This window comes from Xenopus laevis, chromosome 7L (assembly GCF_017654675.1).
Source record: "Xenopus laevis strain J_2021 chromosome 7L, Xenopus_laevis_v10.1, whole genome shotgun sequence".
Taxonomy (NCBI): domain Eukaryota; kingdom Metazoa; phylum Chordata; class Amphibia; order Anura; family Pipidae; genus Xenopus; species Xenopus laevis.
The window spans coordinates 40484719-40556807 of record NC_054383.1 but is presented as its reverse complement, the minus strand read 5'-3'; the positions used below and the strand labels follow the sequence as shown (position 1 = coordinate 40556807).

The window sequence follows — 72089 nt, the reverse complement described above, 5'->3', positions numbered from 1 at the left end:
ATCCCTTTTTTATTACTGCAGGAATAACAAACAATTGTTGCGACTTTCTCCATCTAGTGGTTCTCTCCAAGTAAATGGATAAACATTTGACCAAATCCAATGTATTCCATCTTTTCTTGATCAGAACATTGTTCTGGAAAGTATGAATGGAGCATTATCTCTGTGTCCAAATGGAATGACGTTAGAACCTTTGATAGAAAATTCAGATTCATTCTTAAAATGACTGTGTCTGAATAAATAATTGTAAATGGTTCATGAGCTGATAAGGATTTTAACTCACTCAGTCTCATTGCTGATGTTACCGCATTAAGAAGAATTGCTTTGTAGGTGAGCATTGTCTCAGATATTTCCCTTAAGGGTTCAAAAGGTTATTCCATCAGGGCACTTAGACCTAGTGGTAAATACCATGCATGGGATATATTCTTTCTTGGAGGTCGTAATCTAAAGATTGCAGCCATAAATTGCCTCATAGCTGGTTACTGGGCCCAGGCGTTTCCTGTAAAAGCTGATATTACTGATACCTGAGATTTTAAGGTTCATACACTGAGCCCCTTCTCGTGACCTGTAAAAAATCCAAAATTTCTGTTATTGTTACATTCTCCCCAAATATCTTCTTTTCTGAGAGATGTGCCATGAATACTTTCCAGGCTCTTTGATAACTTTTATTTGTAGAACTTCTTCTAGAATTCATCATGGTTTCTACCACTGCTGTTGGTAAACCAGACCCTGGTAATCTTTTCCTTTCAAATGCATGACTTGCTAATACATGACCCTGCGGGTGTTCCACTGGACCCTGTCTCAGTAACCATGGAATTAACGGCAATGTCATTAGACCGTCTATTGCCATCCTCCTGAGAAGTGGATACCAAAGACTCCTTGGCCATTCTTGTCTGGTCTTCCATAGAACTCTTGTAATGAGTGGAATACATATAGGAGACCCACACTCCAATCCTGTAATAGTGCGTCTGTTGCTTTTGCTGTCAGTTCATAAAATCTTGAATAAAACCTTTTCACTTTCACGTTGCTTCATGTTGCCATCAGATCCAAGCTTGGCTGGCCCCATCTGTTCACAATATTTTTGGGCACTTTTTGATTTATTTCCCACTCATGCCTGTTTAATAGACTTAGACTAAAAAATTCTGCTATTGTTTTGTTCTTACCTGGCACGTACATTGCTGTCAAATCCCTTGAGATTTTCTTGTGCCCACAACATTATTGGTTCCAGTTCTTGCATTAAGTGTATACTCCTTGTTTCCCCTTGTTTCTTTAGGCAGGGCATTGCTGTTGTGTTGTGTATTTTGACTTACAGATAGCTGCCTATTAAGAAGTGCCCAAAATGTTGTAGGGCTAATCTTACCACCCTTAACTCCCTGACATTTGCTGAGAGTAGAGATTCTTCCCTTGACTACCTTCCTTGCATCATCTTCCTTTTCCAGTATGCGTACCAACCTGTTGAGCTGGCTATGTTGTATTTCCTTTCTTCTGGTATTGAGACAATGGCTGCTTCTGTACAAAATCTGGCTCCCAGAATCTGAACTCTTTCAATGGAGATTCTTCCCTAATAAAACATTCCCTTTCTGGAACTCTCTTCCGTGATTGACTTGTGGTAGGCCTCCTTTATACCCTGTGCAACAGCCTCTTTGATCCAGGCCATAATATCCACTAACTGTTCTGGTTCTGTGTCACTGGACAGTTTCTTAGAACAGGATGCACAGAATTTTGAATGTTGATTATCACACACTTCACACCTCAATCTCTCTCTTGTCCTTCCTAGGGAAGACACACTAATGAGAGTAAGAAGGAGAGAGAGAGAAGAGGGGGGTGCAGACCCTGGCCCAATTGCACCCCCTGCTCCCCCGGTAGTTATGCCACTGCCACCTACTCTGTGACACAGCGCACACATCATTACAGCGCCACACACACCTCTTCCTTAAACACTTACCCGATAATGATTGGGCCAAAGACTTTTTCTCAGTCACCTCCACTGAGCTTGTTTCCATGTGCACGCGTCCCATACCAACAGGTAGGATAAGCGTGCTTTACATTCTCACTATATGTTGCAGCTTGTTAGCAGGCCAAAAGGCAACACTATGAAAAATTCATGGGAAAATTAGTGAAATCGGAAAGTTTTACAATAAAAATTCTTACATTTACAAAAAAATCGTGAAAATCCGGCATTTTCACGAAAAATCATGAAAATCGGAAATTGACGCCCGCGTCCAAGCTGATGCTGGCGTTAAATTCAGTGGGTGTCAGAATAGTGCTGACGCATGCTAACGCATCGGACGTGCGTCCAAAAAAAGTTACGCTGGCGAAATTCGCAAATTTATTCGCAAATTTATGAGGAAATTCGATGTGAATTCATGCCAGGCAAATTTATTCACCCATCACTTCTATGAAGCTCTTCAGTAGGGGAAAAGAAGGGTGCAAGAAAACCCCCCTTACTGGTATTATTTGGAGACTTAACAGGATCCCATGGGCCATGTACTACTTCGCCAGTCTGTATAGGACAGATAGAAAAAAGACAAGGGTGAAGGGGAGGGAGCTAGGCAGGGACAAAAGTCTTGATTGCTAAAAAAGGTGCTCTGCCCAGTCAGGTTCAGGGGGTGGAGATTACCCTCTTGTGAATAATGTTATATTAACCAGGAAAAATCTGGCTGCTGGTCTGGTCTGGGCTGCTGGAAAGAAAAAACAAAGTTATCTGCCTTGCTGCTGCTTTGCCTCTCCTTAAGAACCCCTTCCTGGTTTACCAGCCCCCTGGCTCAGACCTACAGCCTGCCCCCTTTTTTCCAGCGGAAAGTCCCTGGCCATTGTTCTACCCCCTGCAAGGGGGGGGGCTGAGAGGGACCGAAACTGAACGTTCACATCTATGGGGGAGGAGGGACCCTGCCTAACCTCACGCCTCGTTCCCCCTTTGGGTCCTTTGTCATGCAGCCCCTGCACTAATAGCTCCAGGGCTTTCCTATATGTGCAGAGTAAAACATTGTGTTTCCTGGGTATGACTGCAAACATTTTGGTGTATGTACGCAGTGTACAAAGTTTTTGGATGCAATTCAATGTTTTTCCCCACAATGTGGAGGTTATTTATCATAATCGGAAAATATCTAATTATTTTCTGAAAGATACTCCGACCAAATTTTTTTCCCCCCTTATTTATAAATAAATGTTTCTTAGAAAATGTTGTGCGGGGAAAAAAAAATTGAAAACATTTTGAAAACATTCGAATCATATGAATTTTTCTAATATGATGCGCTTTTCGAAAACCACTAAATCTTCGGATTATTGCACCAAACCCAGCCCAGATCAGGATATCTTTGGGACTTCTCCCATTGACTTCTACATGAACTTGGCAAGTCTGAGTTGGAGTACTTTTTTATTCTGACTTTTAACACCCTCTGGGTTTAATAAAATCTGAAGAATTAATTTTTTTTTTCATTAAAAATTTGGATTTTATAGTAAAAAAAAAAAGTAGAATTTTTCGAGTTTTTGGCATTCGGACTTTAATCAATAACCCTCTGTATATATGTATTAGTTTATTTGTAACGTGCTGTTAAGGAGCCACAGTGCCGTACAATGCCTAAAAGTGCAATATAAATAAAAGTACAATATATAAAAGTACATTCAGGGAGGACAAGTCAGACAACAAATATACACAGTACACAGAGCTCAAATAAGTTCACAGAGCTTAAATGCCATGTGGTAAGAGACACAGCAGGAAGGAGGTTGCTGCCGCGTAGAGCTTACAGTCTAAGTGGGTGGGTGGCTAACATACAGGTACATATTGAATGGAAATAGTGCACAATACTATGAATGGGCTCAGATGGGTCGCAGGACTGCATCAACTAGCAGATGCGGTCCTGAATCTTACAAAAAATCAAACTTGACCGATCGATATCTGGCCGATTTTTGGGCTGATATCGATCGGGAGGACCCGTCGGGAGCCCCCACACATGGGCAGATAAGCTGTTTAAAGGACCGATATCGGCATCTTCAATCTGCCCGTGTATGGCCACTTTAATACATGCAGCACTCCTAACTGGTGGCAATAGGGCCTCACTAACTAACTTGCTTGCGCAATCTGTCTGACTAAAGAACTGGTTAAGTCCTTTAAAGTAATGGATGGCTCCTGACAGTCCAAGTACAAATCTGTAGTAATCTTCAAGCGCTCCTTTAATACGCTGTCACTTTAAACAGAATACTCACTCCAAATCCTTTTTGGATACTTTACAGTGTCTCTTCAGGTGAGTCTAGCACATTCAGACATACAGTGTGACTACCAGCCCCTTTGGATGCTCAGATGAGAATCTCTTGCTTGTTGTTCCTCCAGTCTGGATTCTTTTCACACTCTCTGTTAGTGATGGGCGAATTTCCCGCAAAATTTGCAAAACGGCAAAAAATTAGCGAAACGTGCAATTCGCTGGTGAAAATTTTTTTATGCCGGCGAATTTTAGCGGCGGTTTTGTGAATTCATTCGCTGGAGGCGAATCGCAGGAATTCGCTGCAAATTCGCACCTGCCAAATAAATTCGCCCATCACTACTCTCTGTCCCTCCAGACAGTATCTGGCTTGCCTGTGCCAGCTCAATCCAATCCATGTCTGCTTTTGGTGGAGCCTCTCAGCTCTCTGGCCCACTGGCACTCTCGGCTCTCTTTCTCTGTTCACCATGTGGTTTTCTCTACCAGGCTTTTCTTTTCTGCCAGCATCTGTGACTTCCTCTTCCTGCTAGCCACTCACTGGCTGCTGTGTCACTTCCTGCTGCACTGAGATCACTGAACAGCTGGTTGCTAGGTAACAGCTTACAGCACACAGACACGGGCTCTGAGCTTGATTTCTTACAAGGATAAGTGCAATGGTTTTGCACTAATTCCCTACAACTCCTTATGGAGGAATTCAGGAATGGAATTCCAGAGGTAAGGAGCAGCAAGAGACCAGGTACATACAGTGAGACAAGTGAATAAATGTAGAAGAAATGCAGTTTTTTAGCTGCAATTATATACAAAATGCATCAATGTTACGTACACATATTCATGACTGGGCTGTAAGATGCAGTTAGCATTTTCAAAGTGCCCATTGTGTCACTTCTGGATAAAAAAATTATTAGCATCCAATTTTCTGAGTGCAAGTCTGTAGCACATATTTATGCAACCAGCTATGGATACCCTGAAATTACTGCTGTAGCTCAATTGATATATATATATATATATATATATATATATATATATATATATATATATATATATATATATATACACATACAAACACATGCAAGAGTGTTTGTGCACAAGTACATTGAATAAATAGTGTCAATAGGTACTCATTTAGTTCGCCCATACTTCAATTTACCATAAAAGAGGCATGTTTTTCAAGATTACAGGTTTAATTATGTATGCATTATGTATGCAAAGTCTATTAACATTTTGAAAAGAACAACTTGCAGAGTTACAGTCATGTAGAACTGTTAATGACACAACAGAAAAGCCCAAGAATAAGTCATGCATGTGATTTTTCATGGTAGAAATCTGTACACACAAACCTACCAATGTGTACACAAACTTTCAAAACTAAAAAATAAACATAAACACAAGTATGAGATTTGTTATCCCAAAAAAAGAAAGGTTTGAATGACAGGAAGGCAATCTCCCATAGACTTTTTCTCTGTAATAATAAAACAGTAGCTTGTACTTGATTCCAACTAAGCTGCGTGAATCCATATTGGTGGAAAAACAATCCTATTATGTTCATTTAATGTTTAATTGATTTTTAGAAGACTTAAGGTACGAAGATCCAAATTATGGAAAGATCTCTTATCCTAATAGATCCTATTCAAGCTCAATATTAATTGTGTTTATTCACTTTAATCTCCAATGCATAATGTGAAATAATATTGCATACTCTTATGCTCACATCTGAATAAATGTAAAATGCATTCTGATCTTAAAATATACACACCCTCATCTTACAATAAACAACAACAAAGTGCATATCCACCAAGTCCCTGTTATTTTCAGGCAGTTTTAACAAGAACCTTCTTTAACCACAGCTATGGGCATTGCCAGTTACAATTAAAGTCCATTAGTGTATAATCCATTAGCAATATTTTCTAGAAAATAAATTTCCAGTTTGCAGTTAGTAGCTTTCTTTTTTTATTTACCGATTCAAGCATGCAGATAAGGATTTCTATATTTGCATAAATCGTTTGTTACAATCAAAACTAAAAACAAGAGATACAGCTCTTTGTGACCTTAATTTCTATAGGCATGCTAAATAAGGATTAATTGCCAAGATTATAAAACCAAAGTTTGTTGAAATTGGAGACAACAAATAGCCATAATGGTGTCTAGCAAAGGAAATAGGATGGATTTATGTTTTCTCTCGGCACAGCTGTTCCAAGCTACTAGGAAAGGTAGTGGGGTGTGAAAGAGGTGGGAGACCTATTAGCATAGACAGATATAGGGGCACAAAATGGGTCACGAGAATGAGAAAGATAGAAAAGGGATATCAGAGAGAACGGAGCTGAATAATTAAAAAAGCGGCTCAAGGCAGCTGCTAAGAATTTATATGGATGTAACACCAAAGTAGAAAGTGTGGCATAGAATCTTAAGATGTCCTTAAAGAGGACTGCTCGGCTTTAACACGACAGAAAAAAATCATAATTTCATCCTTGGTTTCAGCATGCATATAAGGCGTTAAGACAGTCCAAAATAAATTCAAGAATTTGCAAAAGAGGTGCAGGCCTCAGGTGCTTAGTTTCCACATGAGCAGAATATGAACAGTCTGTGCACACTGTCTGTCTGTCCTTTTTGTTCATATATATTTAGTATTTATTTACAAGCTAGATTTTTTTCCTGGGAGTGAAGCCAGGCATATAGAGAAATCCTTAAGATGCTATAAAGCCGGTGAGGTATAAAATGGAAAGTGCTTAGGCTGCCTGTACAGAAATATCTCACAGAGCGGCAGAGGAAGTCACGGACGCCGGGCACTGTAAATCTCAGGGAGTTTAGCTTGTTTGTTTACACCATGACGATGATCTAAAGAGAGGGAGAGTGAGAAAGTCTTTCAATACACCCCAACACTCCTCATTTCTCTCCCTCCCTACCTAGAAAAGCTCTGCACACTTCATCAAACTAAAATGTTTCAAAAATCCTTCCCACTCTTCAAAAATAAAATAAAAAATACATTTCTCGACCTCTTACGTTCTGCTGTGTTGCTGCCTTGAATGCAAAATGCATTTCTAACATCCAGTCAGTTACAAACTCGTTCACGTTCGTTGGTATTCGATGAAGTCTCAAGTTAAGGCCTCTGATTATCTATATGCGGCTCAGGAGACTGAACAGCCAAACTGCCACTTTACCTCTTACTTGTCTAAAGTATGAAGCACCGGTCCTTGAATTAAAACCCAAAAGCCCACTAAATCTACTGTTTTTCTCCTCTAGCAAGCGTGAAGAAAATTTGGAATCTGGCTGCCTTCCTTTAACAATTACCAAACTGAGCGAAGGTCTTTCAACATTAGTTTCCTAAACCAAAACAATAGGAAAGTACACTAAAGCATATAGCTAAAATGGATTTGAAATAGAATTTATTCATTACTCATGAATTCACACCTGCTATCAATATGCAAATACATTTTTTGATATTGGAGTAGTGATATGTCAGACAAAGATAGTTTTCAGCATGGGATGCTAACTAGTTTTATTGTTTTACAGTATACAGTATATCTATGTGCTTACTGTAGTAGTACCTAAAAGAGACAATATAATAAAATATATACTGATAAACTGTGTATATATATATATATATATATATATATATATATATATATATATATATATATATATATATATATATATATATATATATATATAACAAACAAGGGAAAGTTGTGCTCACCACTATTTTTTAAAACCATTAGGTGGGGGTGCAATGAGGGTGTGACCACAAAATACATATAGACAAATACAAGAGTCCTCAGCACTCAACCCATTATCAATATATTTAAGACAGACATTTTGTGCATACTGCTACTAAAAAATGCCTTACCCTTTAAACAACACAGGGATTGTTTGTCCATATATTGCAATATATTTAAGCTGGCCAACTACGTCAAAGTCATCCCATATCTGGCCAGTCCTACGCTCAATTTTCATCTGATTCATTAAGAATTCAATTGCTTAATTATACATTTTACAAAGGGATGTCTCTGTCTTAAATATATTGATAATGGGTTGAGTGCAGAGGACCTCTTGTAGTTGACTATATATATATATATATATATATATATATATATATATATATATATATATATATATATATATATATATATATATATATATATATATATATATATATATATATTATATATATATATATATATTATATATATATATATATATATATATATATATATATATATATATATATATATTAATATATTAGAGGCGCACCAAATCCACGATTTGGGATTTGGCCGAATCTCCGAATCCTTCATGAAAGATTCTGCCGAATACTGAACCGCATTGGAATCCTAATTTGCATATGTAAATTAGGGACGGGAAGGGTAAATGTGGAAAAAACATTTTTTACTTCCTTGTTTTGTGACAAAAAGTTATGTGATTTCCCTTCCTGCCCCTAATTTGCATATGAAAATTAGGATTCGGATATAGTTCTGTGAGGCATAAGGATTTGGCTGAATCCGAATCCTGCTGAAAATGGCCAAATCCTGGCTGAATCCTGAACCGAATCCTGGATTCCGTGCATCCCTAATATATAGATCTCTCATGCTAAATAAAGAGAAAAGCAGATTTAGTCTTTCTTCCCCCAAAGATAATATTCTCTTTTTTCACTTAATTAGGACTGACACATGGACACCGCCTTGACGGGGCGCGTCAGCTTGTGCATACTTTGTACAAACTTTGTAACTAAAAGTGTCTCTTTTTACTAAATGCTACCTTCAAATTGTGCAAAAATAAGTTTTCCCTGGGGGCTATATATTGGAGTGTTGGGGTTAAAGGGAAGCTGACACCAAAAAAACTTCTTTTAAAAAAATGATTTTTCATTTGAAGTTACCTATATGTCATGCTGACTGTTTTCTCCTTAAAGCTTTCTTTCACTTAATAAACCCAGTTCTGCATCCGACTGTGGCCGACTGTGGCAGCCAGACTCCTGCTTCCTGTCAGAATGTGAGCTCGATGATGTCACAAAGGGGGCGGAGCTTCCCCCTCCTCTCCGCTATATCTCTCTGGCGTCTGTGAACCACGTGTGCTTTAGTAACTGATTTGCTAAGTACTGTAACTTGGTCATCAGTTATATAGTTTCTTTATTATTATATAATGAAGTATAAATGCATATTCATTCTCTTTCTCACAGTGTCACACTGTTTTGGTGACTTGTGGCTGCCGCTGCGGAACTGTTATGTCCTCCTCCTCCTGGGGCTTCTCCGATACAGCCGGCAAGACTGTGGCAGCAGCTGAGGCCAAACACAGGCCCCTGTCCTGGAGTCGGAAGGGCTCTCCTCCTGACGGGCGAGTGTTGGCGCAGAGAAGATGCGCACGGAACTAGCACATCTCTTAGCGCCGAAGACAGTCTGCTCGCCGGGCCTTGATACATCACGCGGTGCACTGGGTGGAGGGCGGATGGATTTGGTGACGTCATTTGCGCGCTAAGAGACGTGCTAGTTCCGTGCGCATCTTCTCTGCGCCAACACTCGCCCGTCAGGAGGAGAGCCCTTCCGACTCCAGGACAGGGGCCTGTGTTTGGCCTCAGCTGCTGCCACAGTCTTGCCGGCTGTATCGGAGAAGCCCCAGGAGGAGGAGGACATAACATTTCCGCAGCAGCAGCCGCAAGTCACCGAAACAGTGTGACACTGTGAGAAAGAGAATGAATATGCATTTATACTTCATTATATAATAATAAAGAAACTATATAACTGATGACCAAGTTACAGTACTTAGCAAATCAGTTACTAAAGCACACGTGGTTCACAGACGCCAGAGAGATATAGCGGAGAGGAGGGGGAAGCTCTGCCCCCTTTGTGACATCATCAAGCTCACATTCTGACAGGAAGCAGGAGTCTGGCTGCCACAGTCGGCCACAGTCGGATGCAGAACTGGGTTTATTAAGTGAAAGAAAGCTTTAAGGAGAAAACAGTCAGCATGACATATAGGTAACTTCAAATGAAGAATCATTTTTTTAAAAGAAGTTTTTTTGGTGTCAGCTTCTCTTTAAGTTGTGTAGTATGTATTAGAAGCCATATAGACAAATACAAGAGTCCTCTGCACTCATCAATAGATTAAGACAGACATTTTGTGCATACTGCTACTGAAAAATGCCTTACCCTTTAAACAAAACAGGGATTGTTTGTCCATATATTGCAATATATTTAAGCTGGCCAACTACGTCAAAGTCATCCCATATCTGGCCAGTCCTACACTCAATTTTCATCTGATTCATTAAGAATTCTATTGCTTTATTATACATTTTACAAAGGGGCTAAGTTTTACCTGCAACTTACTTGCTGCTTTCAAAGTAAAACTCCCACACTTGGCTGCCCTTTTATTAGACACCAGTGGGGTCCCCTGACTATAGCTGGGAAGGGTGGGAGCTACAACATGGAGCTGGTCACTGCTCCTGTATAACTATAACAAACAAGGGAAAGTTGTGCTCACCACTAATTTTTAAAACCATTAGGCGGGGGTGCAATGAGGCTGTGACCACAAAATACATATAGACAAATACAAGAGTCCTCTGGGATGACTTTGACGTATTTGGCCATCTTAAATATATTGCAATATATGGTCACATCTTCATATGGTACAAAAAGACATGCCCTACGATTTATGTCATTGGAAAAAGTTTCCCTGGGCCATGGTGAACATTTGAGCTTACTATGTCTCTGTGTGTGAGTGTCTGGATTCATTTAGCTGCATGTTATATGAGTCTATACAAAGGAAGAAATATGTAGAATTAAAGGAACGCAACATGTTCAATTTTTTTTCACTAATTGTTTTAATGCTATTTAAAGCAACTTATAACTAACTCAAACATCTGTTGGCAGAGCCAGGTCATTTAATAAGTGGACATTCAGTCTAGTCTCTTGAACCACTGCTGATAGAATAATATAAAATATAAAATAAATCTCTGATTATTTCCTATGCAGCAGCCGGATAATGCAGCATTGCCACCCCCTCGAAAAAATCATCAGAGAGGCCCATTGCATTGCAATGCGCATTGCAACCAACCCACCCCACAGTCCAGGCCCTCCCCTGAGCAGGGTCTACTTCATCTATAGTTACACCACTGTTCCTATGGGTTGCTGTAACCCTATGGGGTCCTTACATACTGTACTTTTGCTTCTGCATTTTGATTAAAGACTTATGGTAAACAGAGATGTTATTTTGCCAATTCTCTTGCTGATGTTTTCTGACCAATATTTTGCCAAATACATACTGCATGAAAATCTTCCTAAGTTAACTTTTCCCATCTACGTTTACAGTTTCCCAAACAATGAAAAAAAAAAAGCATTAGAAATTCACAGAGGGTACAGTAATTATAAAAAGCCATAGTATTCACGTCTCTGTCATTATAAAAATATAATTGAATCATAGTTCCAAAGGATGAATGATATAGAACAGTAGAGATATGACTTTTTGTTTCCCAAGGAAAAAAAAAAAGGTTTTCTCATTGAACAAATGTCATTAGACTGGAGATTTCATTTGAAAATAATAAAATGGCAAGTGTGTCTTTATTTATTTATTTATTTTTGAGGTCAATGAGATTGATTTGTAGGGAAAAAAGAGCTAACTACTTTCATACTTTTGAACAGTAACATTATTCATTTTCCCTGAATAAAAATCTTGCTCCATTATTTACTTGTTTGCCCTTAATTTGTTTCTAATTTTTTAAGGAAAATGTACTTCTTTATTACAGGTATGGGATCTGTTATCCAGAAAGCTCAGAATTACTGAAAGGTCATCTCTAATAGACTCCATTTTATTGAAATAATCCATATTTTTATAAATTATTTCCTTTGTCTCTGTAATAATAAAATAGCACCTTGTACTTGATCCAAACTCATATAGAATTAATCCTTACTGAAAACAAAACCAGTCTATTGGGTTTATTTAATGTTTACATGATTTGCTAAAGGCTTAGGGTACGAAAATACAAATTCCCAAAAGATTTATTATCCAGAAAACCACAGGTCCCGACCATTCTGGATAACAGGTCTCATACCTGTATTAAACATATTGATCCATAACATTCCTTAACTATCTTACAGTCTAAATAAATATATCCTGTTTGTCAGTAAGTTGCCGGACTACCATTAGACAAGGACCAACAATCTACTTTTCAAAGGTAATGTATAACAGATGAATGCCAATTTGAGATATCATGGTTTCTCTTTTTAACACCCCACAGATGACAAGAAAAATAATCTCAAATGGGGACTGCTTGAACGTTCCCTTTCAACTGAAGTCTATGGAAAAATCATAAAAAATCTTTGTGCTTTGTAGCGCTATAGTAAATTGAGTGCACCGTTCTCTTACTATGAGCTCCACTCCCAATACTGTGCTCTGGATGAAACCATAAATCTTAGGGAGGAGTAAACGGCGTGGAGGCAGGGTGTAGTGTAACTGTAACTTTATCAGGGTGCAATAATTGGGTGCCAGTGGTTCTTATAACTTAACCAATGAACATATTTATTGAGCAATAACAATCTTCAATGGAGTGTACAAATAGAACAAGCAGGATCATGCATCAACAGTGGATAGGTATATACTCACAGCACCTTTTGGTCAGTAGCTGTCCCCCACAGGGATGGGGACAATGTACACAACAGCCGCTTGGGGTACACCCAGCTTTCAGACTTTTCCCAGTAGAACCTGAGGGAAAACTCAAATCCCTAGGTCTGTACACTTAGTCCCTACTTCTGGACAATTAGTACCCGGGATCTTAATCCCACTTACAATCCTCGGAGGAGCCTGAAGCTGCTCAGCTAAATACACTCTCTATCTGTCACTCCTAGATTGACCTCTTAAGGCGAGTAGCCTCTCCTTACTAGACCTGACATGTCTAGGTTCCACTCGAGCTCTGCTTGCCTGCTCAGGCCAGAGCCAGCACAAGATGGACCCTGAGCACATGGTTACCCAGGGTTTTATACTTTAGCACAGTGGCATCTACTGGTCACTATTGTGAACACCAAGGGGCATGGGTTGAAGCAGGAATAGAAACAGGTCCCCCCTCCTAACTGTATTTTAGGACCCATTTAGGCATCTATAAGACTAGGGGACTGCCTGCTAAATAATGCTGGAAGACTAATTTACCAGTCCCCTACAACTTTATATGTAGATACAACATAATCTGGAACTTCTGGCCCAACAGCAGCCACTTTGATTTCAAAACAACAGAAAGACTGTTATATAGACCAAAACTCCAGCATGCTAATGAACATATCAGTCTCAGGAGGTTTGCTAATTTTTTTAGTTCAAAATCTAGCTGATGTTAAAAATGTCAGTTTATTAATGAAAACACTTTTCCATTAGCATCAAACCAGCAAATTACAACCTGAATGTAAATTAAGTAGGTTCTACTCACCTAAAATCCATCTTATCTGACTTAGGTGTTTTTTTTCGGAGACATTTTCTTTGAATCACTTTCTTTCTAACTTTTTTGTCAAGTGTTTCCATGACTCTGGGTTTCAGATGTTGAGATTAAATTAGAGGTTTGACCATCATTACTATAAATCAGTATGAATATGCATTTTAAATGCCCTTATTTTTTATAAACCTGTGATAAACTCCATAACTGAAACCGTCAGAATAAAATGTAAATAATTAAAAAACCACAAAGAATAATAAAATGAAGCTCAGTTGTGAATTGTTTTAGAATCATGCTGTCTACACAGTACATCTTATCTTAAATTCTAATAAGATTAATTCTTTAAGATTAAAAGTTTTTTCTAAAAATAGAAGTATCCAGAAGTTGCAAATCCAGTAAAATAGAGTCCTGTTTATAAAGTACAGGTATGGGAACTGTTGTGCGGAATGCTTGGGACCTTAGGTTTTCTAATCAAGAATCTTTCCATAATTTGTTTCACCATACCTTAAGTCTACTAAGAATCACTGAAATATGAAATAAACCCGATAGAATTGTTTTGTCACCAATACGGATACAGCAGCTTAGTTAGGATCAAGTTACTGTTTTATTATTACAGAGATAAAGGAAATAATTTTTACAAATCAGAATTATTTGTTTAAATGGACTATATGGAGACGGCCTTCCCAAAATTTGGAGCTTTCTGGATAACGAGTTTCCTGATAACTGTAATATTTTCATTGAAAGTGAAGGCAAGTAAAATCATTGTCAATAGTGCGGACTTTATCTAAATCAAAAATTATGAAAAGGTAGAAAAAAAAGTTTGTCTTTATTTACATTTTATCAAAAAGTTATTTATTATTTAACTTCTTAGAGTTGAATGGATTTTGTTGGTAGAATGTTTGTCAAATGGTAAGTTGGTGTACACATAAAAATACATTCAAATAACAATAAATTATAAATTGGAGAAAAGATGGCAAAGGGTCCATAATATGTAGCAACTAAAAGGCATTGACAGTTGGTTACCTAATTCCGATTAAAAATACATTATTTTGGATGGTGGGCCTTTTGAGAAAATGATAAACAGTGAAACCAGCTAATCTAACCCCTACCAAACATTGGCAAGAAAATGGGTTAAATCTGATAACAAGAAAAAAATGTTTTGTATGTTTTTTAAATATAGCTGCTACCCTGTACTGGGAAAACTTGTGTTTGCTTCGGAAGCATTATTACATAAAAAGGATGCTGCATAAACGTGGGGCAGCCTTTTATACTGAAACTGGGCTGTAGGTCACATTTATACATGGCAAAACATATACACTCTGTACAATATAATGGGTTTACTTCTTCCATAGGAACATAAACACATGTTAAATGCCATTAATGGATCTCTATAAGACTACAGAATAAAAATCTTCTATGGGAGTTTCTGCAAAGCCCCAGGTTGATCCAGCAGTCATTATTCAACTCCTTAGTGGGGATGGTGGTGGGCAGACTTTCCCAAAAGCATAACTAAGGTTACATGAAAATATGAATTTTGCTTTTGGCAGAATTATTTATTTGTCAGAATTCCTACAAAGATCAAATAGGTTTAAAATATGCAGAACACCATTAAAGGGGTGATTCACCTTTAAGGTAACTTTTATTATGTTATAGAATGGCCAGTTCTAAGCAACTTTTCAATTGTTTTTCACTATTTTTTTTTATAGTTTTATAGTTATTTGCTTTTTTTTCTTCTGACTCTTTCAAATTGGCTTCACTGACTCCCTTCTAAAAAAGAAATGCTCTGTGAAGCTACAAATGTATTGTTATTGTTACTTTTTATTACTGATCCTTCTATTCAGTCCATCTCCTATTCACATTCCAGTCTCTTATTCATATCAGTGCATGGTTGCTGGAGGAATTTGGACCCTAGTTACCAGATTGGTTAAGATGTAAAGTGAAGATCTGCTGAATAAAAAGCTAAATAATTCAAAAACCACATATTCAACTGTAATGAACTACAAATCCCAGCACGTGGTAAGGAACATTGTTTTAGTGTCAGCCAGCAGAAACCTGTAAATATTCATGCTGAGATGAGATGATAAAACAGAGCATTCATTGTAAAAAAAAAAAAAAAATTAAATTCTCTTTTTTATTTTACATTAAATAGATTATTATGGAAACTTGCTAAATATGACAGCAGAGAATAGGATTTACAGATAAAATACTCAGGCCTTTGTGGTCTGATAAAGAACAACTAGAGAATGGCAATTGAAAGTGTAAAGCATCTATTTTCGTTATGATAACACAATAAAGATCTCGGCTTAGCACTGGCATCTATCCACTGAGTTTTATCGTCAGTCTAAAAGCCTGCAACCAGTATTTCATTTTTCTCAATAACAGGGGAAATAGATACTGCTGCAGTAATTGGAAGGCAGAGATTTGGGAGCAATTGCGTTTTAGGGGTGCTGAGGAGAGCTGTTTTTAGAGCCATTTCAGCCATAAGCAAAATGAAAAGGGAAGCTGCAAACCTTTAATGCCCAATGCATTCTACATATTGTGGGAAAAGCTGTTGCATTCATCAATGTCAAACACAGAGTTTGAATAAATTTGAATGCACTCAAGCATGCTGCCTGCAGTTTTCTGTAATATCACTTTGTACTTTGAATATTTCAGATTTTTTTATGATTCCTTCCTTCTTATCCACCCCCATTACTGTCTCTTTCAGCACACTGGTTTTGGGAGAGGCAACTAACAATTGTCATTTACTCAGAACTTAATAGATTGATTATTCCAGGTGGCAGTAGTGGGGTATAGCAAGCTTGCAGTAAGGTGATCTTCTTAACACCAGAGGCCTTTCAATGGCAAGCACTATGCTCCTGATTGAGGATCTTTATAATGTCCTGCTGGTGACAGCTAGCTTGACATCAACACGAGCAATCGTCCATTAGTACCTTGTGGGTGCCAGCTGTGAGTTTGTCAGCAGGAGTTTACTCAAATCAGTGTCCATTTACTGCCATGCAACATTCTAGCAGCGACTGTGTGCCCGAACCGAGTACAGAATTAACCTCAAACAACTGTCGTGGCATCCAACTATAAGCAAAGCTACAAATTTGTCACTTCATCCTGGAATTTTGCGGGATAAATTTCATCCTAAAATTAATCTATTTTAATCTATATTTTCTTTCCATTAATACAAGTATTTTATTTAAAATTCCAAATGGAATAAATATCTAAACTTCATCCTTTAATGTTCACTCTTGATAAACTCTCTTTAATCTGTCTTGACTGTATTTGAATGCTGATTATTTATTGGCTGATGTTAGCCAAAGTTCAGGGTCAGAGCTCACTGGACTCATCACAGAACTAGAAATACTGGGATATGTAGGTCTGCAGCATTGCAAGTGTTTCAGTGCAAGCATTCTTTTAACATATAACCAATAGAACCAACCAAATTGCCTTTTGTCGTTCCGTCTTCCTGCTATTAACCTATATTTTAATCTATGCACACTGGACATTTGTTTTAATGATTTATTAAGTTACATTTAATTTAATGATTACACATGAGCTTTTGGCAGGGTCGGACTGGGCCAACGGCATACCGGGAAAAAACCTGGTGGGATCCGACTCTCATGGGCCCCCACCGGGCCAGACCCCTCTTCTGATATTGGAAATTTTCAGCGCCGTGCAGCACCGTCTGCACATGCGCGGCGTCGTTCGGCACATGCGCAGCGCACCTTCATGCGTATGTTTAGCACTGCTTGCAATGTAAAATCAGTCTCTAGCGAATATTATATTGCGCATTTTCACTAAGCAAAGGTTTTGCATTAACACCTGCTCTGGAGTTTCATTAAATATTTTGTCGCTAAATAGACTTTTGCATACGCTAAGACTGTTCACAAAAGCCATTTGTTTGCAAACTTTGCAATGAAGTCATTGGGGTCTTTAGTCTGTCAAAAATAACGCAAACATGGTCGCTAAAGTTCGCAAGAGTCTTTGTGCAGGTTTTTTACGCTAGCGAAATATATTACATTCCTCCATAATTCTTTAAATCTATTTTGATTGGCAAGCCGAATGTATAATGCAGTTCTGCTTAAGGTGGCCATAGGTGCACAGATAATATTGTACGAAACTAATTTTCGTACAATATTTGGTGCGTGTCTGGTGGGAAAAGAGGTGACCTATATCGGCAGAAGATATCTGTCGTCTGGTCGATCGAGCTGGATAGAAAATATTGATTGGGTGCCTTTGAAGGCACCCAAACATCGCCCATTGTTAGTGCTGAATCGTCAGATACAGGTAGAATTCTATTGTTTCTACCTGTGTATCTGACGATTCAGCTCTACACGTGTGTATTGAAAGGAACAATATTTCTTGGAAAGATCTTTTAATAATTGTTACTTCTATGGCCACCTTCATACTATAACAATCCTCATACCTTAAAGGACCAGTAACATCAAAAAAAAAAATTCGTTAGTATACATAGAAAAAAAACCACCAAGACAAATTACATTTTAAAATCACAAAGCCTTTATTAAGAAATAACTTACCAAAACTCCACTTCTGCTCCTTTTCAGAAAGCGATCGGGCAATCCAATTTGCGGCGCTCGATTTCTCCTCCCTGCCTTCCTTATAGGAGAGAGCCAGGGAGGAGAAATCGATCGCCGCACGGTGGATCATTGCTGTGTCGCCTTTTCTGAAGAGGAGTGGAAGGGGGAGTTTCGGTAAGTTATTTCTTAATAAAGACTTTGTGATTTCAAAGTTTCATTTGTCTTGGTGTTTTTTTTTCAATGTAAACTAACAAAATTTTAAATTTTTTTTAATGTAGATTAATATTTTGAAAAGAATGGTTTTAGTGTCAGTATCACTTTAAGGTAAATATGCTATAGCGTACTGAAGGTTACAGAATAGGTCACATTTGACTCCAAAATTTTAGAGATGAGTGAAAGTTTTTGACTGTTACATATTTACAATGAAATTAGCATTTTCGCAGAATTTACCTGCTTCTGCAGTATAGTTTGTGTTTTGTGTTTTTGTTTTTTTTCACATGGAAAATGCCCATTGGCTCCAATGCATTTAGCACAGAAGAATACATGAAAAATAATTTCCACTCACTCCAATGCATTTGGCATGAGAAAAAGCAGCAAAAAACCCTCACATTGACTCCAATGCTTTTGGCAAAATTTAGCCCTTTCTCCATTTCACAAATCTGTGGTTTCAGCAATTTTTCAGCAAATTGCAATGGGGCAGTGTCCTCTTCGCTACCCCAGACACCACCATGGCTGAATGACCATTTTTATTGGTCATGGTGGGTTTGTATAACATTGTGGTATCATGATGGTGTTGCAAAATGTATGAACACTTCTAAATGTTCCAAAAGATTCTTATAATAATCCTAAACTAGCACCTCTACAAGAAACCTAGTAGATTATGGTAGTAGAAGTGTTGTGTTCTACCATCAAATAAAATTTACCAATTATTGGGATTCTTTAAATAGCATTGTCTGAATTGCTCTGAGCTCAGAGGAATGAATTTTGAGCTGACAATTCCAACACAGCTACATCAAGCTCAAATTGTTGTTATACATTTTTTTATCTACTCTTTCTAAAAGTACATAATCAATTAAATCCATCCATAGATCGCGCCTTTATTGTGGCAAACCCCTTAGATTAGGTTCTGTTGGCCAGAGATATAAGAAAACTTGAATAGCGTTTAGATGGCGTCTCTTGCCATGCACACAAACACAAGCCCAGAGCATGGATCATAGGCAGAAGCTGTATCGTACTGTTATGCAATGCAGAGGGGAAGGTTATGTCTGGCTTGGGAAGCTAAGGGAGTGCATAAATGCTTTGGCTGTGATTTTTATGTCCAGTTATTTTGGCTTCTTGATTATTTTAGAGAGGATTGGATGCGTTGAGCTTGTTGGTCATGCCAATCTGCAATATCATATAAAACATACCATTTGAATCTGGGTGAATGAGTGTATCAAGAACATGGGTCAGGGGGTCACTCATACACAGGAGCAAATCAGTTGAAAGATAACACATTTTATCTTATACTTATGCATCCCTGTTATATTGTGTATGTCTTGCTCTCTGAGCCAAAAGAAACACAGAATGGGCCAATGCCAGTCCTCCTAGCTGCCAGATTCAAAGCACCACCTGACACATTTGTGCCTCTGGTTTATGCTTCTATTGTGCTCCTCTAATTCTCAATGTAAACAGTGTTGCTTGATGGGAGGTGTAGAAAAAATGAAAAAATAAGTAAGATTCTAAAATGCATTACTCCCCCTGCATTATATTCAGTAAATATTTTAGGTCTTTAAGGCAATAACTATATTTAAAATGATTGTATTTATCAAGTAAATTATTGAATTCAATAGCACATAGGTGGTATAAGGTGTCACACACACACACACATGAATGAGAAGAAATTCCCAAACAATTCTCCTTAAATACTGGATTGCTGATATTCTACAAGACCTTTCCCTACAGCTTGGTTCTGATAAAATATTTAACTTAAAGTGTACCTGTCACCTACACATAAAAAGCTGCACAATAAAAGTCCTTTGCAAATTAAATATGAAGCCCCAAAAATTGTTTTCATTAAAACATCCATACCTGTTATAAAGGTGTTTAAATATCTGAACTGTCAATTAAATATTACCTGCCCCGCCTCTATGCCCGTGGCATAGAGGAGGGGCAATCAATTACTTTCACTTTCCATTCAGCACTTCCTACATTTCACTGCTCTCCTCACATTCCCCCTTCCCTCCTCAGGCTCTATAATTGTGTAGGGCACTGCACATGGACATCAGGTCCCCCATTCTGGTGCATACACAAGATTTTGGGGTGATACACAATTTCCCTTAATAACTGTGTCCACAAAATGGCTGCTGCCTGCTTGCTGTGATTGTATAATTCCAAGAGAGAAGGAAACAAAATTTAAATAATAAATACCGTGTAAGTAAAGTTTATTTTGCTCAACTAAGATGATAGAAAAAAATTTGAAATTATTTCTTAGGGTGACAGGTCCCCTTTAACCTAGAAATTTTCTTTCATGGTTGGAACTGCAATTAGTTGCACCAACTAAATCAGTAGCATGTCTAATAGAGTATACAGTGAATATGCAAACAGAGGGCAGTCCAATTGGAGGCGCATGGGGCTAGATGTGGCCCTTCAATAGTTTTTTTTATAACCCCCAGCCTGCTTAGAGGCTCCATAGCTGCAACCTTCCGTACCCTTGAGTCCCATTCAGATGTAAAAAGAGTTGGAGAGTAACACAAGCATGAAAAAATCAGTGTGTGTGCAAGATAAGGGCTGTGATTGGCTATTTGGTAGTTCCTATGTAGACTGACAGCCTACATGAGGCTCTGCTTGGCAGTATACTTTTTTTTTTTTTTGCAATTAAAACTTGACTCCAAGCCTAGAAACCAAAAATAAGCACCTACTTTGAGGCCACTGAGAGCAACATCCAAGGAATTGGTAAGCAACATGTTGCTCGCAAACCACTAGTTTGGGATTACTGATATAGGATATATCATTAACCCGCCAACATGCTGTATGAGATATAAATGGCCCACTTCATATTATAAATTCGATAGCACTGTGCTAACTGATAAGAGCTTAAACTGAGGACAACCTGTGTAACGCAGGAGATTCAGATAAAGTTTTGTACCCATAGCTGGATTAGCTGTCTAGCACCTTTCAACTACATTGGTCAACACTTGGTTTGAGTTCCAAGAAGGTTTTTATGTCTTCAAAAGACTTACAGGGCAATGCAATGCAAGGATTGCTCATGTCTCGTAACCCAACATGCTTGGCACAACAGTTGACCAGTAAACTTTACTTAGTGATTTTTTGCTAAAGGTTTAAAGAACAGTAGCAAATATGGCACCATATAGTATGTTTCCCCTCAAAAGCCTTAAACTCTCATGTGGTTAAAAGCTACTTGATTCAACAATTCTAAGGGCGTTTTGACAGAAAGCTGAATATGTAATATTTATTATAATGCGCATTTGCTTTTATAAAGGTTAATGCAAATGACATATTTCAATTTATGTCTTAGAAGTCATGAAAGGCAATGCCCACATTTTATTATATTTTATTAATATGTGTTGGTTTCTGCCATTTAGAAAATAATTTAGAGTTTCTGTGTTATTCACAGTGTAACAGATTAACATGCATACTTATAATCTCAGGCTATAAGCAAAATATAACCTGTATGATTTCCTCCTGCATCTAATGTTCTTTTGGATTCATTTGGAAATAATGGGGCTTTTTTTTTTCCTTACAATTTTGACTATTTTAAAATGCAGTTTTCTTGTAGCCCCGGGGGGAAGTAGTGGGGAGAGGGAGAGCCTTGTGCCTTTCAGCCCAGAGTGGGTAACGGTGCAGAACGAAAAGTGTTGTCTATTAGGTAGGAGACTGGTTAATACAAAGAGTTGTTGGTAATAACAATGTCCTTTCAGCAGTGACAGAGACAAAGTACCTGTGTGCGGCTTGTATGGCTGCATGTAAGGAGTGATGGTTGCAGGAAGGCTTTGGAGAGCATTTGAATTTCACATCCAGACAGAGTCATACTATCATTAAAAATCCTAATTTTGGTGTCAGGTAGAGTTACAGGTAATCTATCATTGTGTCATTTTGCTCCAAATTCCCTTTTCTCCCCCCCCCCCTTTCATCAAAGTAATAAAATACTGAATTTTTGTTTTTGTGTTGTTTTAATTTCCATTTTACAAGATCCCAGAAAACAGCAAATAGTATTAAACAGAAAAAGCTTGAGAAAAGTCAAGTACAAAACACACTGGATACATCTGCACACTTGTTAAGAATCATGGCATAAAGGGTAATGCATTGTATTTTTAATGAAAATTGGGAAAACATTTCTTTTATGGGGATGTCCACTGACTTATAGTGGTGTCCTGTTCAATTTTTTTAAGAAACCCAGTTATTTTATGGTCCTCTGCATACATACAAGATAGCAAGGAAGGAAGAATTGCACCCTGGAATGGAGGTTGCAAGGAAAGGAGCAATTCACCCTGAAAGAAGGTAGGAAGGAAAGGTACAATGCATCCTGGAATAGAGGTAGCAAGGAAGTAATGTAATGTACCCTGTAAATGAGGTACCGAGTACCAATGTAGGGATCAATGCACCCAGGCAAGAAGGTACTATGAACATTTGCAGTTCCCTGAAAAGAAGGTGCAGAGGAAGGGAGTAATTCACTCTGGAAAGGAGGGGGCCTATTCTCTAATCTCCTCTCACAAAGTGAGTTCCTGAGGGGTCCCAGCAAGAAAGTGCCATTGTGTGTATTAGTGGCTGCTTTTTCCATTCAGATGAAATGAACAAATAAATAAATGAATTGATGGATGGATAAATCAATGAATGAATAGAAAAAACTATGAAGACTTTAAACCCTTATGGCATCCACCAAACAACATATCCCATAGGTAGTGGGGGTCTCCTTTCTCTCTTTGTAAAAATAAAAGAAGTGAAAATATTTATTTAAATTATATAGGAATGCTTTATTATTCAAAAGCTGTAACCAAAACCTATAGAGCCTGATAGTATATTGTCTTCCACAAACCTCCTCATCCCTAAATTTCAAAGTAAGGTATGAATACCCATGTACCTGCGTTAATAATACATTTTAAAGTTATATACATTATTTTAACACTGTTGGCCAGCTTTATCTAATTTCATTTGCCTTTTATTTCCAATTATTTAAACAGCATAAATAAAATACATTTAGGGGCCGATTCACTAACTTCGAGTGAAGGATTCGAAGTAAAAAAAACTTCGAATTTCGAAGTGTTTTTTGGGCTACTTCGACCATCGAATGGGCTACTGCGACCATCGACTATGACTACGACTTCGAAAGGAACTATTCTAACTAAAAATTTAGATTCGAAGGATTTTATCGTTCGATTGAAAGAATAATCCTTCGATCGTTCGATCGCACTATTTGCGCTAAAATCCTTCGACTTCGATATTCGAAGTTGAAGGATTTTAATTCCCAGTCGAATATCGAGGGTTAATTAACCCTCGATATTCGACCCTTTGTGAATCGGCCCCTTAGTGACTTTTCCAAAGGGCATTTAAAATGTGGATGCAACAAAAAAGTGCTTAATTTTTAACACAGAGACCAGATGGCAAGCAACTTTTCTAATTTGGCATGGGTCTCTTGCCCAGACTCAACCATTTATGTCCACTGGAGAATGGAGCACCCCATTTCTCTCGTGGTGTGGTTTGCCATTTTATATGGCCCAAATAAAAAATGTGAATATTCAAATGTCACATCATGTGTGCTAAAAGCAATGGAACTTTGCATTCTAAGGATTTCTAAATAAAGGAATTTGGCTTAAATGGGAAAAAGAGAAAATGAAAATGGCTTTCCAGCTGAGAAGGGGACTCAGTATAACATAGTCCATCATAAAAGTTGACCTTAATGTGTAAATACCAAAAGGATCAGACGAAGGCTATTAACATGTCCAAATAGAGGCTTTAATGGTGCCTTTGTACGTGATGTACATTTATACTCCCTGTTATGCTTTGCAGTGAATAGTGTTTCTCCCAAGCAGTGCTTATCTGGAAACCTGTTATCCAGAACGCTCTGAAGTAAAGAAAGGCTATCTCCCAGAAATTCCAAACTAAGACATAGGGGTATATTTATCAAAGAGTGAAGTTAATAGTGAAGTTCCGCCACTAGAGTGAAATTCCGCCACTTTCCATTCATTTCTATGGGATTTTTAAAGGCGTATTTATCAAAGGGTGAACTTTCACTTTCACCCATTGATAAATATGCCTTTCAAAATCCCATAGAAATGAATTGTGAGCTGCGGAATTTCACTCTAGTGGCTGAACTTTACTCTTTGATAAGTTTACCCCATAATTCATCCTTATTGGCTTTAAACCATTCCTGTTGGGTTTAATTTTATATTTAAATTATATTCTAGTAGACAAAGTATGGGGATCCAAATAATGGAAAGATCTCTTATCTGGAAAACCTTTAGTCACAAGCATTCTGGATAACCTGTAAAAGTCCACCCTGTCTGAAATGTCTTGATTCAAATAATTCCAGAAGCCAATAATATTAATTCGATTTTTGCAGCTGTCCTTTTAGCACGGCTGTAATATAGAGAAGAAAAAAAACCTCTCATAAAAGTTTGTTTCATATTATGTAACAGAAAAAAAGTTATTGGGAAGTCTGCATTCTGTGTTTCATTAGTCATATATAAGACAGAAACAGGGTCTTTTGTAAATGTAATTTTGTTCTCATTTCTACTTTGTCTTGATTACAGAAAACGAGTTATCCTACCACTAAAACTAATCAGGTTCAATTCTGAATTTGCAGCAAAGGAGAAGAAAAAGGAGGCGGAGGGGGAGTATGGGTGAAAATGGTCTATGGTTAGCTGATCTTCACCAATGTTTCGTTCGGTATTCAACCATCCGAAGTCAAATAATGAGTTGCTCTTATAATAGGAGAGATTACAATGAGATTAACGCTAGCTGGGAACAAGGTACTGAAGTCTGAAATGAGACAAATTATACTGCCATAGAACCTCCTGTTTAATCAGAATAAAGAGGATTGCATAAAGAAAGTCTTCTTATAGAGACAAGTTAGGGGAGTCTTTACGCATATAATTTATTGTAATGGTGTACTAACTATGCAAATGGGGAGACCTTTGAATACTATTCGTTCTTTTTGTAAAACTGGCAAAATCTGTAAAATAAGTTTAACTTCATCTTAAAATTCTACTTTCATTTTATACAAAAGTCAGCTGAAGGTAACTGGTTCTTTGAAATAACCGACACAACCAAAACCACAATTATAACTGCTTGTTTTTAAAGAAAGATCTCAGTTCATTGCTCAGCAAAAGAGTAAACAAACAGCTGTGCTTAGAAAAGAGAGACTGAGAATTGTCCTACAGATAATAGGAAAGGTTAACATGAAGCTCAAACAATGTCATGCCAACATGAAGATCTTTGTCCTTCAGTTTGTAATGGTCAGTGTTACTAGTAGCACTAATCTTTATAGAATGTCCAGACATAATGTAAGCTGATATGTAACTAGGCTTATTTGGCAAATGTACAGCATACAGTAAACTGGATTTATTCTTAGATGTGGTGCACTGCCCTTGGTTTAGAAATGTAAACTTTAGCTCAATGCCATTGTGCTTAGATCTTGCTTCACAGAGGTGGCACCTTTTTTGTCAAAAGGCCTAAATCAGAGTTCAGTGAAAAAGCCTTCTACAAAGAGAGATATTAGAGCCAAGCTTAAGGTGATTGGCTTGTTGTTGCTTGAAATTAGAAAACTACAGTATGACAATTATTTTACTTCTGCCTTTGAACCTGGGGGTTCTGAGGTCAATTCTGCTTGGAGTTATCTGCAGGCTATGTGTACCCTCTCCCTGTGTCTGTGTGGGTGACATTTTAAAGACTTTCCTTATGCCCTTTAAAGGGGAATGAATCCCCTCCTATAGGGTTATAAATGCTATGCCCCTGTCCTCCTCAAGTCTATCATTACTACTGTCAAATAGTCAAATAGTTTCCTAATAAAGAGCAGAGGAGTGGTTGTCTGCCACCATCTGTTGTTGCTTCACTTCGGGCCCAGAATCCATTGCAGAAAAAAATGCAGATGAGCATTTGCACTAGAACAGAACCATTATATGAAAAAACATTATTGACAAATTTGCTCATCACTATTAACATCCTATAAAAGACTGCACAATGGCATGAATTCAATGAAGTTCTAGTTAGATCTACTTTGAGCCTGCGTGAGCCTCAGATGGTGACAGGTGAGAAGCAGGAGAGGGTAATGTATGTATGTACTATAGTTCCAGAAAACCAAGATAATGCAGTCCAACATTTCAGGTTAGGAATAACACAACGAATACTGATTCATATACATAGAATTAGAATGCTATATTACCAAGCAGTATTAAAAAACATTTTTATTGATTCAAGTGTTGTTTATCCTTATCTTTGTTTATTTCCTGTTTTTATGTTTAATGTTATTTTATAGGAACTATTAAAAAGGACATTTTATTTTTTCGTTATGTTGGGAATTGGTTCCAAAAAAAAATGAGGAAACACTTAGCTGGATGTTAAAAACATGTTTCATAATTTGCGCTATTCATCAAGCAGAAAAAAATGATGTCAGTGAATCCAAAGCTTCTAAATGCATCAATCAACAGTTTTACAGCAGAAAACTTAGTTCTGGGTTAAATGCTCAGAGAAAAAATGCAAGCTTTAAGGCACATGCCAGTCATTTTGCTTTCTGAGGAAGAATATCTAGGCATTCTGAGGCTTTTGTCATCATTTTGCAACTGGAGGGAAAAAGCAAGGAAAAACAGCTTTATTGTTTTATAGATAAGATGCCATATTGTACATAGAAAGCCATTTCTTGTAGGCCTCCCCAAACCTAAGGGGGTTATTTACTCAAATGAATCAAAAATCAACCTAACTTCCATACACAAATTGCACTCATTTATCTCATTTATCATAGTGTAAAAATATTGCAACAAATTTGTGCGTTGATTAAAATCATATGATTGGCACTCAGAAAACTCTAGAAAATTTGCCTTTATTGGATTATCCAATCACAATGTCAAGAAACAACTTCAGGGACATCTGCCATTAACTTCTACATGACCTTGACAGGTTTAAGATGGAGTATTTTTGGATTGGGATGTAATAAATCTCTAAAAAATCTAGTTTTTTTCCCCTCTAAAAATTCGAGTTTCCCCCTTTAAAAACTCGACCAGAAAAATTCAAGGTTTAATAAATGGGCTCCTAAATGTCAGCCTCCACTTCTGCCCATGTGCAGTCATCATTTCCTCTGACACCCAATACATTTATATCAGTCTTCTCAGAGACCTTCAATAGTGTCTCAAGATGGCTATACACTTGCCAGGCCTACATTATAGTATATGGAAATGGGAACCTTCTGTTGCTCCTGACTCATAGCCTGAATGATCAGAAGAACATGAAGAGGAGCTGTGCTGTGACATTGTACATTGGTCGATTTCATGATGGATCAACAGGATCACAGGATGGTACATCAGAACTGATTATCCAACCTGGCATATATGCCCAGACAGTTAAATAGTACGGTCACAATCACCCAATATGCCCAATCATACCTGAGTATGTATGGCTGTCTAAGAGTTAATAATTTCAGGCAATATGAGTACCATATTTTTCACTGGTGTTAAAAGCATGGTGCAAATTTGTAAGGGAATCAGTCCTTATTATAAGCTGTCATGAACAAAACAGCTGGAGCTTCTGATGGTGCACTCCATACTTAGCGAAAACTGCGCCGCCGTCTCGTTTTTGACGTGGCGCCTGTTTTTGACACCGGCGCCTGTTTTTTGACGCCGGCGCCTGTTTTTGACAGCGAAAAATTTTTTTGTCGTCCGCGAATTTTTACGGGCGAATTTATTCGCCAGGCGCAAATTCGCGGCAAATTTGTATGATTCGCCGCCAGCAAATAGATTCGCGCCTGCCGAATAAATTCGCCCATCACTACTCCATACTTCTAGTTCAACTCTCATCTGATTCATTAAGAATTCTATTGCTTCATTATACATTTTACACAGTGGATCCCACCCTTTCCAGCTATAGTCAGGTGATTCCAATGGTGGCCAATAAAAGGGCAACCATGTTTGGGAGTTTTAAGCTTGAAAGCAGCAAGTTAGTTGCAGGTAAAAACTTAGTCCCTGTGTAAAATGTATAATGAAGCAATAGAATTCAGATGAAAATTGAGTGTAGAACTTGCCAGATATGGGATGACTTTGACGTAGTTGGCCAGCTTAAATATATTGCAATATATGGACAAACAATCCCTGTTTTGTTTTGTTTAAAGGGTAAATCATTTTTTAGTAGCTTAAAGCACAAAATGTCTCAATATGCTAAATATATTGATAATGGGCTGAATGCAGAGGACTCTTATATTTGTCTCATTGCACCCTGCTTAATGGTTTTTAAAAATCAGCGGTAAGCACAATTTTCGCTTGTCTGCTATACTCAATAATTCTGAGAAATTAGTTGGATAGGCTTTTTTATGAGTAATATTAACATCAAACCCAGACCAGAGAATGGGAGGGGTGCGAGAGGTAAAGGGCATGGCACAAAAACTAGTGTGAAACTTGGTGAGCACTATTTACTCTTCAGTGGCACTAGAAGGAGAATCCTTAACTGTGTTAAATTATAGCTTAGAACTGAAGAGCTCAAAATGTTCTTGTGTTTGTACATTTTTTTAATTGTGATCACATTCTTTGCCAGAAATGCTTCTGAATCCCAAAAGAAGCCCATGTGCTAGAGGTCTATAGGACTACAGTGTAGCAATACATAATCCAAAATGGCACAGAGGAATGTCTATTTATTGCATAGATGTTCAAACTCAATTCCATTTTTGCTTTGCAAATGCTGAAAGAAAATGGTTTCCAGAATCCAGAATATTCTATGGCAATTGTTCCCTATGTGTCAAAAGCCTGAGCTGTTCTGTTTAGCTCCCACATAAATCCATATCATTTAATGATGACTCCATGCAGATTGCTTTTGCTTCCATAATCTTGTGTTTTTCAGAACTGCTTTTGATAGGTATTGGGTTTCATAAAAGCAATGAACTACGTACTGACGAAAGGCTGATCCATACTGTAAATAAATACAACAGGAGAGAGCACAAGATTGAATACATACAATTGTAATGTGTGCCAAGCTGATAGAACTGCAGAATTATCTAGTAAAACAATGGTTAAATATTCTGCACTTTGGCTACAACTGTCAGAACAAGCAAGAGAGCATCATTCCCTGCCTTTCTATATCTCCCCATTAGTTCTTTCTACGTCCCTATAAGAAGAAAAATGTGACTAGAGAGCCTTTACAGCATTACGCTCTAAGACAAATGATTGACTCCAAACAATATCTAAGGCGATCAGGATAAAGTACCCACCATTTCAAGGCTCAGCAGAATTCAGATTCTAATTAGACTTCTCACCACATTCCAAATAAAAATTGTTCCCCTGATATTCTTTTTGCCTATCAGGTGTCTCTCCCTGATCGCTGGAACAAAACGCATAAAGAAAGTGATTAAAGCCATAACAAAGGCATAAAATTGAAATTATCGCTGGCATCACATCTGGGAGCAGAGAGTGTCACCAGACTGGGCATACACGCTCCCTCCCCTTTTTTTTTACTTCTGCAAAACCCACCCTACCGCAGACAGAGACAGAAGACAGGAACACAGGCACAGTGATACACATATCTGATACTTTCCAAGCCAGCAGTGCATAGGGAGAAAAAGGCCCAACAGTATTCTAACAATTATGAATCTATTTCTGTAGTAATTATTGGGTGTAAAACTCTATGTTACAGCAATGATAAAAAGAATATAATGTGACCCAAGCATTAAGTGAATTTATTTCCAGGTAGTCTTTGGGTTATATTTATATCAGTTTTGGCTTAGTTTTAGTCAGGTATGGAGCTGGATATGCTCAGGCCTCAAAATTCGCCAAGCAACTTGTTTGGATTTGCGCAACAGAAAAAAAGACGCACAATAAAAGCATTTGTCATTTTATCCTTCCCCTCTCCTTCCACATCAGTCAAAGGAATCTGAGCCATTCCACTGTATATAAAATGACACACACACATCAATATATGGTTTATTCATTTAAATGTGGGATAAAAAAATAAATTTTTAGCATTATGTAGAGAGTGATATTCTGAGACAATTTGCAACTGCTTTTCATTTTTTAATATTTGTGGTTTTTGAGTTATTTAGCTTTTTTATCAGCAGCTCTCCAGTTTGCAGTTTCTGGTTGCTACGGTCCACATTACCCTAGCAACCATGCACTGATAGGAGAGGCTCTGACTAGAAAGATGAGTAATAAAAATTAGCATTAACAATAAATTTGTATCCTTACAGAGCTAGATGGGGTCAACGACCCCCATCTGAAAGCTGGAAAAAAAAAATTTCGCCTGGAGAAATGTGGCGATGTAAGCGAAGCGGTCGCTGGCGACTTTCTGCAGGTTAGTGAATTTGCCCCTATGTTCCATATGTTAGAAAATGTATGGGGGAACCCGGTTACCCAAAAAAAAATTTAAGGACTTTTGCAGGCTATCATTCTGGAAAAAGGAAAAGACGCCAGCGTTTTTGGACTTTTTCCACTAAAAAATATGATGTAAGTTTTGGACTTTTTCCACTAAAAAATATGATGTAAGTAGCAGAAGACTGAGGAAGATCTCTGCACTCCAGTACATTATGCCTGGTCTGAGCTGGCGAAGGCAAGTCTAGTGAAAGAGGTAACCAGTGGTGTAACTAGATATTACTGGGCCCCACAGCAAATTATTTTTCAGGCCCCCAAATTTTTTAGCAGTTGACTGGTTTTACCAATATTTATTGAAACTGTATATGAATTAGGGCCTCATGGGGCCCCTATACCTCCTGGGCCCCCCTGGTCCATTCGCCAGAGCAAATTGTCGCCTGGCAATAGAATGCGAATAATCGATAGCATCTATCTCTTTTGCTAGAGAAGTGATGCCTGCTCCCATTATTAAATTGGCGATGTCCCTGTGGGAGGTAATGTTAGCGAGTTGATGCTAGCGTCCGCCACTTCGCCCTTGAGTAAATCTGCCCCATAGTGTAGTTGTACATACCATTAGCAGTCGACCATAGATAATGTAAACAATCACAGACGTTTTTAAGAAATTGGCAACATGGGAGCCCTTTTTTCTATTTAAAAAGCAGTTGTAGCCTAGTGGATAGGAGTTTCGCAAATTTTTCTGCAGTTTCGCAAATTTTTCAATGAAGTGAAAATGGGACAGATTCACTCATCACTACTGCAGAACAAAAAAATTAATAATTTCAAAGTACTAATTTTAAGACATTTGTGGACATTCTAAAGAATAATATTAATGGGTCATTGTACCTGTACTCAGGGGCAGCAGTGTTGATGGAGCTAGGAATCTGCAATGCAGTCATATCTAGATTGCTAGATGACTGGAGATAGAAGTTGAGTAGATTTGAGGATTGTGGAGAGAAGCTACAAGGGTGGTGAGCATGCTATATAGCAAAGGGTGTCTATTCTCAGTTCTGACTCCTGGGAGCAGCAATTGGCTGGTTTAAGAAGCAATTAGCTAGGTAAAATGCATCAAATCTTGAATTGGGTTCTGGATTCAGCCAGGATTTGGCCTTTTTCAGCAGGATTTAGATTTGGCTGAATCCAAGTGCCAACTAAATCCAAATCCTTAAAGTCATGTGACTTTTGGTCACACAAACAAGGAAGCAAAAGCCTTTTTAACTCTTCCTGGAACTACTTTGCATATGCAAAATTGGGATGTGGATTCGGTTTGGGATTTGGCCGAATCTTTCATGAAGGATTCGGCTGAATCCCAAAATAGTGGATTTGATGCATCCCTATAGCGTTCTGGCTGCCTGTTTTTATGTGCCCATGCAACATTGTTTCTACAAGTGGCTGGCAAGGCAGGTAGACTGTACCAGGTGGCATCCTTATCAAACAAGCATTTTGGGGTGTCTTTGTAGTTAGTTATAGATTGGAAATAATTGAGTAAATTATTTGGAATATGTTCTTAATTAAGATACTTTCATCCCTGAATAGAGTTGTCTCTTGGGTCTAATAGTTGTTTTTTAGTTGAAGACGGTATGGTAGCTTTAACCAGAAAGCTTGACTGCACTTGTCAAATTCTTTTTTAAGCAGTCAGTATGAGTGTACGGAATATTAAATTGTTGCTGTTTTGTTCTCCACAGATATTTTAGCAAGACCACCTTAGTTAGAGACGTGCAAAACATTTCAGCAGCTTCTAAAAATTCTTTCCATCTCAAACCTGTCGAGGTCATGTAGAATCAAATTCAAACTAAGGGGCAAATTCACGAAAATTCGACAGCGCTGGCTTCACAAACATCGCAACACTTCTCCAGGCGTAAATTCGACTGGACAACGCTAATTCATGAAGATCCAAAATTATGCACAGGGTACCAAACGCTCAGCAGTTCGAAGTTAGGCTAGCGCTCACTAATTAGCATACGACATGCAGTTAAAGTACAATGGACAAATATGCTGCAGTAAATACATTACACTACACAAGGTCAGGGAACCTTAATACAATTATATATAGTTGTTATATTGCCCTACACATGTGCCCACAGTATAGTTTAGGAGCCATATGTTATCAAATGTAGGGGGGAAGGAGGGTACCCAAAAAAAAAATTTACGATCTTTTTCAGTCTATCACCCTTTAAATAGGAAAAAACGCCAGTGTTTTTTGGGACTTAGAAAAATTTTCAACTTTTTTTGAGGAACTCCTATCTACTCTATTGCACTTCGCCTGGTCTGAGGTGGCGAAGGCAAGTCTGGCGATAGAGGTAACGGTCAGTAAAATAAAAAAGTTAGTGAATTTGCGTAGTAAAGCTCTTTCACCAGACCAAAAATTCGCCTGTCGTTGGAGTGCAAAGTTGCGCCAGAGTCTAGCTCCATGGTGAAATTTCGCCCTTTTGTAAATTTCCCCCAAAGTGTTACCCCCTAAGTCCAGTGACGATTTAGGGTCCTCAGTTCAAAAGGATGTCACTGAATGCACCTCAAAATTGAGATTAGAGAATTAAACAAGAAAATATATATAATCTAGAGTTCTCATAAAACACACACCACTTTATATTTTAGTGTTACCACATTCACTCTTATCAGTGTATCAAAACCAAAATGTAAACTTTTAGTTACATCAAAGTGATTCAAAGCTTTATTACCAAACATGCATCAAACATAATGAAAAAGGGACCATTTTATAAAATATGGTTGATACCTGCATTTCTACCAGCGATGATTTTGAACATAGTCACATGTATTGTATCTCACTTTTCAATCCCTGTCAAAGGTTACCGGGTCATCTTCAACAATCTCCTCTGTGGTAATAAAAAAGAACATAGCGTTTTTATGTTTTAATAAGGAAATAAATATAATAAATAAAATCACAAATTCTTTTTAAAATCGCATATAAAATTACAGAATTTTCGTGCAATAGTTACTGCACGTGTCTTTTTCCATTTGCTTCCGCATCCACCGTCACCGCTGATGGGTTGCACCTAGTGATGGGCGAATTTGCGCCACTTCGCCGAAAAATTCATGAATTTCGCACGAAATTCGCGGAACGGCAAAAAATTCGCGGAACGGCGCCGGCGTCTAGTTTTTGATGCCGGCGCCCGTTTTTGACGCCGGCGAATTTTTGCCACGGATTTTCGCGGGCATTTTGCGAATTTATTCGCTGCCGGCGAAACGCGCAAATTCGCCGCAAATTCGCGCCTGGCGAATAAATTCGGCCATCACTAGTTGGGCCAAAAAGGCTTCTTCCAAGAGCGATGGCGTGTCCCTAATAGGTTCTCCTATTTATTGCTCCAAGGAGTTCATGTAGAAGTCAATGGCAGATGTACCTACAGTTGTTTCTTGACATTGTGATCTGCGCTGGTTAATACAATGAAGTCTGGGTTTCCATCCGATAATCCAAAAAAGTCGAGTTTTCGAAGAGACATTTTGATAACGGCGAGTTTTTAGAGCGTCAATGATACGATTCAAATTGAAGCTTGATTTTGTTCCGATGTTTTTACACTGACTTTTTTAGGAAGAATTATTAATAAATGAATTCAATTCGTGCATGGGAGTTTTGTTGACTTTGCTTTAATAAAAAACTGAGATATCCCCCAAAATATTGATTATGGGGTAGAAAATGCTTCAATACATGCATGCAAAAAGCAGATGTACATGCTATTTTGTTCATATTTACTTATCAAAGACAAGCCATCTGGCAGCATATGTTTCCAGGAGCAATGCTGAGGCTGCTGCCACCTGAGACAGCATATCACACACACACCCTGAGAGATAGGGTTTATAGAGTATTTCAGAGTACTTTTTATCAATTGCAGCTTGCAGAGGAATGCTTGCTAAAGGTTAGGCCCCACATTTTCAATGCCAGTGGTGGATAAACAAAAGGACCTTCCTACCGGCGCTGAACATCGCAACGCTCCGGCGCATACTTCCCTCTTCCTGATCTGGTCAGTCATGGGCAAAAGAGAGCTACTGGTCCAGGTGGGAAAGTAGGTCTGGATCCTCCTATTAACTTTGTATTGGATTTGCTTAAGTTCATCCTATATTTTAATTATTTTTCGATTTGAACATTATTTGAACATTATTGATTAATTATTATTTACAGGTGTCGGCATGACGATGGGTGCGGCCCATGGCACCATCCTATGCCTGTATCTGTACATGCACCAGTATGAAAAGCAATACATCATGCCTAAATTTGGTGATAGATTTCTTTTCTTTCATTTCGATTATATGATTGCCGTGTGGTGTGGTACAGAGGCTCAGTTCATTGAAATGGTGAATGAACTTAACATTATGGATAGTTTACATGTTCACATGACCAGGCTAATTGCATGGGATTGGGTGTTCTTGAATTGTATCTATTTAAATTTGTAATTTTATTGAAACTATGGTCTTGATTAAGTCTTGGGGGTATATTTATCAAAGAGTGAAGTTAGAGATCACCACAGTCTGAAGCATGAAATAAAGGTGTATATATCAAAGGGTGAAAGTGAAAGTTCATACGCCTTTAATAATCCCATAGAAGTGTGTGTGTGTTTGTGTGTAAGGAACCCTTCTATCTCCTTGAATTACCAGCAGCTATTTTTAAAACGGGATGTGATCCTTATAATAGCATGTACGAACACACCATCTGCTTTTGCAAACAAAAGATATAATAAATAATTAACAATAATAATAACAACTGAAGTTTAGAAAGATCTTATTACTCTTTTACTCTTTTTTTCATGCTCTCAGACAATATGCTTACTACTTTGTTGACCTTAACAGTTCTTCAATTTACTCTTAGAGAAATGCTTTCTAGAACTAGTATGAATATTATAGCTCAGTGCCTTCCATGATGATAAGCAACTGACAGTTGATAAGGTTTTTTGACAATAAAAGATAAGATGAATTACTTTACCCCAAGTGTCCTAACATTTTAATTTACTTTTATGCTTATTCTGCACAATTACTTCCATTATAATTGGGTCTAAGTTGAAATTATTCCTATTTCTTTATTTCACATGATTTCTTTGGAGGATCTGTGCTCTTTAAAATCCATCTTTTACTATTTTCAATGTAATCACTTTAGAATATACTTTAGTAGTAAGTATTTTTTTTATATATTTCTGTCTCAATTAGTTTTAATGCTTTTCTCACACTCGGTTTAGCCCATTTTTCACGGCAAGCCAAAACAAGCACCATATTTAGAGGTCTGGCAATCACAGAGCAAAGCTTATTTAGTACCCTGGGATGAATGCCATCCAGACCCAGGCCTTTGTCACATGACAAAAGGAACATTTTTGTAGCAAACTAAATTAGAGTCTATGGGTGTTTTATTGTTGCACCTTATTTCTTCTTTGGAGCTACCCAGTGGTTTCTACTACTACACTTATAATAATAAAACTGACAACCAACAAATAGGGGCCGATTCACTAACTTCGAATGAAGGATTTGAAGGTAAAAAACTTTGAATTTCTAAGTTTTTCTTGGGCTACTTTGACCATCGAATGGGCTACTTCGACCTTCTACTACGACTATGACTTAGAATCGAAGGATTCCTAGTAAAAATCGCTCGACTATTCGACCATTCGATAGTCGAAGTACTGTCTCTTTAAGAAAAAACTTCGACCCCCTAGTTCGCCACCTAAAAGCTACCGAACCCAATGTTAGTCTATGGGGAAGGTCCCCACATGCTTGGCTAAGTTTTTTTGGTCGAAGGATAATCCTTCGATCGTTGGATTAAAATCCTTTGTTCGATTCGAAGGATTTAATCGTTCGATTGAACGATTATTCCTTTGATCGTTCGATTGAACTATTTGGGCAAAATCCTTCGACTTCAATATTCGAAGTCGAAGTATTTTAATTCCCAGTCGAATATCGAGGGTTAATTAACCCTCAATATTCGATCCTTGATGAATTTGCCCCTACTTGTCCTCCCTGACATCAATAGTACCCCCATCCAAATCGCCTCTGCCATTTTTCTATTATTTCCAGATCCCCATTGTATTTGCCTTTTGTAAGTCTGTAGGTTGTCTTGTGAGTAACCACCTTATACACTGGTTCACCTGCTCCTTCACACAGAGTTGATTTTCCTGTTCCTTTTGTTGCACTTTTTTGCACTTCACTTCTAAATGCATTACTCTCAATTTGTGAATTACCAAGTATGCTCTTTTGTGGAACATGCAGCATCCAGGTTACAGCATATGACTATAACAACTGGTGGTTCTGTCTTCAGTAATGGTTTAGTAATTTCTGTCTTTTGCCCTTGTACTTAACAATAATACATTGAAATGTTCCCTTAACTGCATCAATTGTGTCTTTAGAAATAATTTGCACATGTTTATGCTTATGTCCAGATCCTGACTACGCGAAGATCTTTCACTTCAATATGTTGTAATAAGTTTATATTTAATTAAATGCACATACAGAATGTGGTTTGTACTGCATTCAAAATCTTCTTCCAAGACCATCCTGAATAGACATAATTGAAAGGAATCATGGTGATAATAATTTTACGAATGAGAAAATACAATGGCTATTTAAGACAAAACAGAAGCAAAGTTGAAAGTGCCATGAAGCATATAATATTGCATATCCAGCTCTGTGTGCACTGAAAGTATAGATATTATATGTTACATATAGAATTATGTACCCTCAATTTACTAGCAGGCGTAGAGGACAATTTGCTAGTGAAAGAGACTGTCGCTAGTGCAGTTTCGCACCCTATTGTCAGGGGAATTTTCGCTCAGACAAATGATCGGTACTCCGCAAATTCACTAAACTGCAGAACGTTACCTCTTTCACCAGAGTTTCCTTCGCCAGGCGAACTGATAAAATGAGCCTACACCATCCTCAATCTTATGTCAGTGACATCATATCCTGTTATTAAAATGATAAAAAAAACACTTTTTCAAATTTTAAAGCGGGATTGTCTTGTTGTAACAATTACAAATTTTTGTTTTAACATGTTTTTACCATTTGAGGGGCATGGCACAATTGTTTTAGGGTGGGCTTATTTTTAGGGCTGATCTCTTTTGTCTTAATTTTGCTTCCTTGAACATTTTTAATAATAAGTGGCATTTGCAGAAACATCACTAATAAAGACATATATATGACCTAAACTGTATGTACCCGCCCTATTCAAATTGACTTAAGTGCAAGTGTACTAACAAAGTTTTGCTAGGCAGAAACTTCCGTTAGCGCAAGCTCCCTATGAAATGCTCAAACTGACGAATTAATGCTAGCAAAACTTCACCAGCGTTCGGCTGCCAAGACCAAACTCCGCATTTTAGTGTTAGTGTAGCAAATTTGTGCCTAATGAAGTGGCGCAAAATGTGGTGTAGCCTTCACAGGTGAAAATTCGCCCTTTAGTGACTTAGTCCCAATGAAACTTCTATATCTGCCAAGCAGAAATGGTAGGGGTTTAAGTAGAGGTTGTTTTAATGATATTCTGCACCACATATACACCAACAAACAAAGATAATTTTCAGTCGAGGAGACGTGGAGAGAAAGAATAGGACGATTTATAATTAATATAAAATTAAGCCCATTTGAAAATATTCTTAGAATAGGCCCAATGTGTAGGCAAACTTCTGCTTTCAATAATCTGCCTGTGTCTCTGAATTTCATGCTAAAACATAGGTTTAAATCCCAGTGGTATCTTCTTATTAGTCAAGTCATGCTCCTGTTGCAACATGCTTAATGCATCTACCGTTACTACATAATGCAATATAAATACTCCCCTCTCCTTAAAGTCAGTATCGAACCAAACATCAATATGGAGAACAAATAATGCTGCATGACTGCTGCCCCATACATTTTGCAAGCATTATATTGGAACACCCTAATTACTGCCCTGTCTTGCTGTTGCAACCAACCATGATCTGACCCTGCTAGCCTAAATAGAAGGTTGCACAACTTCCCCTACTGCTGCTCCTACAATGCTACAATGTTATGTGGGATAAGACAATATGCTTAAATAGATTTGATTACATTCACTTGATAATTTAGAATTCTTAGGGGGCTATGGTGCACTTGTCAAAATCCATCACTCATCATTCTGCAGAGTTTTGATCAGTGTCGGACTGGGGGGCCCGGGGCCCACCGGGACTTCTGTCCAGGGCCCCCCTTGCTGCGCCGCACCTTACCCTGCAGTGCGCTCCCTTCCTTCTGTGCAGTGCGCATGCGCAGACGGTGCGATGCTGGCGCGCATGCGCAGACAGTGCGGTGCTGGCGCGCATGCGCAGACGGCGCGGCGCTCCGGTTTTTTTATTTATTTTACATAACACGATTGGGGTCTGGCCCGGCGGGGGCCCATGACGGGTCGGGGCCCACCGGGTTTTTTCCCGGTTTCCCGCCGGGCCAGTCCGACCCTGGTTTTGATAAACACCTCTGTCCAATAAAAAGCTTGGGCACCTTCACCATAAAATGCCTATAAGTAGCAGGATCAGCTGTTGATGTTTCTATGATGCTTAGTGATTATTCATCTAGGGGCAGATTTAGGTTCGAGTGAATTTTCGAAGTACAAAAGGTTCGAATTTAGAAGTAATTTTCTGAATACTTCGACCATCGAATAGGATACTACGACTTTGAATTTACTTCGACTTCGATTCGAAGTGTAAATCGTTCAACTATTCGACCATTTGATAATCAAAGTACTGTCTCTTTAAAAAAACGTCAACTTCAATACTTCGCCAACTTAAACCAGCCGATGTGCTATGTTAGCCTATGGGGACCTTTCAGAGCAATTTTCTACGTTTTTTATATTCGAAGTACGATTGTACGATCGTACTACGATCGTAATATGATCGCACAATGAATAAAATCCTCTGACTTCGAATTCGAATGTCGGAGGATTCTATTCGATGGTCGAATTTCGAAGTATTTTCCACTTCGAAATTCGACCCTTGATAAATCTGCCCCCTAATGTTGCTTTATTTGTAACTGTACACATTGATTGCATGAAGTATTATTCAATGTATATGTATGTCCACTCTCAGGAAAAAAAATAAACTCAAAAAGAAGGGAGAGCAAAAATGGTCCATTTCCTATCCAACAAAATGAGGACAACTCGAGAAGAGAGTTAAAAAAAAGGAATAAAGCGGTATAAAATTAAAAGGTAAAAAGCAAGAAGGCAAATAAGAGAACGCTTTCAGCTTCCACATTATTAATGACTCTTCAAAAAATCTGCGAGTTTTCCAATCTTCTCTGAGAAGCGCATGAAGGAGCTCACAGATGAAACTGACCTTCAAAATGTTCTTTGGTCTTTAGTTAAGAAATTCGCTCGCCATTATGGCATCATTAGGGAAACAAGGATAAAATTACTCCATGGTTAATGACCTATAGTATCTCCCCACCAAAATTTGTTTCAGATCTAATAAAACTGTGCTTAACACACTCGGATGAGTTATGAGGACTGTTCTGCAGGGTATTAAAATGTGGAAAATAGATTTTCCGAAGCTGGGGGGACTGGACTTTTTGAATCAGATAGCAGAATGGAATTTTCTGGGCTATAAATTCTTCCATGTCTCAATTTCATCTCTCTCTCTCTCTCTCGCCTGCTCTTTCTTTCTTTTTTTTCTCTCTCACTCTCAATCTTTCTGAAAAGCTAAAGCAACAGACAGATCTTTAGATACAGAAGCTTGTCTAAACTTTACTTCATCCTTTTTTTGCGTTTTCCGATGGGAAAGTTGTGAAATTTCAGCAAAACTGCTGTGTATCCACTATTTCTTCTTATTTTGTCTTTTATTGTCAGCTTTTATTATTTTGCTTCAAAGGGACATTTTATATTATCTAATATACTGCTTGAATCTAAAGCTGTTCTGGAAATAGTAATACAGCCGTTTAATACAACAGCTATAGATATGTCAAATGTAAGCAGAATGAAGCTGCTCCAAGCATCATAAACATAGGCATAAAGGACACAGGATCATCTGCCTCCGAAATGACCACAACACTTGTACAACAATGTTTCCTTAATGTTGTATATGGACTGAATTCTTATAGTAACACATCTAAAAATACCCAACACACCTAGCCATGTATATATATATATATATATATATATATATATATATATATATATATATACATACATATATATATATATATATATATATATATATATATATATTTACTTTCCAATGAGTATCCGCACTCCAAAGCTGCTGTTAATGGTAATTGTGTATGTATCAATTATCTTCAGACCAGCACTCCCTTTAAAAAACTTGGTAATTTTATTGTTGCATAGTATCAAATACCCAACGTTTAGCTCCTTTTTCAAGGATGAAAATGTGGACCGAAACGTTGGGTATTTGATATTAATATATATATATATTATAGAAGACATGCACCAAAATAGAATAATCACCTTGGTGATCAATGTTTAACATAGACTATACCCAAAAAAATTCCACTAATAAAACTTTTTGGGTATGATATATATATACATATATATAACCTTCAGAATGGACCCGTATTCCAAAAAATTCTTGTGATCAAACAATCATATCATGAGTGATGTTTTTTGGAGTGTGGGTCCATTCTGAAGGTTGTATATTATATTTGACCACAGCACCCATTATTCATTTTTGGAGGAAGAGTGCGGGTTCTTTTAGAACAATTATAAATATATATACTGTATATGTATATATATTTCTTGCCTACTCTCTGACACTATTTTAGCCTTTATGAAATGACACACTTCTGACTAAGAAAAATGTGGTCAGTGGCCATAAATAATGCTTTTTTTGGCGACTAAGAAGAGTGCCTAGGCAGTGTTAAGCCATATAGCGATTCCTTAAATATTTATATACAGGTATAGGACCCATTATTTCGTAAACCCGTTATCCAGAAAGCTCCGAATTACGGAAAGGTCCTTTCCCATAGAACACATTTCATCCAAATAATCCAAATCTTTCGAATGAATTCCCTTTTTCTCTGTAATAAAACAGTACCTTGTATTCAAACAGATATAATTAATCCTTATTGGAAGCATAACCAGCCAATTGGGTTTATGGGGTGGCCCATTTATCAAAGGTTGAATTTTTTTTTCTCTAATAAATTTGAATATACAATTTGACGGGGAGGTTATTTAACAAAAATTTGAATGTCTAATATTCGATCGAATCGTATTCGATTTGTATGAATCAAGTTTTTCTCAGAAAAAAAAATGTCAGGAAGGCTATTCTCCAAATGGGTCAATGGACCTCTGCCATTGACTTGTAAATGAACTCGGTAGGTTTTAGGTGGCGAATATTCGATAATAATATGACTGTTTCCATGGTCGAGAGGTGCTAAATCTCACATTCAAATTTACATTTGAATAGGGTGATTAAAATTTGAATGTGTGAATTTTGACACCAAAAAAAAAATTGAAAATTCTAATTTGAATCGAATTTACTATTCAACCCTTAATTGATCTGGCTGTTTACATGATTTTTTAGTAGATTTAAGGTATGAAGATCCAAATTACAAAAATATCTATTATCCGGAAAACCCCAGGTCCTGAGCATTCTGGATAACAGATCCCATACCTGTATATTAATAAGCTATGCATTTATATGTAACTATATTTTTATGTGAAAGGTATATAAGATAAACTAGGAAGGAGACACATTTATGAATACAAGAATAGGATCTATTATGTGGAATTCTTGGGACCAGGGGTTTTCTGGAGAAGGGATCTTTCAGAAATTAATGAAAGTCTTAACTTTCAAAATCATTTATATACGCCCCAATAACCCCAATATGGATTCATTCGACCATTTATCATTAATATGAATTCATGCAGCTTTGTCACCATCAACTGGTTTATTATTACAGACCAAAAGGAAAACATTTAAATGTAGAAATTGTTTGATTAAAATGGACACTTTGGGATATGGCCTTCCTGTATTTTGGAGTTTTTTTGTATAATTTGTTTCTGAATATGCCTGTAAAAATATATTGCAATACATATACAGTATGTTAGAAATGGTTTGTAAATGGTTCGTGGAATTCTAAATAATGCCACAATCAAGAATTCCTTTCATTAAAGAAAACTGTACACACAAAAACTTTGAAATGATAAAGCATTCATCTTTATCCTGTATATGTAAAGATTTGAAATAGAAGTTCCGTTGTTCGCTGTAGAATGTTTATGATCAGCTCTGGAGTCTACAGACATTTTTTATCAGTTGTCAGAGAAAACCTTCCCCTAGTCCGTGGTGATCAGTGAAGCTTTATTATCATTACCCTTTATTTATGTAACGCCAACATATTCTGCAGATCTTTACCGAGATTATAAAATACATCAGTCCCTGCCCCATTGGAGCTTACAGTCTAAAGTCACATCACATGCACACACACTAGTATCATTTTAATCAGGAGCCAATTAACCTGTCTGTTTTTAGAGTTTGCGATGAAACCCACACGAAAGCACAGAGAGAACATACAAACTCTTTGCAGATAGTGCCCTAGCTAGAATTGAACCCAGGCCCCCAGCGCTGACTTGGGTAAAGAAAGCCTTAAAAAGCATTAATGACGGTTAGTGATGGGCGAATTTGTGGGGAATTCCCGCAATTTGCCGCCGGCGAATAAATTCGTAAAACCACAGCGAAAATTCACCGGCGTCAAAAAAAAAAGGACGCCGGCGTCAAAAACTAATTTTTCACGAAATTCGCAAATTTTTAGGCAAAGCAAAATGCCCCAAATTCACCCATCACTAATGACAGTATTAGAGATAACAAATATAATATTTCTTAGAAATGATGGACTAAGACATTATAGGGCAGATTTAAAAAAGGCAAATGCAAAGAACAAAGTGTTAGAATGCACATAAATTGGCAGGCATTTTTACCCACAATGCAGTCTTTTCTTCAGAATTCCAATAAATCCCATGCAAAATGAGTTTGCAGTTTGGTTTTCTCAATGTTATGATATTTGCAGGTGTAGGCAAAACACACAAAGAGATCCCTGTAAGCAAATGTTACGTTAACTTTTAGTATGTTATAGAATGGCCAATTCTAAGCAATTTTTCAATTGGTCTTCATTATATATTTTTTATAGTCTTTTTAATTATTTGCCTTTTTTTCAAATGTTCTGTAAGGCTACAAATGTATTGTTATTGCTACTCACTTATCTTTCTAGTCATACATAGTAACATAGTAAGTAAGGTTGAAAAAAGACACATGTCCATCGAGTTCAACCTTTTTTTTTTATATTAACTACCTATCTGCCAGTTGATCCAGAGGAAGGCAAAAAAAAACCCATCTGAAGCCTCTCCAATTTGCCTTAGAGGGGGAAAATTCCTTCCTGACTCCATAATGGCAATCGGACTAGTCCCTGGATCAACTTGGACTATAAGCTATCAGCCATAACCCTGTGTTCCCTCACTTGCTAAAAAGCTATCCAACCCCTTCTTAAAGCTATCTAATGTATCAGCCTGTACAACTGATTCAGGGAGAGAATTCCACATCTTCACAGCTCTCACTGTAAAAAACCCCTTCCGAATATTTAGGCGGAACTTCTTTTCTTCTAATCGGAATGGGTGACCTCGTGTCAGCTGGAAGGACCTACTGGTAAATAAAGCATTAGAGAGGTTATTATATGATCCCCTTATATATTTATACATAGTTATCATATCTCCCCTTAAGTGCCTCTTCTCCAGCGTGAACATCCCCAATTTGGCCAGTCTTTCCTCATAGCTAAGATTTTCCATACCTTTTACCAGCTTAGTTGTCCTTCTCTGTACCCTCTCTAATACAATAATGTTCTGTTTGATTGATGGAGACCAAAACTGTACGGCATATTCTAGATGGGGCCTTACAAGTGCTCTATACAGTGGAAGAATGACCCCCTCCTCCCATGACTCTATGCCCCTTTCAATACAGGTCAAGACCTTATTTGCCCTTGATGCTGCTGACTGGCATTGCTTGCTACAGCCAAGTTTATCATCTACAAGGACTCCAAGGTCCTTTTCCATAATGGATTTGCCTAGTGCAGTCCCATTAAGGGTATAAGTGGCTTGGATATTTTTACATCCCAGGTGCATGACTTTACATTTATCAACATTGAATCTCATATTCAGACCCTTGCCTATTTATATAACAGTCTGTTATTTAAATAAATGCATGGTTGCTAGTAGCAATGGGCGAATCTGTCCCATTTTGCTTCACTGTAAAATTCACGAAACCCCGAAAAAATTGACGGAACAGCGAAAAATTCACGAAACGCATTGAAGGCAATGGGCATCAAGATTATTTCGACGCGTGACAATTTTTACACGAGCGTCAAAATTTCTGCTGGCTAATTTTCAGAGCAGTTTCGCTAAACTATTCGCAGCTGGCGAAATGTAGAAATTTGCAGTGAATCCATGTCTGGCAAATAAATTCACCCATCACTAGTTGCTAGGGTAATTATGACCCTAACAAACAAATTGCTGAAATTTCCAACTGGAGAGCTGCTGAATAAAAATACGAAATAACTCCAAAAAACTGCAAATGATAAAAAATGGAAACCAATTACAAATTGTCTCAGAATATTAGTCTTTGCATCATACTAGAAGTTAATTGAAAGATGAACAACCCCCTTTAAAAAGATTCTCTTGCATCTTTGCAATGTACTTTGCACATTATACAAGAAAATGGGTGATTCTGGGTCTACTGCTGCCTAAGGCAGCAACCCAAATGCCACCACCCCATATTTACCTGTCTTGCACTTGGAGTGACTTGTGGGGTAGTGCATTTTACAGAGACAAATTTCCAGCTTAAAAAGTGTCACTTAAAATCACCTGCGGAGGCTATTTGCTATGCCTTGTATTAGAGCTTTAACACACTATTTAATGCAATGAAGCAGTGAACCCACAAGATTTAGAAATGTTCAGACAAAAAGTAATTGTATTGTCCATTACAGATGACAACAAGGTCCCCCATCCAGCAGTCCCCAATAGCCCACGAGCTGATAAGGAATCTGTGAGTCAATGTTTACAAACAAAGTGAGGTTAGAGAACGGGACATCCCTGCTCTAATACACGGGAAAGTGTTGTTTCCATATCTGGCGGATAAGCCATTTTCCACACATGTATAGGAATAACGACCAGTTTCTTGAGCGCATTATGTATCAGACATAAGACCAAGCTGCCATTATCTGAAACAGAAGCCTGTGAAACCAATGGTGCTTTTAGGTTAGTGAGGACCAGTTACTGCCGCTGAGAGAGGTGGCTCACGAGGTAATGGCATTTTGCTCTCTTTAAACTTTAATCTTTCCTATTAATTCCCTGCAACTGGAGAATGTATGAGAGTTAATGTACCATGAACGTGTTCTCACTCGGCAGTCTCAGCGAGCTAATTACCTTCAGGTGCTAAATGGGGGGAAATTGCAATCCATTTGGATGAGAAAAAATTTCGCCTTTCCAATCCCCCCGTGAAACATTTTTTTCGAGAGTATTGCAGAAAAAAATTGCACTTCTTATGTTATGGTTTTTTTTTTCTTGTCTTGATTTTGAGTTCTTTAGGAAGAAAGAAAAAAAAAGTCACAATCACCAATCTGTCGAACATGAAAATGATCACCGTAAAAGAGCATGAATTATCTGCTGGAGACTGCTCAGCAATGTGTATGTGTGTGTGTGGTGGAGGGCGTGGGGAGAGTGAGGCTGCTGCATAGGGGGGTTATTTACTAAGGTGTGACAAGCATTCATGCTTATTCCACTTAACTATCAGTTATGGTCATCAGCCTTTAGTGAAGGCGTGATCATTCACAAAAACAAGGCTTAGTGGGCATAATTGTCTTCCGTCTGCAACTCATGGCACAAATTCCATTTAAATACATTTATTGTTTTAAATATGTCCACTGCCTGGAATAATCTAATGGGAAGGGGCCCATTGTACAGGTACAGACAGGAAAGTTGCCATATTGTAATAGAAATCTACTGGATGAGCTGTTTTAAAGCAGGCAACAGTAATTTCCCTGCTTACTGCTTCCAGCCTGGAAAAAATGCTCGCGAAAATCGCGGAAATTCACCAACGGCAAATTGCAGGAATTCGCCGCAAATTCGTCCATCAATTATGGGGATTGGCGCATGGGAAATTTAAAAAATGATTGTATCTCCAGCGCATCCCCAGTGTTTTTGAAGAAATGTGGGTGTGGTTGGGCAGCATGCCGCCCCCCTAAAATCCTGCAGCCCTAGACCCGGGCCGTGGTGGCCTTTCCACGAATCCAGGTCTGATTTTACCTCCTATAACAGTGGGATGTAATGTCAAGTCAGCAATACCATAATGGACCTTTTCAGCATGGTTTTTCTGTGTTTATTAATGTGCTTAAAAAGAAAATATCATTGAAAGGAGGGACGGTGTAAGTGTGCAGAAATCAGAAAACAGTAGGCTTACCATGATTTCTTTACTGATGAAAGGGGCAGGTATCAAAGTCAGACATTTAGGGGGGTATTTATTAAAACTCAAAATTTGCAACCACAATTTGGCTTCATTTACAAAACAATCTGAACGAAAATTGAACAAAAAGTCTTGAAAAAATCGTGGGACAATTCGAATATTGTGACTTTTTCCAACTGTCGGACGAAAAACATAAATTTTTTGGATTCTTGAAATGAAAACCAGTGTCAAAATGTCTGAAACTCACAAAGATCACGAAGGCAAGAAACATTGTCCGATTGTAAAAGGGACATCTGCCATTCACTTCTACATGACTTCAATAGGTTTTAGCTCGAGTATTTTCAGGTTTGGCTTTTTAGCAAATTTGAAGCATATTAAACCTCGAAAAATGTAAGTTTTGTTTTCCACTAACAATTCAAATTTTTCCCTTAAAAACTCGACTAAAAAAATTTGAGGCTTAATGAACAGCTCCCTAAAGCTGGCCATAGACGCAAAGATTTTGTGTGCTATCCGACGACAGTTCAGAGGGCGATCGTTCGTAGCAAAGCCACGACCTGAAACTAACGTAAAGGTTTACATTGTTGGATTAAAGTCGGAGAAATGACAAGTTGGACGATGTGCTGTCCATTATTTTACCGACATAAAATCGTACAGAAAACATCCCGAAACAGTAGTGACGTATGTTAAATGAAGTTCACAGAAATTACGTCCTTGCTTAAATGGAAACTAGGTTTTGAAACGAACGAACGCACTAGGTATTCAAAAGAGCGTACCCCGAGGTATCATGTGCACGGAGCCTCACTGTCCTCTATATTTGATAACATTTTGTTTTGATTTTAAAATGAGTCCAGTATATATGAATGCCAAATACAGAGCAGCACATGCAATTGCATTGGCAACAGCACTCCCAGAAAAGACGTCACATTGATGGTTACAAGCACCAGTTTGCTGTCTTGTGGCCATGGAGCAAGAGAGAAGGAGGGCTACAGCTATGACCTGTGCTGAAATGGTCTACATGGTGCAGGTTCTTGAAAAACATGATTATGACTGTAGAAAAGCTGTATATCAGCATGCCAACAGCAGAAAAGATGGCATACTTACTAAGGTTGTTGAAGGTCTGAACAGTAAATTTGGAGAGCTCCGAACTAAAGCGCTGGTCAGAGAAAAGTGCTAGTCAGACCTAAAACTGAGGGAGAAAGACAAACTAAGTATTGTTCACAGAATAATAAAGAAACGTAAGTAAAATTTTAAGAAATGTTGTGGTACTTTGTTATTGTGTCCTTGTTATGGTATCTAAACCTTCATGCTGGGCAATTCCGTTCGGTGTGACGTAGCTACATTTTCATATCTGCTTATCATTCCGTCTTTACATAGAACAAATCAAGAAAGCAAGACTTCTTGCCAAGAAAAGAAACAGAGGACAACCAAGTGAGGATGGACAGCAACAGGATTCTGCTATCAACCTTACAGAAAGTACAGCAGAAGTTATGGCAGAAGTGATGGAAGGCTCTTTGGATGGGAATCAAGAATCCCAGAATGCTGTTATTACAGAAGAGCCCCATACCTCTTCGCAAGACACCCTGCCTATTTCAGGTTTGTACACAGTGCAGTAATTGTGTTCAGTGTCGGACTGGGACACCAGGGGCCCACCAAAAAACCTCAGACCAGGGGCCCACCCTCAGTACTATTTTCTTCCTCTCCTCACTCAGCCTCTATTCTCCTAGTCTCTTTTCTTTACATACTATAATCTATAATTACACCTATTTAGCCTCTTTTTTTCTCATAGAATAGGGAATGACCATGAAATAGGCCAAAAGTTTAGCAGCATGAGGGCCCACTCTGGGCCCACCGGAGTTTTCCTGGTATCCCTGTGGGCCAGTCCGACACTGATTGTGTTCTGCTTTTTTTTCAATACTTAATTCTTGTATCTTTTATTGATGGTGTTGAAGTAGCAATTTCTGCATCCAATAAAACAGGTGGAAAAAAACTTATTACCAGACAAATCTAAGGCGCATTGAGGGGTTACAGTGTGCGAAGAAAGACATACTGTTACAGTGTGCAGGGAATAGTGGGGTTTGGAGGATGCAGTGTAAGGACAGATGGCTGTTGATACAAAGTAACAGTAGTCAGCCAGCTCTGTAAAGTAGTCAGAAAGATCAGCAGAATTAGGGAACTTTTTTTAATTGATTAGGGAACTTTTTTTAATTGATGTATATTGCAAAGTTGCTTGAAATAATGTTTACTTTTCAAAAAGCTTGTTATGCTTTTGTGGAGTTCCCATTTAAAATGTAATCTGTTGCATGTGGCAATGGGTTTAATCATTTCTGGCTGTGTTTTAAAAATATCATGAATAGGTTCATCTCTAATTGCTAATTTTTTTTAGATCCCTGCATTACTTTCTGCTATTTAAATATTTCAGTTTTCCATAAATAATAAAAAAAAAATCATACATCGCAGTTCTGAAATTGTAATGTGCAGTCCCCACAGATTTTAATGGCTCTATTATCTATAATGCTTGGGACCTGGGCCTTTCTTGTAAAGGGGTATTTCTGTAATTTGGATCACCTTACCATAAACTGCTAAAAATTACTGTACCATGAAATAAACCCAATATGATTGGTTTGCCGCAAGTATGGATGAATGCAGCTTACTTACCATCAAGTACAAGCTACTGCTTTAATATTACAGGTATGAGACCTGTTATTCAGAATGAACGGGACCTGGGGTTTTCCGGATAAGGAATCTTTCAGGAAATTAGAGCTCTTTCCTTTAAATCTACAAATAAAGCCTGTAATACTGTAATACAAATAAATACTGTATAAAGGTATGGTATGGGACCTGTTATCCAGAATGCTCGAGACCCAGGGTTTTCTGGATAGCAGATCTTTCCTTAAGTCTACTAGAAAATAATGTAATCATTAAATAAACTCAATAGGCTGATTTTTGCTTCCAATAAGGATTAATTATATCTTAGTTTGGATCAAGTGCAAGGTACTGTTTTATTATTACACAGAAAAAGAAAATACATGCACTAACAACATTACCTTTGTACAAGGTTGAATCTGTGCCCCCCAAAATAAATTCTCCTTATTTTGGGGTACTTTCTTAGAAGGTGGCATTGCTTCTTTTTGTTCTGCTTCTGCACTGATACTGTAATAGACTGATACTGTGTGATGCTGTGCATTTATTTAAATGTAAAATCATCTGATAACCTTCTTCAAAGTGAGATCTAGACTCATTGATGTCCAACGTTTTCAATAAATGGGTCACTTTAGCTATATTATACATTTATGTCATTCAGAGAAGTCTATGAAGCCCATAGACAGGTTGATGCTAAAACTATCACTTGGAGGGTTGTATCCAGCCCATGGTCTTGAGCCAGACCACCTTATATAGAGATTCACACAGACATCTCTGTAGAGAGCAATGGTTAACCTGTGTGAGTGGCAGGTCATTATTGGTCTAATGTTGGGGGTTTACATTAGTCCTACCTTAGGTCAAATAACAAAGAACTGGTATTCAGGAATGACCTCGGGGATGGGAACCCTGAGGAGAGAACAAATGATCTTTGGTGGTAATCCTTTTCCAGCATGGTAGAATTTTAATTTGCCTGCGGTATAATTAAGTAGATTAACGCAGGAGGTCCTAACAGTTAGATCTGTGCTACCAAGTCTTCTGATAGAAGGGTATCCAATTTGTAACATTAGTGATTTGAGCTACAAATGCAATTGGCTATTTTAGGGTAAGGAGTCGGACGTTGCAGGACTATAATAACTGCTATAATCCTAGAATCAAAGTTTGAGGCATACTAAATTTAAAGTTCTGCAACAAGAGTTTACTTGTATCAAAGATAGAACTGAGTGTAAAAAGGTTCCAGAGGTATGTGATAATGGTACTTGCATTTTTATATTAAATATATATATATATATATATATATATATATATATATATATATATATATATATATATATATATATATATATATATATATATATATATATATATATATATATATATATATATACAGTATGTAGCATGCAAAGCCTAAGTATATTTGCTCCCCTTTTAAATAACTACAGGCTGCTTGGTGTAACCTTTTGCATCTAAGTCTTATTGCACACCAGGCATTTGTTCTTCCAGCATATTTCTTCCTGTGTAAAGATTGTTGATTGAGGCCCAAAAAAGGATGCTAATTTTTTTGGCCAAGATCCACCTGTCACGAGTAATGGCCAAATAATGCTTGGGCCATCATTGGAAGGCTTCTACAAAAACTCAGGAGCTGCCTTCCTGCTTGCATTCCATTACCCAATCAACTACGCAAATTGTCCATAATGAGTGAGCCACCAGGCATACTGTAACATGTTCCAGCAATAGATCACCTACCTCCACCTTTAACAATGTGCTGCATACGCTTTAGGTTTGAACAAACATTATATATTTATGCAATCTTGTCTAAACTTTCCATTTCCATCCCCCCCTTTCCTTTATCCAGGATTTTTCATATGAAACTGGACCAAGTGAAACATAAGCTTTTCGGGAGTGTTGATGCCTGAGCAGAGGTCAGTGTGGGGTTAAAAGGTGCTGCTCCGGACAAAAGGTGAATTCACAGTTCCTTGAAATATGAATAATTTAAAGCAATCTTCAAACAGGGAAGTAAAGGCTCAGGGATCAGATACCATTTAACCTCTTCACTGCCAGAAAAAAATGGGTTAACCCAATAGAGTTAGAAAAAAACAGCATTTTTCCCACTATGATGCATATATTCCTATGGAATCCCAGTGTCCGATGCTACAATGCAGTATGTGCCTTTGTTAAATTGCATCTGCATCTTCAAGGGTGAGGCGTGGTCATTCACTTACTTGCCTTCAAATTCCACACAATGTAGATGGTGCAAAAAAAAAGTACCTAGATTGGTGCACAAAAGGGAACCCTGGACTTTACAGCTGGAACAGATTAATGGGATACTTTGCCTCTAAGTTCATTTTTAGTATATTAAAGAATGTCTTATTCCTACCCACTTTTCAGTTTATTTGTTTTGGTTTTTCAATTATTTTCCTCTCTTTTGCCTCTTTCCAGCTTTCAAGTAAAGGTCACTGACCAAAAATTAATTTAAGGGTGAACTACTCCTTTCATTTTCCCATTTGCTGTGATTTTTCCAGTGATTCGGAAAAAAAATTAGGAATGCAAAATAATTTAAATCTGCCTCATAGTGTGTTGTGTGTGATTTGCACACTTCACACCACATCCGTATGGTGTTTTTAACCATGGTTAATGGTGTGTAGTGATGGCTGAATCTGTCCCATTTCGATTCACCGAAAAATTCGCGAAACCCTGAAAAAAATTGCGAAACAGCATTGAAGTCAATGGGCATCAAAACAGAGTTGCAATTCGCAAATTTGCGGCAAATCCATGCCTGCCGAATAAATTCGCCCATCACTAATGGTGAGCAGCCTTGTTCGATGTTTTGCGCTGCCCTGTAGATTGTAAATAGGGCCACTGCATTGTTTGCACATGTCTTATTCTGCAAGTAAACATTAATTATTGGGTATATTATACTTTTATAAACCTGAAATCTTATTAACAGTTTCAAACCAAAGACTGATTTACACTGAATTATAGACTGCAAAAGCATATCCTTGGCACTGCCAGCTCCAAGAAAGACTTGGCACTGAATGGTTTCACTATTAACAAAAACACTCTTTATTTTTATTGTGTTCCTCTCCAAACAGGGCTGCTAGAAATATAAGGCTTTATGTCAATAGTTCATCCATCGTCAAATCATGATGCTATCATCAATCTTGAAAACAGGCTGAACACAAACTAAGAGTGCATCCTGAAGGGTAAATAAAATGAATTTCCCAAAATGTTTTCTTTATAATGTGTATCTTATAGGTTATGCACTGAATATTCTCAATAGATAAACAGACAACAGGTGGAGAGGCTAAGAGCAAGACATGTTGTGGGAGAGAAAGATCCCCTGTTTTAAATAGTTGTTCAACCTACGATTTGTTGGTTTTTGTACTGCATTATTTTATACAATATCTGCATTTTCATAGGACAGTTAAATGTTAAATATCAGTTTGATCACTCACCTGAATCACTCATTCATCAGTAAAGATCAAAGCTAGGAACATGCTCAGGACACCTGTAGGGGACACACATGGAGGTGGAGGTTCAACTCAAGAACTCATACAATGAAGCCAAGATGAGCCTCAGGGCACCCACTGCAGGTAGCTTGGGACTGTTAAATTAATGGGCTAAAACAATGAGTACATTGAAGTTCCCCCCTGCAGGTTAATGCATGTTCAGAAGTCCACAGGAAGAACTGTCTCGTTTGCTTGTTTCACAAACATAAGAATGAAAATCCCTAGGTATTTTATGGAGTTGTAACTATCAAATATGTGTTTGTGAATTAAGCCTGAAGTACAATGCGCTGAATCACTTTTCCATATAATGTAACATACATTTGAGCTCATCATTATTGTTATTGTATGTTATGTACTGCTTATGCATGCGAAATAAATGTAATTTGTCATTAGATAAAACATAGCCAACAGAAAACATATCAGCCACAGCAGAAAAATGGCCACACCACAATCAGTGGGTCTCTTTTACTAACTGTAGATAAACTGAGAAGAGCATTGTCAAGTTACTAATCAAAATGTTTATCCAAGAATCTCGGCAATATTGCACTTTTCACATAATATGTAAATCCAATCTGTAAAACCAATCTGTAAAAAGTAAGTAGTGTATTGGTGCAGAGTGCTAGGGGAACCTTCTCCTTAAAGGAGATGTAAAGGAAAAAAATAAAATCCCATTTTTACGTTCTTTAATGAAAAAGAAATATATCTCAAATATACTTTAATTAAAAAATGTGTATCGTTTTTATAATAAACTTGACTATATGTAGTGAAATTCCCCCTTCGTTTTACTTGCTCTGACAGCTGAAGATAAAAAAACTCTGGACGGCCCCTTTCTGCTCTGCAGGGAAACAATCATAGTTTCAAACCCACACCTTAATTCCTGACCTTGAGCAGCTTTGTTTGTTTCCCTATAAAGCAGCCGGCGACTGTGTAGAGATTTGCATCTGCAGACCCAGTGCACTCTGCAGTCTGATTATTAATCAGTCTTGCTGTATTGACTTCTATGGCAGATAATATTTGACTTGAGCTGTTTTTTATAATTTATGATGATGTCTAAGCTTAAAGTGGACCTGTCACCCAGACACAAAAAGTGTATAATAAAAGTCCTTTTCAAATTAAACATGGAATTAAATTTCTATTTTTAATTAAAGCATTCATAGCTGTTGTAAGCTCATTTAAAAATCTTAGCTGTCAATCAACTATTGTCTGCCACTCCTCTATGCCTTAGGCATAGAGGCGGGGCAGACAATACTTTCACTTTCCATTCAGCACTTCCTAGATGTCACTGCTCTCCCCACATTCCCCCGTACTCTTCACTGTTTAATTGTGTAACCAGTGTATGGGGATGGACAACGGGTCCCCCATTCTGGAGCACCAATAAGATTCTTAGATGATGCAAAGCTTGTCTTAATAACAGTGTCCACAAAATGGCACCTGCCTGCTTGCTATAATTATGAATTTCCAGACTAAATAATTTAAATAGTGTAATTAAAGTTAATTTTGCTTGACTAATTTGATAAAATAAGATTTTGAATAATTGTTTTGGGTGACTGGTCCCCTTTAACCTCCTAACTGAGCATGCGTGTTGTCTTGGTCTTGCAAAGATGTTAAAAAAGTTAAAAAATTAATGGAAATATTAAAGTAAAAACTGATGTTAAAATATAATTCAGTCCCTTGACACGTCTAGCAATTGTGCCTTTTGTTTGTAAATAAGCACTATATATATGAAGCCCTGCTTATTATTGTTTTTTGCCGTGACTCTACTGATGCAGGATACAGTAATAGATAATGCATCTGGGAATGATTTACAGAGTAGCATGTTGGAACCAAAGCTGGGGATAAAGGACTGTGTGGATGCATAACTTCAAAGCTAACAGGTCAGTGTAACACCCAACCTTTTTGATTCTGCATACCTGAATGTTTTATGAACACCACATAATAGTTTTGGTTGTTTTCTTTTTACATAATGTGATTAAAAATCAGTTTATTTCACATTTTTCAATTAAAAGGGCAAGAAAGTAATGAGCAAAATAACATTTTGCATGGTGAAAGTAAAGTCATTCTAAGCAACTTTCCAACATACTTAAAAAAGTTTTTACATGATTGAAATGCATGTACTGTATCTATTAGGGATGCACCGAATCCAGATTTTTTGCTTTTCAGTTCTGGTGATCATACAGTATGTAAGGTGTTTGGTTTGAGGAGAACAGCGTTCTAGCACAGGAGTCAGATAAAGAAGAGAAAGGGACAGGCTTTGCTTCTAACACTTATATTCAGGAATATCATCTATTCACATGGCATCTGATGAAATAAGAGGACTTGTTTATGATTGGATAAGCACAAGCTCTTATACACTAAGGAGTTACACTGTTTATTGTCCTTTTTTATTTTAAATATCAGTAATTTATGGATATCTGCAATCTGTTGCTCTCCAGCTATTGTTTAATTATAATTCACGGTAAATGACAAGCAAATTTATTTTGGCAGGCATGGATTTGCAGCTAAATTCCGCATTTTTGCGTTTTCTTTTTTTTAGCAAAACTGAGAAAAAAATTCACCAGGAAAAAAATTTCAGGTCACCAAGACAAAAAAGTCGCAGAGACAAAAAAAAGTCGCAGAGAAAAAAAAACAGCCATTACCTTTAGTGCATTTGGAGAGAGAAAAAACATGAGCAAAACCACTCACTGACTAATGCATTTGGACAAAAAAGTTGCCAGGACGAAAAGGTCACTGCAAGAAAAAATGGCCATTGACTTTAATGCATTTGGATTAAGAAAAAAAGTAACGCAAGTTAAAAAATGATGCACATAAAAAATTTGCGCCTATTGACTTCAATGTCTTTTGCGAATTTGTCATCATTCCCAGTTTCCAAGATTCCCTCACCACTACTCACTTTATCTTAAAACGAGAAGAACAGGTATAGGATGTAGTATCTAGAATACGTGGGACCTGGGGTTTTCCAGATACAAGATCTTTTCATAACTTGGATCTCCATTCCTATCGTCTGATAAAAATCATTTGTACATTGAATTGACCTCATGATTGTTTTGCCACCAATATGGATTCATGCAGCTTGGTTAGCATCAAGTACAAGGGACTGTTTTATTATTACAGTGAATTGGAAGTAATTTTTAATAATTACAATTATTTGGTTAAAATGGAGTCCATTTTTTTAATGTAATTCTGAGGTTTCTGGATAACGTGTTTCTGAATAAAGGATCCCATCCCTGTACTGAAAGCTGTTTATACTACAGAGTCCCTGGTAGTAGTGGGTTGTCTCCTCGTCAGTGTTTCTACTATTTAATGCAATCTTACACAACCAGTTGTAATGGAAGAATGCAAACTACAATACACAGGTGGGCAGTCAACTCTCCCTCTAGTGGTTCAGGTCAGCAATAGATATGATACTCTATTGTCTATAATAAATGATAGGAAGAAAGGTTGAGCCTTATTCTGAGTGCTAAATAAGAACATGTTCAAGAAGTACATTTTATTAATATTTGTATATGCCTTTATTATGTTAATTATCTTTAAAACCTCCTCTACATAGATGATCCTACATTCAAAGCAAAATGGGAAACAATTAATAAAATATGTTAAATGGGCCGTGAACAGTTTTTAGTGATCAGTATTCTAAGACAATTTGAATTGGGTTTGCATTTTTTATTATTTGTGTTTTTATTTTTTATTATTTGTGTGTTTGAGTTATTTAGCTTTTTATTTTGCAGCTCTCCAGCTTGCAGTTTCAGCAATCTGGTTTCTAGGGTCCAGATTACCCTAGCGACCATGCATTGATATGAATAAGAGACTAGAATATGAATAGGAGAAATAGAAAGCTGAAGAGTAAAAAGTAGCAATAACAATACATTTGTAGCTTAACAGAGCATTTGTTTTTTACATGAGGTCACTGACCCCCATTTAAAAGCTGGTAAGAGTCAAAAGAAGAAGCCAAATAATTAAAAAAAAATATCAAAAAATAAATAAATAAATAATGAAGACCAATTGAAAAGTTAGAATAACATTATATAACATAGCAAACGTTAACTTAAACGTTAAACGGAAAGGTAGAGCTCCCCATAGTCATTTTAAATGATCTATTGCTATTTCACTATTTCAAAGTGAACAGGCCTTGCAATTCTGGGATATCGAGCCATTGCTATCTCTCTTGGGGAAACCCTGCAAGGATGTCGCTGGCAGAATGAAAGCTGTAATTATTCAGTGCCCAACGATGGCAGTTTGAATGTGGTTTGAAGTGCAATCTGCACCTAAGGGGTATATAGTAGAACCCCCATTTTAAATCCCTGATTTTGTTTTCCCTCATTTTACATTGTTGTTTTGTGGTCCCACCTACTTGTATTATGCCTAATACATTCCCCTTATGTTTTTGCGCTGTTTATTTTACACAGTTTTTCAACCTTTTTTTCAGCAAATTTCCTTTTACACAGCATAATAAATATGCCCCCTAGAGTTGTACGTCAGTAGCTCAAGTGGGTACTCTTAATACTGCAAGTCATGCTGCTCCAGTTATGACGAGGCAAATTTTTGATGAATGAAACAACTAAGAGGACAGTGGTGTAGATCTGGGTATGTGGTCACATTTGTAGTTTTCTCCATTGTGGAGGAAGGGTGTAAATGTTTGTGGAGCTGTGACTGTCCCTATTTCCAACAAGCAGGACTGGAGTTATGGGAAGGTCCTTCAGGATGCACCACTCAGTGTATGTATGTATATTTTTATTTGTATAGTACTTCTTGAGGGCAAGGCAGTGTACAGTAGAACAATAAATTAGTAGATGAAACAGGGGTGCATTACAATAATAAGTAAACATAAGTATTAAAATTGATGGAGGATTTTCTTTGGAAATTCAGAAATGGCATTCCAAATGTAAGGAGCAGTAAGGCAGAAGGGGTTGATGCAGGAAACAGCAGTAGTAGTTTATTAAGGCAAGCTATTTAGGTATGTTTCACATAGACAGATTTGGGATCTGCCAATTTGCCTGCTACTGATCATATACTGTATAGAATTATCAAAATGATCAAGCCATGGCCAGACTATAACAAAACTGTTTTATCTATAAGTGACTATGTTTAAATACCTGAATGCTAAACAATCTGCATTAGCATGCAGGTATATAACAAGGGCCATATTAATAGACCTCTATTTTATTGACCAAACATGGGGTAACCAGCTATATTCTTCAACTTTCATTTTCACTGGTCTAAGCAGTGGAGCCACTGCCCAAGAGGGAATGGATGCAATAATTAATTAATTCGTGTATTTACTATAACCCATGGACCCTATTGGAGAGAAAACATGCAGCCTAAAACCAGAATCTGATTGGTGTAATAATTACTGTAGAGTACATTATGATCAGCTATACTGGGACTTTAGAAAGCATTTAAAAGTGCCTTCCCTAGGACAACAGCTCTAGGAGATAAAGACGTGTAAGTATCACTTTAATGTATTACACCAGACCAGGCATTTCTTTGTGCATAGAATTTGTGTGGATTTGTATATGTTCTACGATTGATAAATTCTATTCCTGTTGCCATTAGATGCCATTAGTATAATGTGACTGAAGGTTCCGGTTGTCAAGTGTGGATAAGATCATCTTGGTTTATGACAGATTGGAACAGTTGAATGAGAAAGTCAAGTGGAACCATAATGGGTGCAGCAGGTGCAGGCATTTGAATTATGGAAATAGACATATCTGAGCATTTTCTAATAGTTCCTGGTATATTTCCGTGAAAACAGCATGTTTTCTGAGTTTGTTATAGGGGCAATGAAATTACGAGGGAGCCTAACCATGACCTGCGCTAACACCATTCTGTGTTCTATAGCATCACTTATAGCAAAATGTATGAACCATAAAGTACAGGTCTCGACATGGCTAATTTTCATGGGCAGGCACGTTTATCTAATGGATAGATGCTTTTATGTCATGGGAAACTAGTTTTGTTTTATATGTTTTTATACCAGATATTTAACTCTCAGATGCTCAGGCAATGATCTGGAATAGGACATTCAAAAAGTCAGAGAAAGGAAAAACAGATGGATTGGTTCATTTACAAACGCAAAAGAACAAAGTCCTAAAATGAGCAACAAAACCGAGAGTACATTGATGCTATTCACAAAGGTTGTTGAATCCATTGTTGAATCCATACTTGCTCCTTTGCAATTTGCATCTAGCACAAGGGGAGGAGGCAACATCTTTATTGGAGGAGACTGCCATTAGAAGACTTTCCATTGGTGTTGACCTCTTATTGGAAAGGCTCAGCCTCCCTAAATCTTCATTATTTATTATTTATTGGTGAGTGCCAATCTGCCCGTTCAACCTACTCTGACTACTCAGACTGGTCACTTGAGCATTATTCATAAAAGTAGACTATCTCTCACTAAAAGAGAACATTGGGAAGCCTGCACCTGTAATTTCTGAGTGCTCTTTGCAGGTTTGCGTCATTAGGCGTAACTGGATAAAAAAACTGTACTGTAGGTAAAAACCAGTGAACCAATTAATGTATCCATTAACTATACATACACTTTTTTTTTTATCTAAAATATCTGTCACTTTAATTCTAATCTGTCTTATAGACAACTGTATTTTTTAATTTATAGTTTAATAGTTTAAAAAAAAATATAAAAATTGCCTTCATGTGTTTAAAAATCTGTTAAAATCAGGAAGGGGTTAACTCCCCAGTCACTGAGCTAAAATGTTCTCTATAGCCATTCCCAGCCTTCTCACAAGGTCTAAAATAATTTGAAACTCATCTTTTCTGAAAGGTCTGTGTACTGTAACTATTCTATTTCGTCCTTTATGCTGCAAGAGTAATGACTATGCCACTAATATTGTCATGTAATGCTATTTTCAAGTGAAGTGGCAGCTTGCCATATACAACGCTCTAAGCCAAGGTATTTTCAGAACACAGATATTTTAGTGAACAAGCCCGTATGCCAAATAGGAAAGTGTGTGTCGCCATATCGCAGATAATTGGGCCACATTACACTATGTCCTCAGTGTTTCCATTCTGACAGGTCATAAAATGGTTCAGAAGTTCAAATTGTAGCTGTCAGAAGCTGTCGACCAACCATAGGTCATTGTTTAAATCTGAACATTGGAACCAAGAAGATGTAATCAATGAGAATTTATTTAACAATGGGTCTCTCTCAAGTGCAATTGAGAAAGCATACGTGCATTTTTTAGGTCTTGGCATCCAGGGGGGATAGATAAAGAAAATGTGGTACTTTTAAAAACTGTGTAATATAGCTGATACATACTGTATAAACTAGATTTATAACTTTAAAAAACCCAAAGTGCCAAAAATACATCAGGGAATGTTTGTGCAATGGGTTTTCCTGATAAAGGCCTTTACCTAGGCTTTTTACTATGATTGGTGAGTTACCTTAAATTTTATGCAAAATCAGGAGAGAAAGAGTGACCTTCAAACTTCACCTCCCCATTAAAATAAGATTAATATGTCAGTTCCCTTTTAAAACTCAACTTTTATTTTGCCAAAATTAAAAATTTTATCCTTAACCCTTTATCATCCCTAACCCTTTATCGGCTTTGATAAAGCTTGTGCGTCAGGCACTTCTATTTTTGTTCCAGGGTGTTGGAGCTCTCATTAAAAAATGGTTGGGTGCAGATATTAAGGAATTATTCTGGGTGTGAAACAACCTGTAGTTTATATTAGGCAGGGTGTCGGAACTCCTGATTAATTCTATTTAAGAACTATACTAGTTACATATGGAGGAGATTCCTAAGGTTTTCCGGATTCGGGATCTTTCCGTAATTTGGAAAATCATGTAAATATTAAGTAAACCCAATAGGCTGGCTTTGCTTCCAATAAGGATTAGCTATAACTTAGTTATAGCTACTGTTTTCACACATGCGGGAGTGTGACGTCACCGCACATGCGAGTGAGAGCAACACCACAGCACATGTGCGCAAGCCACAGGAGAAGGGCAAGCTGATTGGCTGGGTTGTCTAGGGCGCCCTACTAGCCTGGCCTGCCTCTGATTTCTGTCACACAAACAAGGAAGATAAGAACTGTTTAACTGTCAGTGCAGTGGGTGATTTTCTTTTACTCTCTTATCCATAATTTGCAAAGATTACAAAATTATATTCATTTTGGCACTATTGGAAAGATCGTAGTCGAACAATAAGGCAAGTTCCATTAACATATACAATGTTTGGAGATAAACAACTAATTGTTCAGTTTCTGTTTGAGAAACAAAAATAGGTCTGTTGTGTCCCAACTATGGGCCAGATTTAATTATCACCTGAAAAGTCATGGACGAGATTCAATTTGAGATACAATTTAATTCAATTCAGAAAAACCTATTTCAATTTGAGATACAATTCAATTCAGAAAAACTCACTGTTTATCACGTGAAAACTGGTCTATGGGAAAGAAACTGAAACTGAATTTAAAGGAGATGTAAACCCCTCACACAAAAATGTAATCAGTGAACAGCCTCTTTGAAATATTTAGATAACTGCTACTCTGGTTGTTCAAGGGTTAATAGCAAGGCTGAAGCATCCCATTAATCACTTAGGATTCCTTCTGCTTCTCTAACCCATTCTGTCCCCTACCTCGGGAATTTGCTTTGGCTGTTGGCTCATGATCATGCTCAGTTCTTCTCAACTCAAATTAATAAACACACCTCCAGTCTAACAGCCAATGAAGAGATGGCATTGCTGGTTCCTATAGAAACTCTGCTCTAGCTGTCTGCTACTATTTTCAAATCCTAACCCCCTCTCCTGAGCTCAAAGTAACCATTACAGTGCTCAATCCAAGCAGGACTTGTCATTATAGTAAATTCTGCCTGTGTTAGCCTGCATTCTTCAATTGCGTGAACTTTACAGCCATATGTGCTGTTTGCAGATATAAATGCACTGATGATGTGTCAGGGAAAACTGCTCCCAGGTGAAAGCTGCTGTTTGTTTTAGCGAAATGTAATGACGCTGGCAAACGGAGGGGATGTATGCAGTACAAATAATGCCATTTGGGTGAGGGAGATGTGCCCAACTTATATACATGGTAGGAAAATACAGGCTTTACATGCCCTTTAAGATAACCTTCTCTCACTGTATTGAATCCAGCCCTTTGTGTCCTATTAGGTAATCATACTAACTGATCAAAAAGCCAAATATGTTCTAAAAAAACTCAGTCCTTCACTTTTATTGAATACACCACCTTTATTTCTATTGCAGATTTAAATAATAATCATTTTACCAATGAACCACATGAGAGTTTTATAGTGCCTACTGTATACTGTATTGCATTATGATTGGCACTGTGAAAAAAACAAAAAATTGATTGAAATGTATGGAACATTTATATATATATATTATAATGTATATATACTGTATATTATGTGGCCAGAAACATTGGAGGTACAATTTGAAAAATAAACACTAACTATGGTTAGTGGTTCACTAACCTTGGAGTGCGGGTACTTCTGAACCATACATAATGCTTTGACCCTGCACTCTCATTAACAGAAGACTGGCTCAGAGTGCAAACGTGTGATCCTCTTTATATTTAAATATATATATATATATATATATATATATATATATATATATATATATATATATATATATATATATATATATATATATATATATATATATATATATATATATATATATATATATATATATATATATATATATATATATATATATATATATATATATATATATATATATATGCACACACACAGTTAGGTCCATAAATATTTAGACAGGCAACTTTTTTTTCTAATTTTGGTTTGGTTGAACTGCAGACTTTCAGATTTAATTCAGTAGGTTGAACAAAAAGATTGCATAAAAATGTGAGGAACTAAAGCCTTTTTTTAACACAATCACTTCATTTCAGGGGCCCAAAAGTAATTGGACAATTGACTCAAAGGCTATTTCATGGGCAGGTGTGGGCAATTCCTTTGGTATGTCTATATATGAAGCAGATAAAAGCCCTGGAGTTGATTTGAGGGGGGTGTTTGTATGTGGAAAATTTTGCTATGAACAGACAACATGGGGTCAAAGGAGCTCTCCATGCAGGTGAAACAAGCCAACCTTAAGCTGCAAAAAAAAGAAAAAACCCATTCAAGAAATTGCTACAATATTAGGAGTTGCAAACTTTACAGTTTGGTACATCCTGAGAAAGAAAGAAAACACTGGTGAATTTAGCAACGCAAAAAGACCTGGATGTCCACGGAAGACAACAGTGGTGGATGATCACAGAATCATTTCCACGGTGAAGAGAAACCCCTTCACAACAGCCAAACAAGTGAACAACACCCTCTAGGAGGTAGGTGTATCCATATCCAAGTCTACCATAAAGAGAAGACTGCATGAAAGTAAATACAGAGAGTGCACTGCAAGGAGAAGCCACTCATAAGCATCAAGAATAGAAAGGCTAGGTTGGACTTTGCTAAATAAAAACATCTAAAAAAGCCAGCACAGTTCTGGAAAAACATTCTTTGGACAGATGAAACCAAGATCAACCTCTATCAGAATAATGGCAAAAAAAAAAAAATGATGGAGAAGGCGTGGAACAGCTCATGATCCAAAGCATATGGCTTGGGCGTGCATGGCTGCCAGTGCCACTGGGACACTAGTGTTTATCGATGATGTGACACAGGCCAAATGGATTTCACTCGTTGAAGACTTAACTTTGGTCAGAAAGGCCCACAAACAAACAGCAACTGAAAGCCACTTCATTAAAGGTCTGGCAGAGCATTAAAAAGAAGGAAACAGAATCTGGTGATGTCTATGCAAAGGGTTTTCGACCAAGTATTAGAAATGAACATTTTATTTTCATTTTCTATTTTTTTTTTAATTTGTCCAATTGTGTCCCTCAGATGACCCTCAGTGACTGATTATATATATCTGAGGGACACAATTTTATCCTTCACATCTACACAGAGGAATTTACAAGGGGAACCAGAATTGGGGGGGGGGGATAGTTGTATGCATAACAAATGGCCCTAAATGTGGCAATTAGAGGTCTGAAAGGAAGCAAGATACGTCAGTGTCAGTATATTCAGGTACACAGGTTGTCTGATGCTTTCCCAACACTGTAACTGAAATTGGATTTCATCCTGCTCTAATGCTGCTGGCCATAATTAAGCAAATTATTGTTTTTTCATCTTGTTTTTTTCATTCATGTGCTGATGTATATTTCAATGATATAGATTATTTAGACATTTTTTTCACAAACAAATATCTCGATACTAGAGAACATTTAGACAAAACCATCATGAATCAAATATTACATCTTTCTAAAATGATAATTTTTCATTTATTTTGATAACTGGTATTATATAATATTATATTAGTCCACATAAAAGCTAATACTGCAGCCTTCCCCTAGACCTCTTTTAAAACCTGTATAAACATGACCATTTAAGCATGAAGCCAAAGACAAGCAAATTCAGGTTTGGAGTTTGGCTCAACCCACCGTCCATCAATGTCCATCAATGAGGAATGCCAAGATACAGCTGAGCCAGAATGAAATCCAAGCCATTACAGCAAAGGTTCTTGATATAAAATGTGATCCCAATGGGCTGACTTCAGCTTAAATGTGACATTTCTTGTATCGGGAAAAGTGGCAGCAAATGTTCTCAAACAATTTGTCTTGGGAATTCATTTGAGACAGCAAAATGTTTGTTGATTCCATGTGAGCTTAGCCAAATGCAGTAAGAAGCAGGAAAGCTACTGTTTAATATGTGAAAACATTCACTACATTTCAGTACTTGCCCACCTCTTGGCTTGTTTCCCTTAATATTTAAAGTACAGAATAATTTAATTTTAAATACATTTTAAATAAATTAAATTTTTATTATGTCCTCATGCTGTAACAAGGGCAATATGGTATACAGAATTCATGGTACTTTAGTTTTCTTAATGAAGTACTGTTTTCCTTTAAAATAACACTTTGTAAATACTGTTTAGCAAGGGCAGCTAATGCTCTAAGGGGGTTATTTATCAAAGGTTTAATTTTAGAGTTTTTTTATACATTGAATGAACTCACAACTCAGCTGGTTTCTAATTTAAGAAACAACTCGAATGGAAAAAACTAAATTCAGCAAGTTCAGGGTTAACACCCCGAAAATTCAAATGAATCAAGTTTTCAGTGGAAAAACTTGAATCGCTCGTGGAAAACACAACTCGAACCTTAATAAATAACCCCAATGAAGAGTGATATAGGGGTATGAGGGAAATACAGTTCTGCAAAAACGCTTCCCAAAAACTGTTTTAGAACAACTTTGTATAGAAAGCCTTCATGCGCAGTGTACCTTTCAGTTGCTACATATCATTACTAATAAAAAGTGGCAATATATTCTGCAGAGCTTTACAAGGGGTATGTAATCCAGCACAAATTGCCTCCAAATACTTAGATGACATAGATGGTAAAGAGGATCCATCCTTTATTATATATCACTAACATGCTGCACGGTGCTTTACAAATCTTGTTCACCATTAGCATCAGTATCTGCCCCAGTAGAGCTTACAATCCAAGGTCCCCATCACATTCATACAACACACTCTAAGGTCAAATTCATGCAAAGTCAATTAACTTGTCTGTATCATTAATAAATTGCACTGGGTTTGGAACTTTATTAGCATGTTATTTTTAAAGCTACTTTTGAGTTTTAAGTGGATTAACCCAGTGAGCTCATGTCATACAACAACATCTACCCAAACAACATGAGAGTGGACCCCTCTAATAAAAAATTGTTTTTAAAAAATGTCCATGAAATGAAAAAATGGTAGAATAGATTGTACAAAACCATACAATTCAAAGTAGGCCAAACTCTAAACAGAGGCATAGATGCAAGAAACACCAACACAAGAAAATACTCAGGATCACTTTTCACCATACAAATTACAAAAAAAAGCAGAAACATAAATGAACTATGAAGAGCAAATATATTAAAATACAAAAAACAAAAAAGAAGCCAACAAAAACAGAAAAGAAGCAAAAATAACTAATGTACTTTTAGTATGATGTGGAAAGAGATATTCTTTTGCAATTCATTTTAATTTTTAATTATTTGTGTTTTTTTTAGTTATCTTTTTATATTCAGCAGCTCTCCAGTTTGCTATTTCAGCAATCTGGTTGCTAATGTCCAAATTACCCTAGCAACCATGCACTGATTTGAATAGAGATGGAATATGAATAGAGGGTCTGATCAGGAAGATAGTTAATAAAAAGTAGTAATAACAGAGCATTTGTTTTTAGATGGGGTCAGTGACCCCCAGTGGAAAGAGTCAGAAGAAGAAGAAGGCAAATAATGCAGAAACTATCAAAAAAAGAAGACCAATTGAAAAGATTCTTAGAAATAGCCATTCTATAACATAATAAAAGTTAACTTAAAGATGAACTGCCCCTTTAATGAAACTCAGGGATTCTGCCCAGCAGTGCCAAAGATAAGAAATGTATCAACCAATGCATAAATTAGCCAGAGCTGCTGCAAACAGATGAAAAAAAATGAAAACTAAAACTTTATTCAACAGTATTAGAAATACAGTCACAAATAGAAAATAGAAAGTAATTGAAAAAAGTATTTGTTACTGGTGAACTATCTGAAAACATCTGAACTAAAAAAAAGTGTTGGAAGGTGGACAACCCATTTAAATAATTAGGTAATGTAAAGTAAAGGTATGTAAGTAAACAAAGCAGCAATGCTAAAAACACTTCACTTAAAGGGATCTTACAAGTGTTTCTCTGTGCATTTGACATGCATTTGAGACACAGGTTTGAGGGCATCTAAGTGCATCATCTGATTATTTCCTTTATAGTCTGCCTGCTTGTATTTGCATTTGATGCACATTTAAAAGACTATAGAATTAGAGGTTGTTTGTAGAACTCACAAAAGCTCACAAGATATGTGTTTTTAAACATTCTTCGTGAGTGCCATAAAAAAATTACATGAATTAAGATCCTCATTTAGGCCCCATGCATGTACTGTATTAAGGTTCTGGATTCATTCAGTCGCCTAACTAATTAGCAAAAAGGCTAATTTACTACAAACATGGTTGTAAGTGCAAAACTACATTTCTTAGAGCCTATACACAAAGCCCTGGTGCAAATGCCTCCAGCAACTGCAGACTGAGTACAGAATTTTTCATTCCCCACGACCACCTATAGGTACACCACTTAAATGGCAGATAGACAGATCCACTTGTATAAATTGCTCATGTTCGGAATAGAAATTATACAAAATGAAATTGATTATGTTCAGCTGTTTGTTCTCTACTCTAGAGGCACAATGAGTATGGCTGACAGCATAAAAAGGGGACAAAAAGCTTTGCGGAGGAATGTAGCAATTTATGCCAGTTTGTAGCTCATTGTACCTTGCTGCCCTCACTAAATTAGCCCTAAAATATTATAGTCAACCCTTGCCTCCTTACCATCCTTTATTTATGGGCATAACAGCAAAGACAATGTGCAAATTGTACACTTAGCTAAACACTTACCATGGTGTGAGTGCCCTAAACTAGGGTTACCAAATCATCTGAACATTCAGGGTCATGTCTAAGTAATGCATGTTGCAGGGCTGCAATGATTGTGTTTAAATTAAATTAGATATTATAGACATGCCCCTCAATTTATTAAGTGATCTGATAACCCTACCCTTAAAACACTTTTATGCTAGACTCTATGGATGACTTTCTGAATCACTGTGCCAATGCCATTCTTGTAGAGACCACACAAAAGGCCTTTGACTGGAGAGACAACATGGGTGGTTTGTTTAATAATTTAGAGTAACAACTAGTGATGGGCGAAAATTCGCGGCAAAAATTCGCCGGCGTAAAAAAAAAATTTCCGAAAAAACAGACGCCGTTTCGAGAATTTTTCGCCGTTTCGCGAAATTCGCAAATTTTTCGGCGAAATTATGCAAATTCGCCCATCACTAGTAACAACCAAAGCAATTGTAAGACCTAGCAGGCTTTGGAGTTCTCAGGGAGTGGGAAACAGTGTAATGTTATTTATCTGCTTTCACTAAATCATCCTGAAAAAACATTGCCCCTTTTAAATCGGGCAAGCTGTAGAATATATAGCAAACACAATGTAATGAATGAATCTTACATTCACCACATATTATGGATATGATAGCAATAGTGCAGTAGTAGTTTTGTATTATTGGTTCTTTAATGCCATTCAAATTATAGTCATACTTCTCAACATTTGAAAATGAAAAATCATGACATTTTAGGCCATGTTCAGAATCACACCAGGTTCAGCAAGACCCACCCCTGATCTGCCGATCCTCTGCCCCTTCCTATAAGTCCTATCCCTTTTGAGTTATAGGATTCAGATTCAGGACTTACCTAAATCAGCACAATTAGGAAATATGGATATTAGTTAGGGTGCAAATTTAGTTTGACATCTGATAAAAAATGAGGCAGTTTAGATCATGTAGGCAATTACTAGACCGGTAAATGTCAAGAGCTTACCCCCTATGCCTCTGAGGGTCAAATCTTTTTTCTTTTTTGTTAAATTATATTTTTATTGATTTTATTTTATCTCCAATTTCATTCTCCTAATCCTTCTGAAGCTCAGTACCCAGCTACTGCTTCTGAAAACAGCAGCTGATACTGTCTGAAAATTATACTGAAACTGTGTTTTCGCAAACCAAATGGACATAGGGTGTGCTTGTTGATCTTTCACAATTCAGTGCAGAAAGCAGTCTAGTTGACTCGATGTTAGATAGAGTGTCCACTATTCCTCCTACTAAACATTTCTGATCTGATGTATAAAAAGCCCCTCTCTAGGAGAAGTTCAGAGAATACGGGTCCATTTTTTCTGAGCATGTTAAGTGAAAGTGTCACTGTACCCAAACAGTTATATGAAATATCCAGGTTTCAGAATCTTTGAACTTGGTTTTCAATATGACAAAGGGCTTCCATCAGAACGCATTCGGAGTCATATACAAATAGCATAGATGGGACCTCTTAAAAGGGTGGTTAACCTGTGCGTTAACTTTTATGTTATAGAATGGCTAATTCTAAGCAACTTTCCAATTGACCTCGTTCTTCTTTTTTTAAAGGTTTTGAATTATTTACCTTCTTCTGAATCTGTACGGCTACATATTTACCATTATTGCTACTATTATTACTCATCTCCTTATTCAGGGCATTTCCTATCCATATCCCAGTCTCTTATTCAAATAAATGTATGGTTTTTAGGGTAATTTGGACACTAGCAGATTGCTGAAACTGAAAACTAGAGAGCTGCTAAATAAAAAGCTACATATGTCAAAGACAAAAAAAACAGAAATAAATAAAAAATTAAAAAAACAATTGCAAATTGTCTTAGGATATCACTCTCTACAATATAATAAAGTTAATTTAAAGGTGAACCATCCCTTTAAAAACTGCATTATGGAGGTAATGATTTACAGAATACGGGGAAGTGTTCCCTCTCGCTACCCCTAATGGCTGTGCTGAAAAGAGAGCAATGTTTTGCAACCAATAACTGCTAAATATTTTTTGTACCCTACACAACAGATTACTAAGGTTTCTGGGATTTGTAGTTCTGCATCAGCTGAAGATACAAGTACTAGTTAGTTTGCATGAAGAGCATTTAATATATGTATATAATAATGTTTTTGTTGTACAAATACACCTTCCAATCTGTTTTGTGAGCACTTGGTTCCATGCTATGCCACAATATATGAATGCCCAGCCTCAGGAAATGTTTCATTTGTCAGCATCAAAGCCAAAGAACATTATCATGCATTTCAGTGCACGTTCACACAGGAACCTTTAGTACAATGGATTTAAAAGGGATAATTTGACAATATGTGTTTTTCCTATTTCTAAAACAATACAAATATTAAAAGTGACTTTGTTTTCCATTTGAAGTCCTAGAAAGGGGAAGAGAAGTGACACACTAAATGCTTATTTATTCCCCCCTATGTCTCCCCACTGCCTTGATAACCCAGCAAACCACGTTTCCGGAACAGCGACAGCAGATGATACGAACACGGGACAGATACTGCCAGTAACTCCATGCCAGCTTCATCTGCCGAAAAATTTTCATTTTTTCCACAAGGAACCCACTGCTGTGAAGCGGAATCCAAAACCAATTTTAGCAGCACTTTTTTTTTTGTTATCGTAAAGAAGCCCACCAGGTGGGGCAATGGAGAGGAGATTATTGAACTGCAACCCAGATCCCTAATCCAATTTACAGTTTCTCCCAGGAAAAAATAATTACAATATTTTGAAAGTGTAGTTAACCCCGTTATTTTAAGAAACTTGAAGCATTAGTTTATTTTACATGACTGTTATTTCTACATGGCCTAATGACTTTGCCAGAGTAACCATGTGTTTACCTTGGTTTTTTTTTCTTTTTTTAAAGAAAATTGACATTTATATTATTAAAATAATATTACATAACCTTACTCAAGCTTAGGGTAAAATATCCACCAAACAAACCATCATTATTATTCTTATAACAAAATGAATAATGTGTTGACATGTGTAAAACACTAGCCACTGAAGGCTGCATATAACAGTTAACAATAGCTTACAATAAATGAACAGTATTCCTGTTAACCAACCTGTTCTCCAGCCTAAGGCTAAGCCTCCATCAACTTCTTCCACGCCTACTGAGCCTCCTTGCCCCTTAGCCTAGCCTCAGGCTAATCTCACCAATCTCACCACAGCCCCCTTTTGGCTACCCAGTAAGGCAGCCCCACTATGCCTGTTACATTATCTCCCAACCCTCTGTGTGATAAGGGCGGGAGGGAAACACTGACTATCCATGTGGGTTGGTTCCCGCCTTTCCTCCTCTATTTAAAGTCTAAGTCCTTCCCTCATTATCCATGCTTACCACCGTACTTCAACCACCATAATGCCAAGCATGCAACTGGGGTCAGACTGGCAATCTGTGGTTCTGGCAAATGCCAGACGGGCTGTAAGTTGCCATAGACAGTCCCTATATTTTAGGCTGGTGGGGGCTGTTTGGGCTGCTGTGTGGCCAGTCTGGGCCTCTGTGTACATGAAATGCCAGGACCTATTTTGAATCTCGGTCCAGACCTGCATGCAACCCACTGCAGTAGTACTCGTCCCTCAGTCATGCCCCTCTTCACTTCACCTGTCCCAGGGTCGCTCCACAGGCTTCTGTATAGTCCCACATAGCAAAATGTCTGCCCTAACATTACATTACACAATTTATGAGGGTTCAATTTACTAATAGAAATTGGAGACCCCATGGTGGCTGATTGGCTAAGCCAATAGTCCATAGATATATTGACACATATATTGCTACTCTCCAATTTCTGCATAAACTGGCTGCTTTCAACATCTGACTCCAATAACCTTTTGAAATATGAGAGATGTACATGGCACATTTGCATTGATTTTATGTCTTTATTCTTTACTCAAAAATAACTAAAAAATATAGTTTCAACAAAAAAATTATGAGGGAGCAATAAGAACTTCTGTTTTACATTTACTTATGTTGTCTATAGAGGACCATCTTATTGTGCTGGGCAGGGTGCAAAGTATGAAAAACAGTAATCTGCCATATTTTCAGCACTTTGTTCCCTGCCTTGCACTTCAAAAAATTGCCATGCAGAGCGCTGAGACCTGTGCATAATCTTGAATTCATAAAGTTTGGGCAGGGGAGACATATATGTGCCTCACCCTAACTTACATGTTATTCAGACGCACATTTTAGGGAGCACCAGTAAGTGCACGCTGCATCAGAGATCTATACTTACCACCTTCCCTATGGCAGGACTGTTGCCTTACAAACATCAGGGCTGTTCTCTGCACCTACTGTAGTGTTGGATTTCCAATAGGGGGCTGGATACAGAGTGATATCAGACCCTGTGCACAATTGCTTTTAGAATAAACACTACAGGGGTTACATGAACAGGGGCTTTTG

General features: G+C 37.4%; 1 long non-coding RNA gene across 2 annotated transcripts; it reads left to right on the top strand.

Annotated features, from left to right (window-relative positions):
- The first annotated feature begins 30497 nt into the window (after nt 1-30497).
- Nucleotides 30498-55756, top strand: LOC121395398. 2 transcript variants are annotated; one of them, XR_005962455.1, is made up of 6 exons: nt 30498-30602; nt 48412-48630; nt 51530-51596; nt 52767-52877; nt 54953-55057; nt 55717-55756. It is a non-coding gene; the product is annotated as an uncharacterized LOC121395398 (long non-coding RNA). The 2 variants fall into 2 exon arrangements; XR_005962454.1 differs by having other exon boundaries at nt 51530-51634.
- The last annotated feature ends 16333 nt before the right edge of the window (nt 55757-72089 follow it).